This window comes from Peromyscus maniculatus, chromosome 1 (assembly GCF_049852395.1).
Source record: "Peromyscus maniculatus bairdii isolate BWxNUB_F1_BW_parent chromosome 1, HU_Pman_BW_mat_3.1, whole genome shotgun sequence".
NCBI classification, from domain to species: Eukaryota; Metazoa; Chordata; class Mammalia; order Rodentia; family Cricetidae; genus Peromyscus; species Peromyscus maniculatus.
Window position 1 is genome coordinate 51804887 of NC_134852.1, and position 50880 is coordinate 51855766.

The 50880-nt window shown below is 52.7% G+C and overlaps 4 protein-coding genes across 6 annotated transcripts; 2 read left to right on the plus strand and 2 right to left on the minus strand.

Annotated features, from left to right (window-relative positions):
- Window positions 1-9154: 9154 nt before the first annotated feature.
- Window positions 9155-13352, minus strand: Sbsn (suprabasin). The gene is made up of 4 exons (XM_076547588.1): window positions 11804-13352; window positions 10440-10505; window positions 10275-10319; window positions 9155-9320 (listed from the first exon to the last, which is right to left on the minus strand). The coding sequence occupies exons 1-4, from the start codon at window positions 13310-13312 to the stop codon at window positions 9297-9299; spliced, it is 1644 nt and encodes a 547-aa protein (XP_076403703.1). The 5' UTR covers window positions 13313-13352; the 3' UTR covers window positions 9155-9296.
- A 7357-nt stretch (window positions 13353-20709) lies between these two features.
- On the plus strand, window positions 20710-32934 carry Gapdhs (glyceraldehyde-3-phosphate dehydrogenase, spermatogenic). Of its 3 annotated transcripts, none has more exons than XM_042268564.2 (11): window positions 20710-20833; window positions 23174-23354; window positions 25377-25473; window positions 25634-25740; window positions 29489-29579; window positions 29663-29781; window positions 30185-30266; window positions 30553-30704; window positions 30836-30998; window positions 32316-32413; window positions 32763-32934. In XM_042268564.2, exons 1-11 carry the CDS (start codon window positions 20755-20757, stop codon window positions 32833-32835), a joined length of 1242 nt encoding a protein of 413 aa, XP_042124498.1. In that variant the 5' UTR covers window positions 20710-20754; the 3' UTR covers window positions 32836-32934. The 3 variants fall into 3 exon arrangements, with proteins under 3 accessions (XP_042124498.1, XP_006982124.1, XP_076405448.1); XM_006982062.4 differs by lacking the exon at window positions 20710-20833 and adding an exon at window positions 21133-21309; XM_076549333.1 differs by lacking the exon at window positions 20710-20833 and adding an exon at window positions 21914-21996.
- A 236-nt stretch (window positions 32935-33170) lies between these two features.
- Tmem147 (transmembrane protein 147) lies at window positions 33171-35019 on the plus strand. The gene is made up of 7 exons (XM_006982061.4): window positions 33171-33382; window positions 33455-33524; window positions 34026-34085; window positions 34173-34309; window positions 34432-34516; window positions 34613-34734; window positions 34818-35019. Exons 1-7 carry the CDS (start codon window positions 33306-33308, stop codon window positions 34939-34941), a joined length of 675 nt encoding a protein of 224 aa, XP_006982123.1. The 5' UTR covers window positions 33171-33305; the 3' UTR covers window positions 34942-35019.
- Window positions 35020-37388: 2369 nt separating this feature from the next.
- Atp4a (ATPase H+/K+ transporting subunit alpha) lies at window positions 37389-49718 on the minus strand. The gene is made up of 22 exons (XM_006982060.4): window positions 49691-49718; window positions 49442-49579; window positions 49270-49329; window positions 48606-48809; window positions 47551-47664; window positions 47082-47334; window positions 46654-46922; window positions 45959-46157; window positions 45549-45658; window positions 45331-45465; window positions 44815-45007; window positions 43651-43826; window positions 42706-42842; window positions 42472-42622; window positions 42211-42379; window positions 41966-42120; window positions 40401-40524; window positions 39959-40104; window positions 38539-38672; window positions 38100-38201; window positions 37915-38006; window positions 37389-37745 (listed from the first exon to the last, which is right to left on the minus strand). Exons 1-22 carry the CDS (start codon window positions 49700-49702, stop codon window positions 37717-37719), a joined length of 3102 nt encoding a protein of 1033 aa, XP_006982122.1. The 5' UTR covers window positions 49703-49718; the 3' UTR covers window positions 37389-37716.
- Window positions 49719-50880: the final 1162 nt, after the last annotated feature.

The following is a 50880-nucleotide window of genomic DNA, read 5'->3' on the forward strand; positions in this document are numbered from 1 at the left end:
AGGTGAGACCCCAAGGGTGTAAGGAGAGGGAGCCACAATAATAGAGGAGCCATCCTGGGGAAGCCAGCGTGCTCAGGGGCATGAAAACAGGAGAGAGGTGGCCTTTCTTGGTCTCTTCTGAAGTTCAGTGGGCATTCCCTGCTCTCACCTCTCCCCCAGCACGCCTCCACCTGCAGGTGAATGTCCTTACACACTTCCAGGGTTCGGGAGACACCGGGAACTCCGGGACTGCAGTTAAGTTCTGAGGTTCTGGGGACCCTGGTGTTGAAGGAATGGGACACCTCTGTGAGTGACCCTGCAAGGAAAGATTTGGGCATCTGTCATTGAGAGCTCAGGGGCCCTGGGAGTGGAGCAGGGCAGCTGGGCGGGTCAGCCACCCCAGGGGAAGAGTGGGCGGGAAAGACCAGGGGAGGGAGAAGCTGACCCAGACACCCATCCTGTTTACCTGGATGGAGGGCCATGCGTGTCTGTAAGAGCTCTCAGCCACTGTACTGCCTACTCACCACCCGTAACCTCCCCAGGGGCCAGGGAAGCCGTGGAGAGGGAGCAGGGGTCGGCACAGGATCACCCTCTGGCCCTCACCCTCGGTCACGGTTCCAGTGGGGAACCCGAGCATCCTCCCCACATCTCATCCCTGTTTGACAAGTGTGACTGCTTCTCTGTTCCCAGGGGCCCCGGGCCCTCCCACTTGGAACCGTCTTGTATCACTGGGCTTCATCACCTAGTTAGGAGGGGCTGGTTTCCATCTGCCTTTCTCAATGTCTCTCAGTCAGTCTCTCCCCACCCCAACATCCGCACCCCAACTTGTAACATTCAACACTTCTCTGTGTATAAACACCATTCCTGACTGCCCTCCGCTCCTGCCTCCCAGCTGTTCCATCACTGACATTTAGTTACAATAGTACTAACACTATAATAATAATCACAGCTCCGGTTTGTCAAAAGCTTTCTATGTGCCCAGATTTCTATGCCGGCTTCTGTATGGTAAGAATCATCCAACCCTGAAAGATGGCTCTTTTTATTGCCCCATTTAGAGAGGTAGACACTACTGCTCAGAGAACACTGAGGGCCTGTAGCCGAACCAAGAGCCAAGCCCAGACCTGCCTTTGGCGGAGCCTGAGCTCCTAAGCCGTGTCTGTCACTCCAGTGTGTCACACCGACCCTTGCTTGTCTAGATGGAATTGATTTTGATTTTGCTCTGCAGTTATGTGGGGAGAAGGGATGCAGGGGGAAGTCTGGATCCCCAGGAGGAGTGCCAAGCCTCTAGTCCCTGAGCCCACTGATCCCACTCACAGGTTGGGCCGAGGAGGAAGTCAGGACAGAGAGCTCACTGAGTCAAAAGCTCTCTTATGGTCCCCCTGGCCAGGTTTCCGGTGCCTGCTCCTGCACAACTGCCCTGTTCCATCTCCATCAATGCTCGCTTTCTATAGACCAGCTTACTTTCTTACTGAAGACTACCATAGGAGCCTGGCATGGCGGCACACACCCCAACACTTGGAAAGTTGAGTCAGGAGAACCGTGAATTCAAGGCTGGTTCAGGCTGTATAGCAAGACCCTATCTCAAACAAACAACAACAACAACAAAGAATATCATAAGAAAATATTTTATGGGTTGGCCAGATGGCTCAGCAGGTAAAGGCACTTGCCACCAAGGCTAGCCATCCGACTTTGATCACCTGACCTCATATGGAGGATTCAAAGTTGTCTTCTGACTTCCATACATGCACCATGGGGCATGCACACACAGAGAAACATACACACAAAATAATAATAATAATAATAAAGAATACTTTATATCACTCATAAAAATAAGAAACAAGGATCATCTGTCCTAGGTAGAAATTACCAGAAAAACACAGAGTAAAGCAAAGAATAGCATTGTTTTGTAGCTGGCTACAGTTCCTGGGTCTCCTTTGTTGTAAAGGAAAGTTAGCTGGAGAGATGGCCGGTGATTAAGAGAGCTTGCTGCTCTTCCAGAGGACCTGAGTTCAGTTCCCTGTGCCTACATCGATTGGCTCACAACTGGCTGTAACTCCCCTCCAGGGGATCCAGCACCCTCTTCAGGACTCTGTGGCACCTGCACCCTGGTTACAGGACAACAAGAAATGGGTCTCTGATTTCTCTGATCCGGAAACTCTCTCCCTGCTGGCTGGCTCTCACAGTGCTGCAAGGTGCCATGCTCACTGCTGGAAGAGAAAATGGTCTTCTCCAGGGTTGGGCCCTGCACTCTGCAGTACCACACCGCCATGAAAGTTACACCCTCCGGGGCATTAGTGGCACAATGGCTGTGAGGGTAACCAATCGCTTTCTGATCGGATCTGAGACCTGCAACACAGGAGGGATTTTCTGTTTGGTCCTGTAAACCTGGCAAAAGCCCATGGCTCGAGAGACCATAGACCCTGGAGGGAGACGTACTGGTGTTGATTCACTAAGTGGTCATGTGGTCAAACTACTTTCTCAGTCTTTATGTATATACTCATAGATTTTTAATGCTCTCGACCTTGATTGGAGAAGCTCCTTTTTTCAGTGGGCAGTGGTTACCATAGAGACTCCTAACTGGTCAATATGCTGAGAAGAAGCCACTGTGGGTGTTCAGCCACTGTTGGGTCACCTCTATCAACCAAGGGAGTCAACATTCCCGCACCGGTGGCAGAGGACTCCTGAGGACCCACCCCTAGCTGAGGTGCTGTTGGCAGTTGACTGCTTCTGAAGGAGAGCTAGTCACTTTTCTTGGGAATGTGGCCACTGGTAGGCTGCCCATTCCCCAGCAGATGGTTCCATCATAACCACTTGCCCATGGTCAGCACTGCTGGACTCAGGGGCTATGAATAGTAACAATAACAAAAAAGAGGGAGGTGGCTGGTGGGTCCTGGGGGAGTTGAGGGGAGGTAATGGGGTGGAAACAATCAAGATATGTTGTGTATGTCAGGTCCAAAGGAAACTCCGTTTCCCCAAATTCTGGCCATTAGACAAAAGGCAGCATTCCTCATGAACTTGTGAAGGGACACCTCTACCCAAGGAGCTGTTCCTCTTCCAAGGGTGATCTGAGGTGCCTATTAACATACCAAATTGCATGCTGGCCTCCGGGCTCCCTCAGTATCTCAAGTACCTAGTTCTTCCCTCACAGCCCTCCGAAGCTCGCAGGCTTCCCTCCCCCGCACTCATTTCTCCCTGTACCCCTTGCTATTTCGGCTACGGCCTCTCATGTCCTCTCTCTCACCCTCTCTTTCTTGCCCACACTCTTTTTCTCTTGGTCTCCATCTCCCACCCCAACCCCACCCGGCTTCTGCTTCTCTCCCGGCCAGGTCCAGTCTGCTGGCCATGTTCAGTCTACTCTGCTCTCTCTCTGCCCTGGACTCTTCCAGATGCCTCTGGCTGTTGTCTCCCTCACATCAACAATAAAACCCTTCCCCTCGGCCACACCAGGGAGCCGTCATGTTGTCAGTTTATACAGTACATATGTGTATGAAATTTTCAAGGTATTTTTTTGTTAATTTTAATGAGCTGTGTGTGGTGGTGCACATCTCTGACCCCATCACTCCAGCTGCTGAGGCAGAAGAATCCTGAGTTCAAGACCAGCCTGTGCAACTCCCTATCCCCCCAAAAATTGAGGGTGGCTGGAGTGATGGGAGCTCACAGCCGTCTGTAACTCCGGTTCCAGGGGATCTGACGCCCAGAAGCTCTTGAGCCAGCTGGCTTAGAGTGCACATCTGCAAACAAAAAGGTGGACGACAGGGGCCAAGACTTGAGGCTCTGGCATGTTAATGACACCCACACGTACAAGTACACAAGTGAACATACGTGTACACACATACATATCATATACAAACAAATAAATAAACAAAGATGTTAATTACTATTTTGTGTGTATTAGTATTTTGCCTGTGGACCGTGTGCGCGTGCACGCGGTTGCCAGGAAACAACATCAACATCAAATTACCCTAGAACAGGAATTGCAGATGGTTGTGAGCCGCCATGTGGGTGCTGGAAACTGAACCCGGGTCCTCTGCAAGAGCAACAAGTGCTCTTAAACCCTGAGCCATCTCTGGCCTAACAAACCTTTTTTTTTTTTAATCACAGGGGTGGGAGTAGGAGCCTCAGGTCATAGTGTGGCCCAGACCTGACTCCGACTTGGTCCCTCAGCATCAGCATGCAGCCTTGTTCTAGCACCTAATAGCATCCTGTCTGAGCCTGTTTTAGACTCTTTCTCTCTCTCTCTCTTCTCTTTACTACCTCACACACCAAAACTTATCAGGTGGTGGTCAGAGCTGTAAAGAAAGCTGCCATTGGGGGGGTGGGGGACGAGAAAACCTAGCTGGTATTTTCAGCATTCAGGGTAATCAAGGAGAGGTCTTTCAGATCACCCGGTAGACTGACATCTACAGGAGGAAAACAAACCACCAGAGGTAGAGAACCCTCAAGCAGGACAGCATGCAGAGGCCCTGGGGCAAGAGCCTGGTGACTGCTTAAAGACCACTGGGCTGGACCAGGCAGGAAGTGGGAGAAGCCAGGGTCAGAGAGGGAGGAAGACTTGGGATTGTTGTGAGGACTTTGGTGTGGGAACCACTGCTGCTTTGGGGAGCCCTCTGGGGTGGGGAGTCCTCAGGAAACGAAGGGAGGCTGACGGAGGCTGGCTGGAGGATGGCCTTGGGTCCGCACAGGTCCTTACCCCGTGCTATGGGTTCCTGGTCTCAGCCTGAGCTGCCGCATCCTGTTCCTCTCCTGAGCCCACGGTACTACTCACCAGGTCATAACCCTTCTTTAGACGCGGCTTCCTCTTCTGTAACGACAGGGAGAGTCGAGGCTCGGCTGCAGCGGACACCGGAAGGACTTGAAACAGTGCTCCCGGGGCCCCAGAGAAGGTCTCCTGAGGCAGCGGGGCTCGGTGACTCGTCGGGATGCTTTCTTGGTTATTGTTATCGTTCTTGGTGATGTTTGTTTGTTTGTTTGTTTGTTTGTTCGTTTGTTTTCCAAGAACAGGGTTTCTCTGTGTATAGCCCTGGCTGTGTTCTTGATGATTTTTAAATTTTTGTTTTGATTTGTTTTTGCTTTGTCTTGTTTTGTTAAAGCATTTAGTGTGTGTGTGTGTGTGTGTGTGTGTGTGTGTGTGTGTGTGTGTGTGTGTGTGTGTGTGTACATGAGGAGGTCAGAGGGCACTTTGTGGGGGTTGTTTTTTCTCTCCTTCCACCACGTGGGTCCTGGGGATTGAACTTAAACCGTCAGATTTGGCAACAAGCGCCTTTACCTGCTGAGCCACCTCACCAGCCCTGATTTTCTATTTTGAGACATGGTATTATAACATAGCCCAGGCTGGCCTGGAACTCAGTATGTAGTACAGGCTAGCCTCAAATTCATGATCTTTCTTCTTGCCTTAGCTCTATAATCCCTTCTGCTATGATGCCAGACAGGTGCCACCACACCCTGGCTTATAGTCATGTGGCACCCACCACACACACACACACACACACACACACACACACACACACACACACACACACACACATCTGTCCTTAAAAGGGCCAAGTCAGAACTTTGTTTATAAAGAGGGCTTATTCTAAAGCACCGTCTTTCCTTGCTTCGGGTCACAGGAAGGCATGCCACCTCTCAAATGGCCTGACAGCACACACGGAAAGGCCCCCTGGGTGGCCTTAGGAAGGGCCCCGTGGGTGGCCTTAGGCAGATCTCTCCCTCCGAGCCTCTTCTCCATCCTCTGTGAGGGGGATAATGAGGGTATCTGGCTCCAGGTACTTGTGAAGACACAATGAATCATGTCTTAGCACATGCTTAGCACAGACCCAATAAGGACCCATAAAGGAGCCGGTGAGTAGTGAGGTCCCACCCAAATTCTTCACCCCATTCTTAGGCACGTGAAGAAACTGGCCCATCCTCTGTCTCCCGAGACCCACCCTTCCCAGCAGAGTCTCTCCCTTACTCTCGTCCCATGGCCTGGCCCCAGTTAGCTCATGGGGCAGACATTTGGGTCTGGCCTTGACCTCACCACTGGAACTCAAAGGGGAGATTCGTGTTAAACTAGGAACATTTGTGGTATAATTATGAATTGCCACAGGCAGCATGAAGGACAAGATCCAGAGAGGATGGCGACTGGAGACCAGTCATCAGGTAGGACGGGCAAGGCGGCTGTGACCTGAAGGATGAGGAGGAAACATTCCGGCAGAGGGCAGCAAACTCCGCCCCCTCCCAGGAAAGAGGGGGCCTGTGAGTCACCAGGGATCATCTGCCAGTCCCTTCGGTAACCTCAGGGATACTCTGCCATCAAACCACCTGAGAAAATGTGCATAAGAAGTAGCTGGTGCAAGGGCTGGAGAGATGGCTCAGTGGTCAGGAGCACTGGCTGCTCTTGCAGAGGACCCAGGTTCAATTCCCAGCACCCACACGGCAGCTCACACCTGTCTATAACTCCAGTTCCAGAGCACCTGACACCCTCACACAGATATACATACAGATAAAACACTGATGCACATAAAATAAGTAAACTTTTTTTAAAAAGGAAATAGTTGATGCATGGACTGGCAAGATGGCTCAGTGGATAAGGGAAGCCAAACCTGAGTAAAATCCCAGGGAATCATCTCTTACAAAGTCATCCTCTGATTTCTTCTACACACTGGAGGCACGAACGCACGCACGCACGCACGCACAAATACATAAATGCATAAATACATAAATAACTAAGTGCAATTTAAAAAACAGCCAATGCAAGCTTTTACTTGGTAAAAAAGCAGCAGGACACCTCCCAGAAGGGACTGGTCCATCACTGTGAGTCCAACACAGTGTCACCAAGTGTCTGACATGGTTCTAGGTACCAAAGTGCAGCCCACAGATGTCCGCAATATATTTTGAATGCTCTGAAGGAAGAACATGCTGATGACGGACGGCACATGCCTGTGATTCTGGCAGTCAGGACGCAGAAGCAGAGTGACCAAGAGTGTTTGTTGTTTTGCTGTTACCACCATGAGCCTTGTGGATTTGAGACAAGCATGAGCCATAGAGTCCCAACTGGCCTTGGGCTCGCCCGGATCCTCCTGCCCCTGTCCCCTTATCATCACTGGGATGATAAGTGTGCACCACTACTCCTGGCAAGGATTGAGAGTTTGAGGCCAATCTGGTCTAAATGGGAGAGCCTATTAAAATAATAATAGTAATAGTAATGATGATATCAACAACAGTAATCCTTTAATCTCAGCACTTGGGAGGCAGAGGCAGGTGGATCTCTGAGTTTGAGTCCAGCCTGGTCTACAGATCAAGTTCCAGGACAGGCTCCAAAAGCTACACAGAGAAACTCTGTCTTGAAAACAAAACAATAATACTAATACTAATATAATAATAATAATAATAATAATAATAATAATAATAATAATAATAATAATAAGCAAGATGTCTCAGCACCTGAAGGAGACTGCAGCCAAGCCTGAGGAGCTGAGTTCGAGGCTGAGGCCTACATAGTGGAATGAGAAGCAAGTTGTCCTCTGACCTCCACACATGTACTGTGGCATGTGCAGGCCCACACACATACACATGCAAAGTAAATGAATAAATACATGTTTTTTAAAAGGTTGGTCTGAGGCTAGACGGACAGATGAGTGTTCAAGCAAGTTCAAGATGATAATGGAGGATCTGAGCAGAGAAATCACAACTCTCTGTTGTAAAACTTTTTAAATTTTTTCTGTCTAAAACATTTTCAGAGTATTTCAGATGTTATGAAATTATAGTGCTCTTTAAAAAAATTAAGATGGGGTCTCCCTGGCTGCCCTGGAACTCACTCTATAGACCAGGCTGGCCTCAAACTCAGAGATCCACCTGCCTCTGCCTCTAAAGTACTGAGATTAAAGGAGTGTACCACCTCTACAAAATAAGAGGGGTAGAGGGCAGTAAATTAGAAATATCTGGAACGTTGCTTTTATTGTGCAAATAGAGGCTCCTCTGTGCCCTAGGGTGTCATTTTTTGTTGTTTTGTTTTGGGGGGGTTGTTTGATGGTTTGTTTTGTTTTGTGTATGTGTGTGTTTTAAGGGGGTATCCCCTGTTGGCAAGCACTCTGTGACTAAGCTACAGTCTAGCCTAGGCTTTTCATGGTCTCCCCAGCAAAGCCAAATTCCCCAGGGCAAGGGCCCTGTCTTAGTTCAAAGGCTGGAATTGGGGAACTGGAAACAGACTGCAGTCTTTGCCTGTAGACACCCCCGCCTGCTTGGCACTGGAGGAGGAAATCCTACAGGCAGCTTCCCGGACACTGCAGCTCTCCTAGTGCCCACACTGCAGCTCTCCTAGTGCCCTGGCTGGGATTTGGGAAGCCACGGGGAGACCATGAAAATGTGAGGTAGCATCCCATGTGGAGTTCAGTGGTGCCCAGATGCAAGCCTATAGCTTCTGGTGAATGACCCCTAGTGTGCCCTTGCCCTGAGGAATCTCCGTGCACCGACAAGGGTAATACAGACATCTGTGCTAGCTTGTGAGACAAACGGGCAGGAGGAGGCTTTGCACAGCCCCTGTGGTTGGCGCTTGCTGGCTGCTTGTTACCCCTCTGTGCCTGAGCAGCTCCTGAACCCTGGGACTTCTACCCACATCACTTCTACCCACGTCACTGAAGAAGCTAGTCCATCTGTCCGAGAACCGCCCACCTGGGCTTCCATCTTCCACCTGTCCAGGCGTCTCGCAGTCCACCGCCTCCCCCTCTCCAGCCAAACAAGACGGGGTTTGCAGCGCCAAGGCTCTTCCTTCCCTCCACTAACTGCCCATGTGTTTTCCAACAGTGCAAGCCTCCACAAGACTCCTTCCTACCTGGGGAGAACAGAACTTTTCCCTAATTGGGCGGTCGGAGGGTTCGGTGAGATCATGCCTGGAAAGCATCCAGCATGTCTTTATTGCGCAAAGGACACAGGCCACCATTGTCTCTTCCTGCGTACCACACACCCCACCGGTGGCTGATTCCTTCCCAGCTGCCTTTCCCAGTGCTGAGCACAGACACCGCCAAGTGTGCCTCGACTCTGGGAACTGCTCTCTTCAAGGCAGTCAGCCTGAAGTCCCTGGCACTCTCCATCCTGTGTGGTAAATTTCCAGCTCCTTACACCAAGTGACCAGAGACAGTGCAAGCCCCCCACTCCACCCTGCTCCTCTCTCTCCAGGGAGCACAGTCAACCATGATGAGAAAGGACAGTGTGTTCGTGTTTATTCACAAAGCTCAAAGCGGCCCCCTTAAGGACACCCGGCAGCTCTCCCCAGCCCCCAGCTCCTCCACGCTATTTCAGCTGATGTGACAGCAGGAACAACGTGCCTGGGCATCAGTTTAGGGCATGATGGCGGCGATGCTCTGGAAGAGAGGAGAGGCGGGTAAATAAAGTTGTGTGGCCACAAGGGGACTGAGATCTGGCCCCTGTTCCACTCTGGAGACGTGATAGGGAGACCGGCTGTTTATCTTGGAATAATGGGGTACCAGCTCTCCCAGGGGGATGGGTTGAGGGGAAGGCACTCTACAGAAGAAGTCCTGTGTGTTTCACCTCAGAGGATCTCCTGCCACTCCAGGTTAGGACTGTCACCCTGGGCTCTGGGCCCTAAGCTCAGGAAGCAATTAATAGCAGTTTCTGCTCAATCATGAAGACCAGAGTTTGGATCCCAGCACCCACATCAGGCAGCTCACAAAGACCTGTAACTCCAGCTCTGAGGGATCCAACACACAGTGTACACACACACACACACACAGTGTACACACACACACACACACACACACACACACACACACACACAATTTTAAATGGTTTTTTTTTTTTTTAAAGACAAAGCAAGTCTGTGGACTAAGGCCCAGAATCCCACAGGAACCTCTATACTCTCAATCTAGAAGGAAGCTACCTGCCAAGCCAAATTACCACTCCTCAGCTCACCCATGCAAAGCAACAGGGCAGGGTAGCAAAGGCATTCACAGGAGGGCTAGCACGAAGGAGAGGCAGCTAGTCACTGGGGATGGGAGGAGAGATGATGGGGAGCCAGATGGGCACGTGAGGAATGGTTTCAGCATCCCCACCCTCCCTGGCTCCCAGATGCTCCAGTGCCCTGGAGGTGATTTCTGTCAGCTTATGTTTGTTTGTTGGGACTGGAAAGTACCCAAAAGCTGCAAGTGGGTGACGAAAGGCCAGAGCAGAGCTAGGAGAACAGGTTGGATGGTCTCTACAGAGGCTGAGTCTGTCCCAAGGGATGCTGACTGCAAGAAAACGATACAGAGGGAATTCCAGGTTGAAGGGTGGGGAGTGGGGATCGTGTGGGCACTCACCCTCCATAGAGCTGGGAAGTTGATAAATGGCTTGTTGACCGAGGCCTGGAATTCAAGGACAAAGCCAGTCACCGACCTTCAATCAACCACTGTCCTTGGGAGAACCCCAAGTAGCCTCCACTCCCCTCGCGCGGCTCCAAACCCATGTTACACCCAGAGACTCACCCCAGATGCTACTGTAGTGGTTGCGGCCCCTCCGTGTTGGCCTGTGTACCCGCCTTGATGAGTGCCCTAAAGACAAAACCCAGATAGTCACTACCACCCCTTGACCCGTGAGGGTCTCCCTCATTCCTTTTCCCCAGAAACCAGCCCCCTTCTAAGACGTCTGGGTCTGGGGTGGGCGCCCAGGCTGACCTTCTGGGTTCCTCACTCACTGTCCTGAAAGACAACCCAGAGCCCCAGCTGCTAAGCCGATTGGGAGAGGTGGACAGGGCTCCAGGAAGGATGTCTGCCTCTTGTTGACATGCCTCACCCAAGCTCTCCTTAAATTCAGTGTTAGGGAAATGTTTCCATCTTGGAGAAGGGGCACTCAAAGGACCCACACAAACACCACCGTTCACCCTCAGCCTGATTTTTAATCCCTTTCCTACAGTCTAGCCTCCAGCCTAATTCAGTTCATCCCCACTCTTGATTGCAGTGTGCCTGCCACTCAGCATAGCCTCCCCCATTGCACCCCACCCTCAACTGCTCTTGCCCCTCTCCAGCCTCCACTTGGGTGTCCCACTCAGGGTCTTGTTCTTCACCCAGGACTCTCTCCAGTCCCCTCTTCCCCAGCCCAGCCTGATATGGCTCCCTCCAAGCAGCAGATGTGACTCTGGGCTCTGGGACCGGGACCCATCCTCAGGAAGGTGTCCCAGCTTGCTGATCTCAATGACTGCTCCTGGAGTGTGGAGAACTGGGAACCGGGCCGCACAAAGGTCGGCCTGGTGCTGGTCCCCAGTCCTCCTCGGCCTGCTCTGTTGCTGCTTGCACGACCTCCAGCATCTGTGCCCTCTACAAATGGGTAAGAGAGTTCCCCAAATGCTCCCCGCCACCCATTCTGGAAGGCAAAGGAAGACAACCACCTTATCCACTGGGCACTTGTCATGAGACCTTGGCCTCTCTGAGTCTTAGTCTCCTTCTCTGAATGTCGGAGTCAGCACCCTCATCCCAACCAGCTCAGAGGCTCGTTACAGGGAGACAACACCACAGAGCCTGTCGCCAAAGCGCCTCCTCGGGCTCTGGGGTTCCCCAGTCTCTACCTGTTTGTACAGAGTCTCAGCTCAGAACTATTTCCTGGTTCCAGGAGGGGACAGGTTAGGGCCCCTCATCTAGGAGGACAGCTCCCCGAGAATGGGACTGAGTCCCTTCCACCTTGTCTCAGTGAAGCTTTGCAGACAAGATAGTTTAGTCCATCTGACCAGCTGGCCACCAGCTCTGTAGTAATGGAGGTGGAAGGAAGGGAACCCAGTGTTATGGCTTCCCAAGGGGTTAGCCTCTACCCTCCCACAACCCCCTTCTCCCCAGGTTCCCCACCTCTGTTCACCTACATTCGGCAGCTGGTTGGCCTCCTTGCTGGCTTGGTTGACCCCATTATGAACATCTTGCTGCCACCTGTCCATTTCCTTCCAGGCCTGGCCAGCAGCATGGTGGGCACCTTGGCCAAGCTTCTCGGTTTCCTTTCCGGCCTGGCCAGCAGCATAGCTGACCCCTTGGCCAACTTTCTCTGCCTCCTTCTCAGCCTGGTTGACCCCGGTGTGGACCCCTTGAACCACTTTCTCGGCCTCCTTTCCAGCCTGATCAGTGGTATGGTGGGCACCCTGGGCAAACTTCTCTATCTCCTTCCCAGCCTGGTTGACTCCAGGCTGCATCACTTTGTCTCCCTCTTGCCAAGCTTGCCCTGCCGCATAGTAACCGTGGCCATGGCCAAACTGCTGTGCCTCCATTGCAGCATGGCTAAGTCCCTGATTGGCCCCCTGTACCACCCTCCCTCCCTCCTTCCCAGCCTGGCCAAAGGCATGGTGAACACCCTGACCGACTTTCTCTGCCTCCTTCCCAGCCTGGCCAAAGGCATGGTGAACACCCTGACCAAATTTCTCTACTTCCTTCGAAGGTTGACCAAATGCATGGTGACCATCCTGACCAAATTTCTCTGCCTCTTTCCCAGGCTGACCAAAGGCATTGTGGGCCCCCTGACCTAACCTCCCTGTCTCTTTCTCAGCCTGACCAACTGCATGGTGGGCTCCCTGACCTAGTTTATCCTTCCCACCCTGACCAAGAGCATGGTGGGCCCCCTGAGCAAACTTCTCTGCCTCTTTCCCACCCTGACCAACCGCATGGTGGGCCCCCTGAGCAAACTTCTCTGCCTCTTTCCCCCCGTGACCAACCGCATGGTGGGCCCCCTGAGCAAACTTCTCTGCCTCTTTCCCACCCTGACCAACCGCATGGTGGGCCCCCTGAGCAAACTTCTCTGCCTCTTTCCCACCCTGACCAACCGCATGGTGGGCCCCCTGAGCAAACTTCTCTGCCTCTTTCCCCCCGTGACCAACCGCATGGTGGGCCCCCTGAGCAAACTTCTCTGCCTCTTTCCCACCCTGACCAAGAGCATGGTGGGCCCCCTGACCTAACCTCCCTGCTTCATTGCCCGCCTGGTTGACCCCGTGGTGGACCCCATGATGGATGATGTTGTCTGTCTCCTTCCCAACCTGTCCAGCGGCGTGGTTGACCCCATGGGTTAACTTCTCTGCTTCCCTTCCTGCGTGTCCGACGCCATTGTTGATGCCATGGGCTACCTTGTCCAAGCCATGGTCCAACTCCTTGCCGGCCTGGCTCCCCATGTGGCTAAGTCCATCAAAAACTTTCTCCACTTCCCTTCCAGCTTGAGTGATTCCATTATTGATGCCTTCAAGGGCCTTGCCCACCTCTCTCTCTGCATTGCTCAGCCCTCGGCTGAACCCTTCTATGACCTTCTCAATGGGGTCATCATGGGCTGCCCGTGCAGGCAGAGCCCCCAGGAGCAGGAGGAGGCAGCAGGACCTGAGCAAACTGGCGAGATCCATGTTGTTGGGAAGGCGGGGAGGATGCAGAGAGGAGCCGGGGGAGCGAGGCCGCTATTTATCCTTTGCTTCCCTCCCTCTTCCCCACCCACCATGACTCAGTTGCCCCTGTGAGGCTCTGACTTAGTTCCCAGTCAGGGAGGTGTTTCCCAAAGACATTTGGAGTTGAGCAATGAAAAGGAAGAGGAGGAAGACGGGATGAATCATAGAGAAGATCCCAGCATCTTTGGTCTTTGACCCGCTCAGGCCCTCCACCCCAGTGCAGGGTTCTGCCCTGCCCAGGCCTCCTGTTTGCCTTTCTCCCCCACTGGCCATCTTCCTTGCTCTTGAACCCACCTTCAGGCATCCTCCAGACCTAACCACCTTGTCAGCCCTCTTAGAGATCTAAACATACAGCTTGCCCAGCTGGATAATTCTGGAGAAGTGGAAGGCAGTCAGAGAGGAGGACAGAACCCCAGGAGGGGAGGGAGTTACCCGATTTTGTTCTTGGGGTCCCCTCCCCCACCCCATCTCTGCTCCAGTTCCTCCCATGGCCCTCTCATTACAGCCCGATGGCTTTGCCCGTGCCTGGAAGCCAGAGTGTCAGCTTGTTGACTCCACCATTCTACACCTGGCTCAGATGGCCGCATCACAGAAAGCAAGCCCTTCCTGACCACCCCAGGCACAGTGTGGTATTACAGGTATGACAATTATGTTCTGTGACATCATCCTTCTCTTTCTATAGTAATTATTGCAATCTTAAATTGCATTTAGTTTTTAATAGTGTGTCTCACCTTCTAGATTGTACACTTCCAGCAAACAGGCCCTTTGTGCTGGATACTGCTAGAGCCCCAACTTGCGGGACATTAACTGGGGCTTAGTAAGTCCTCCTCATAGATGGAACACATGGATCGATTGGAAGCCAAGGGGATATAGTCCAGGCCTGAGCCCATCTCACAGGGTGCTGGAGGGAAGAGGTACCTGGGTCCCCAAAGCTGCATGGGGAGAGCTGCAAACTTTGAAACAAGGATCACATGTTCATGACAGAATCCAGGCCTCTTGCCTCCCAGCCCGTAGGCAAGGGCAGGGGGACTGATTGCCATGAACTGGGAGAGGACGCAGTGGTACCTGAAAAGCCGGTTAAAGCAGCCCTGGGGAGAAGCTCGGAGACCTGGTGCAGCAGCAGCTGTCTCAAATATCTGGGCTGGGGGCCAGGACCTTTTTCTTCCTGTCTTCCTCCCCTGGAGCCTCCAATGCCCTGACCTGAAGCCCCAAGCATTGCCCTATTAGCTCAGGTTATGAGGGAAGCGCCTTGGAGCCTGGCCTGGGGTTGAAGTCTAGCACTAGAAGGAAGGGCGAGCAGTGGCTGTTAGATCTTCCCCAGTGTGTACAGCTGGGGGATAGTTTAGAGGGGGGCGGACAAGAGCCAGTGGGGGAGGGACAGCCGGCTGGGTGAAGATATTTAGGTTTTAATGCCCACGGTGAGGCTGAGCGAGGGGGCAGCAGTGGGAAGGTCAGGCATGGAGGAATGCACAGGGTGTGCACCAGTGTTGGTGGCAGAGTTATGTGTGTGGGTGCCCAGGTGTGGCTGAGAATCGGCACGTGTTTTCCACTTCAAACCAGGCCACGAGGTGGTCCCCTTAAAGAAACAGTAGCCACACCCAAAACCAAACATCCCAGAACCAGGGACCCTGGAGTCTCTGCCTTCCCTGTCTCTGACAGCAGAGGGTGGCTAACTGGGACACACTGCAGAGTGGATCTTTTACCCAGTTTCCACTCCAATGACAAAGGCAGATCTCTATGCAATCTTGGGTGTGGCACCTGAAGCATCTCTAAATGATGGAGAGTCAAAGGCCAGGCAGAGAAGTGAGCCAGAGTGTGGTGGGGGAACAGACTCCTGGTCCACCCTAAGATAGATATAAAAGGTATCCTGTCTTTTCTATGTTTTGTTGTGACAGGGTCTCACGTAGCCCAGAATGACCTGGAACTCATCCTATGTCAGAGGCTGGCTGGCCTTGAATTCTTGATCCTCCTGATGGCTGAGTGCTGGGGTTGCAGGCACACACCACCACTCAATAGTTTTCTTCTCCAGCCTTCTCTCCCTCCATCAGCCCCTCTTCTCAGCTTTCTGTCCCCATTGCCAACGGATTCAGGACATCTCATCTTTCTCCCTAACTGGTGCCAGCAGCCTCTGGCAATCCAGTTGTGCTGGTTCTTTGATGCCAGTGGGAGAAGTTCAGAATTCGGGGTATCACATTTTATGTCACAGTGCCCCAAAAAAGTATGTGATATATGTTCCCACAAGGTGTTTGCCTGTCCAAGGATGTCACAGTGAGTGCCTGACTCGACCCCCTCTGCAGAGGAACTGCCTAGGGCTCCCCAGCTCAGGCTAGGGTCTGCCACAGTTAGAAAAGTAGCCACCAGCCAAGGGCAGGCATCTATTCCCTGGTATTTGGCAGCTCGGCCCATAGCATTGATCTGAAGCAGATTGTTGGGGGAAGAGCTCCTGGCTCTTTCCTCTCTTGTCATTAATAGGATCTGTCACTCCTAATGTCAGATCCTGAGGAGTTATGTGTCGGTTTTGTTTTGTTTAACCTACGACCTCATACTGCAGTCCAGGCTGACCTCAAACTCATGGCAATCTTCCTGCCTCAGCATCCCAAGTACTAGGATTACAGGCACGAACCACTGCACCCACATGGGGTGGGGGGATATGGTTCTAGCTTTGATTTTATGAGACAGGACCTCTATATGTACTCAGGCTAGCACAGATCTCTTAATCTGTCTGCCTGAGCCTCACAGGGGTTGAGAAGACAGGATATATGCTACCAGACCAAGGAAAACTTCGCCTAGTAGCATCTAGATGGCTCCTGCCACACATACTGCTTCCTCACATGTGCTAGGCAAGTGTTTACAAAGTTATATATACCCTAAACATTTTCATATGTTACTTTATTCAGTTTTATTTTTTGAGACAGGGTCTCACTTTGTAGCTCTGGCTGGCCTGGAACTCACTATGTAGACCAGGCTGGTCTCAAACTGTAGCCCTGGCTGGCCTTGACCCCATGGTCCTCCTTCCTCCACTGCAATTACAGATCATGCCCGTCTCCCTCCTATTTATTTTTAGTTTACTTCTTCAGGGCCATCCAAGCAGGAGATGGCCTTGCTGACTCCTGTCCCACGGCTGGTCCTTGACATGATGTGGTTCTGGCTTTGGTCTTAGACACAGGAGCTGTGTGTGTAGCCCATGGAAAGCTCCCGTAGGGACTTGGGGTTGGAAGAGGTTATGTCATTGCATGAGCTTGGGCCCTTCCCCCCCCCTCTCTAGGACGGTGACTCCTACCTGTAGCAAAGCCCCACACCCCCTTGGTCACAGCTGCGTGTCAACCGGCCCTGCAGGGGAAGGTGCCTGACAGTGAGTCACTAAGATGCAAGCAAGGCCTGGGGCTTGAGGGGACATTTCCCCTTGCTCTTTCCTGGACACTTCCTGAAAGCCCAGCCTTGTAAACTGGGGTGGTGGTGTGCGACTGTGACCCCAGGACCCAGGAGGCCGAGGATCACAGCAACCTTGAGGCCCTCTTCCACGACATGGTGGGATCTGTTCTCAAGAAGAAGATAGGGCCTGGAGTGAAGCATAAATCTAATAAATCTTATCAATAAAAAACAGGAGTCAGATATCAGGGTAAAAACCTGAAGGATCCGAGAAACAGGAGAGCAACCGCCAGTTGCTTCCAACCTCCACTGTTCCTCCATCCAAAAAAGGCCTAGAGCGCCTCTCTCTGTCCCGCCTTCTCACTTCCTGTCTCCTCTCTGTACAGACCTCCAGACCTCTATGGTTAACCAGTGGCTAGCTCTGCCCTCTGACTCCAAGCAAGCTTTTTCAGAACACAAACAAAATATCACACAACACTGGAGAGGTGGCTCAGTGGCTAAGAGTACTGACTGCTCTTGCAGAGGTCCTGAGTTCGGTTCCCAGCACCCACAGGATGGCTCACGACCATCTGTAATTCCAGATCTAGGGGATTCGGCCTGAGAATGCACACAGTACACAGACATATATGCAAGCAAAACCCTCAGATACATAAAGTAAATATTGTTTTAAAAGAAGAGGGAGAAGGCCCAGTCTGTGGCAGGTGCTGCCCCCGATGGCTGAGGGACAGCTGAGGACACAGCACATCCAGAGTACACAGTGAGTGACATGGAACAGGACCTCAGTAGGTGCTAAAAACAGGAAATTTACAAGGCAAAGAATGTGCTGTTGTAAGAAGACATGGCTTGGGGCTTGCTTTAGGACCAGGGAACAGAAAATACGTGAGAGCTGAGGGTTGGCTCAGGGGTAACAGGCGATTGCTAAAAGCCTGAGGATCTGAGTTCAATCCCTGGAGCCCACGGTTGGAAGGAGAGGATCAACTCCCACAGGTTATCCTCTGACCCCCACACAGAGACATGGGGCGAGAAATAAAATAAAATAAAATAAAATAAAATAAAATAAAATAAAATAAAATAAAATAAAATAACTTGAAGGGCTGGGGGTGTGGCTCAGTGGAAGGAAACTTGCCCAGCATGCTCAAGGGCCTGGGTTGACTCCAGGGAGGAAGGGAAAATAAAAGAAACTGAGGAAACGGAAGAGCAGATGCGTCCATCACTTACGTACAAGTACGCCGACCTTACCAGTGCTTCCCAGCTATTGTAGTGATGGGTTTGGTTGCTTTAATGTTTTATTATTTTTTATTTTACATGCATGGATGTTTTGCCTGAATGTCTGTCTGTCTGTGTGTGTCTGGGGCCTGTGGAAGCCAGAAGAGGACCTCAGATCCTGGAGTTACAGAAGTTTGAGAGCTGCCATGTTAGTGCTGGGAATCGAACCCAGGTCCTCTGGAAGAGCAGTAAGCTCTCTTAACCACTGAGCCATCTCTCCAGCCCCTTGTTTGTTTGTTTGTTTGTTTGTTTGTTTGTTTGTTTGTTTGTTTGTTTGTATATAGAGTCTCACTATGTAGTCCAGGCTGGCCTTAAACTTACAGAAATCCTCCTGTGTCAGTCTCCCAAGTGCTGAGATTATTGACACGGCATTTTTGACCAATTGAACATCTGCACCAACCCTGAGTCCACACGTGCTCCAGCTCCGTTTCTTCAACAGCATAGACGGCTGGGAACAGTTGTCAGCAGTCAGAGTTTAAGGTGTGTGTGGGCTGGAGTGTGGGTCCACAGCACAGCACATGCTATTTATTCCTCTACACCCAGCCAGGAATCAAAACCAGGCGTGCACATCAGATAGGACGCACATTTAACAGAAGAGATGACTCATTAGGCATGTTAGGTAAGTGCTCTATCCCTGAATGTCAACCTCAAGCCAAAACTTTAAAAAAGTTATTATTTTAATCTATTGCATTAATATTTCTAATTTATGGATATAATTTATTTGTTTATATTTACAAATACATTTTTAAATCTTACCTCTGTATGAGTGTGAGTGTGTGCCCATGTGAGTGCTGGTGTCAATTATCCTGGAGCTAGAGTTATACAGGGTTGTGAGCCATTCAACAGGAGAATGGGGATCTGAACTTTAAATATATATATTTAAACGGAACTGAAGCCAAATATATTTAAATATAAATATATATATATATATATGTTGCAAATTATAAAGTTAAAAGAATTATGGAAATTTTCTTCCCTTAATAAACAAAGTCTGGAGGGAAATGTGATTTATTTATGGAGTGAGTAACTTCCAGAAGACAGTGCAGCTGGGTAGGACATTTGCTAGCAGGCCTGATGAGTTTGGAATTCAATCCCCAAGACCCACAGAGTAGAAAGAGGGAGCTTACTCCCAAATGTTATCCTCTGGCCACCACATGTGTGCACGCACACGCACACATATCATAAATGAATGCGATTTAAAATTTTTAAAAAGTGTCACACACACTTGTGGTCAGTGGGACATAGTGAATAAGACAAAGTCCCACCCTTTCAGAGTGTGTTGTGAGCTTGTTTTGGAAGGGTTCTTGTTCTGCAGGGCTGTGTAGTTCAAGCTAGCTGGCTCACAAGCTTTTAGAACGACAGATGCATGCTACCACATCTGGCTGTGTGTGTGAGTGTGTGTGTGTGTGTGTGTGTGTGTGTGTGTGTGTGTGTGTGTGTACACTGATTGGGATATTTTTTAGAATTTCTTATATGCATAAAATGTATTTTGATCATGTTTATCTATACCCCACCTCCTAACTTCTCTCATATCCCCTCTACCTCCCACCCTCTACCAATTTCATGGACATTTTTAAAGTTATATTTATTTTATATAAGTGAGTGTTATGGAATGTTCCTTTACATTGTGTCACTGTGACTGGTTTAATAAAGAGCTAAATGGCCAATAGCTAGGCAGGAGGTATAAAAGGGACTTCTGGACAAAGAGAGCTCTGGGAAAAGGAAAGGCAGAGTCAGAGCCAGATGCCAGATAACCAGGATGAGTATAATGGATGAATTAATGAATTAATGTATGAATTAATTAATTAATTAATTAATTAATTAATTAATGTAGATGTAAAGATATGGGTTAATTTAAGTTATAAACGCTGGTTAGAAACAAGCCTAAGCTAAGGCCAAGCTTTCATAATTAATAAGTCTCTGTGTCATTTTTCTGTGATTTGGGGGCCCCAAAAAGTCCATCTATGCCTGGTGGTGGTGGCACACCCCTTTAATCCCAGCACTTGGAAGGCAGAGGCAGGTGGATCTCTGTGAGTTTGAGGCCAGCCTGGTCTACAGAGTGAGTTCCAGGACAGGCATCAAAACTACACAGAGAAACCCTGCCTCAAAAAAAAAAAAAAAAAAAGTCCCTCTACATATGAGTGTTTTGCCTGCATACATGTATGTGCAGCACATGAATGAAGTGTCTGAATAGGCCAGAAGAGAGCACCAGATCCCCCTAGAACTGGAGTTACAGATGGTTGTAAACCACTGTGGGTGCTGGGAACTGAAGCCAAATCAGCTATAAGAGCAGCAAGTGCTCTTAATGGATGGGCCATCTCTGCAGCCTAGTGCCCTTCCTATCATCTATCTATCTATCTATCTATCTATCTATCTATCTATCTATCTATCTATCTATCTACCTATCATCTATGTATCTATCTATCTATCTATCTATCTATCTATCATCTATCTATCATCTATCTATCTATCTATCTATCTATCTATCTATCTACCTATCTATCTATCTATCATCATCTATCTACCTACCTACCTCCCATCTGTGCATCTATCTCTATTTTGAAGCCCACACTGATTCGTCCTGCCAACAGATTCATGGGTATGGGATCACCCAGCAGTGTTTGGTGTACAACCCAAAGGAAAACTGACTCATCCTTTTCCCTGTCTGCAGCTCCTGAGCCCCTCCCCCATCATGAGAATGTTGACTGCCTTGACCTTGGGCAGGCAACCGTGCCTGCTGCTGAGTTCACAAGTGCAGCTGTCCTGTCATGTCAGGGAGAAGCTGCTTCCATGCTGTCCTCCCAGACCTCTGGATCCTCGAGTATCTCCTTCCTCTCCTCCGCCTGGGTGAGAAGAGCTACTCGTAAACCCCTGGGAACCCAGGTAGCCAAGGGGAGACTTGGGACTTTCCAGGCCTTTCCAGACACTAGGAGAGCCAGGGAACCTCCTCAGAGATCCAGGACAGCAAGGAGCAGGTGGACCAGGGGAGGGAGGAAGGGAGACAGCAGCCATGGGCAGCTGTGTGAGCCCAGCAGATTCCACTCTAGATGCCAGTGTGGCCCTGAAATACTCAGTGTGAGATTCCCAGAGGCCTCTGCGGGCTAAGGTCTCCAGCCTGCACACCACTTCCTCTGTGATGTCACTGGACAATGTGACATCATTGAAGGCTCTGGAGACATAACCAGCCTGGGGGAGCCTCACACCTCAGTACCATCTCAGAGGGGCCCAAGGCAGCCGGGTCTTAAGACCTTAGGCCATGTCAAAACGTGACATCGTCCTCACCAACGTCACTGTTGTCCAACTACTGAGGCAGTCATGTCCAGGTGAGGAGAGCCTTTGGGGTGACGCTGGGAAGAGGAGGAAAGTGTAGTCTGGAGTCAGTACACCCTCATACAGGATGCTCAGAGTGCTGAGACCCTCCTGCCACTAGGATGCTGATTGCTGCGTGCTCTGGAGGAGCAGGCCAGGGGGCAGGAGGAGGGGAGCCCTTCAGGCAGCGTCCAGACCTCTTTCCTCCAGGAGTCCTCCCCGTCCCACTCCCACTCATCTCCTTCCTCACCCGGGACTTCTGCACAGGAGAGGGGAGGGGGAAGGGGAAGGGGGAGGGGAGGGGAAGGGGGAAGAGAGAGGGGAGGGGAGGGGAGGGGAGAGGAGAGGGGAGGGGAGGGGAGGAGAGAGGGGAGGGAAGGGGAGAGGAGAGGGGAAGGGGAAAGGGAGGGGGGAGGGGGGAGGGGAGGGGAAGGGGAAAGGGAGGGGGGAGGGGAGAGGGGAGGGGAGAGGAGAGGAGAAGGGAGGGGAGAGGGGAGGGGAGGGGAGAGGAGAGGAGAAGGGAGGGGAGAGGAGAGGGGAGGGGAGGAGAGAGGGGAGGGAAGGGGAGAGGAGAGGGGAGGGGAGAGGAGAGGAGAGGGGAGGGGAGAGTGGGAGGGACATTGTGACATCATCAAAGGCTCTGGAGACATAACCAGCCCCAGGGAGCCTCACCCCTCAGTATCATTTCAGAGGAGCCCAAGGTAGCCGGGTCTTAAGACCTAGAGAGGGGAGGGGAGGGGAGAGGAGAGGAAAGGAGTAAGGGGAGGGGAGAGAGGAGGGGAAAGGGAGAGGGGAGGGGAGAGAGGGAGGGGGGAGGAGAGAGGGGAGGGGGAGGAGGAGGGAGGGGAGAGAGGGAAGAGAAGAAAGAGGAGAGAGAGAGGAGAGAGGAGAGAAAATATTCTTGGGCCTCAGTATTGCCCAACTAAGTCTGATTTTTCTAGAAAGAGGCCTCCCAGGGTGAGTCTTATCTTTAGAATAGGTTGGAGCTCACAGAACTAGATCTATTATCAGATCAAGAAATCATCTTTGAAATACTAACATGTAAGAGTGCTGTGTACCAAAACAGGCGAGCAATGTTTAACAGATGGGGGCCCTGGATTTATCCCCGGCACTGAAATGGGGGAGGGGCCGCAAAGCGGACACAGCTGTGGTCACAGCATTGCGGAGGGTGAGGCACAAGAACCGAGAACTTGAGTCCAGCCTAGGTTAGACCATCTCAAGGAGGAGGAAGGGCAAGAAAGGGACAGCGAGGGCTATAATATGTGTGGGATATCTTATCCTCATTTCACAGAGTAAGAAACTGAATCACAGAAAATACATCCTCATGTAACTGCTAAGCACACACTGAAATTGAAGTTTAGGGAGAAATCTCCGTCCCATGCCTTTTGTTGTTGTTTTGTTTTTGTTTTTTGTTTTGTTTTGTTTTTGAGACAGAGTTTCTCTGTATAGCCCTGGCTGTCCTGGAACTCACTCTGTAGACTATGATGGCTTTGAATTGACAGATTCTCTGGGATTAAATGTGCGCGCCGCCACACCTGGCACACGTCTTAACCTCGGTGCCCTCTCTTGCTTGTTCTCTGGCTTGGGGGATTTGGGAAAGAAACACTGGGCACTAGAAAGCCAAACTTCCTCCTCTTTAAAAAAGAAATTGGCGTGTGTGTGTGTGTGTGTGTGTGTGTGTGTGTGTGTGTGTGTGTGTGTGTGTGTGTACACATGCTCCCATATGGGAGGCACTCTCACATTTGTATGTGTGTGGAGGTGGAAATCAGGCTCCCAGGACTCACACTCAGGTAGGGGCACCACCTCACCCATCCCCATATCCTGAATGGAGTGACCCAGCTCACCACCCCCTTTCCGTACCCTCTCTGCTCCCCACAGTGATTAGATCGCCACCCCCACCATGTCCACCTGAGCCCAAAATTGAGGAGCCGCCACCTAAGGTCGAGAATCCGCCGCCGCCGCCACCACTGCCACCTCGGCCACAGCCTGTCAAAGAAGCACCTCCCATTCCTCCACCGCCCCAAAAGCCAATGAAGGAACTAACAGTGGGCATCAATGGGTGAGTCTACTTCACCCAAGGTGATGCTGGAGCCAGCCCCAGAGGCTGACACTGTGGCCTCCTCCAGTCACCATGGGCTGGGGGCATCTTCCTCCTTCTTGCTGGGCAAGCAAGGGCAAGCCAGTCCTTGGAGAACCCACTCTAGAAGACAGTATTCAGATACAGGCCCGAGGTAGTTCAAGGCTGCAGTGGAGACCTCATCAAGGCCCGGGAGGGAAGCAAAGGCTGGCCACAGGAAGGCTAAGTGACAAAAGGCACTCCGTCTCTCCACTGGGGAAAGTCCTCAAGGTCGTGGGGCAAGCAAGTGTCCTAGCATGGGAGGAGCATGCTCGTATATCCAGAGACAGCAGGGAATCTGCACAGCTGTAAGGACAATTGGGGTGGGGGGTAGAGAGTCCTTTAAGACCTGAGGCACGATGGTAATGAATATAGCCCTCATTTAACACAGAGAGGTGTGGAGTTTCCCTGGATCTACCCAGCTATGGGAGTGAGAACAGGGATGGTATGGTATGGTGGTGTGTCTAGAACACCAGCAACTAGGGGGGCTAAAGCATGGCTCCCAAGTTCAAGGCCAACCTGAGCTATGGATTGTGAGTTCCAGGCTAGTCTGGGCTACACAGTGAGATCCTGTCTCAAAAAATACAGAACAAAACAATATGAAAAGGAGCTGGAGGCTGGGAGGAATATAGCGCACACCTTTGATCCTGGCAGAGGCAGAGGGGCAGAGAGGTAGAGGGGAGAGTGTCTAGAGAGGCAGAGGCAGAGGCAGGCAGATCTCTACGAGTTCCAGGCCAACCAGGGCTACCCAGTGAGACCCTGTCTCAAACGAACAGAAAAACAAAGGAGGTACAGGGGTGAGGGGGAAGGTATATAAATTGGTGGTAGAGTACCTGTCTAGCATGCACAAAGCCCTGGGTTTGGTCTCCGGCACCACACACACACACACACACACACAAGTAATACAAATAAAAATGAAAATAGAGGGGCTGGAGAGATGGCTCAGAGGTTAAGAGCACTGACTGCTCTTCCAGAGGTCCTGAGTTCAGTTCCCAGCAACCACATGGTGGCTCACAACCATCTGTAACGAGATCTGGTGCCCTCTTCTGGCCTGCAGTCATACGTGCTGTATACATAATAAATAAATAAATAAACAAATCTTTAAAAAAAAATGAAAATAGAAAATAAAAAGGAATGGAGAGAGGAAGAGGGGAGGAGGGGAGGAGGGGAGGGGAGCGGAGGGAAGGAAAAGAGAAGGAAATGAACAAACGGGGTGGGTGGGGCTGGGAAATGGAAGTACAGGTTAAGAGCTGAGCAATCTCACCTGGGCAAGAGATGAGACACACAGAGTGGTCGCTTCCCACACCCACACTGAGGACCTAAACCCCTTGAGAGAGCTTCACGATGTCTCAGTCTGTTTTCAGCGGCTATCAACACCTGATACTGGGTCATTTCAAAGAAAAGAGATTTCTTACAGTCTGGAGACTGGGAGAGTACAACATTGGGATGAAGCATCTGGTGGGAGCCTCCTCACCCGTGGGGACTCTGCAGAGTCCTAAGGCAGTGCACTAACATGCATGCCGGATAGAGTCAGGGCCAGCTTCCGGGTCTCTCTCCTCATAAAGCCACTAACACCCCCCTAGGGGCCCCACCCTCTGAACTAAATTTAAACTTAATACCACAAGAGGATTAGAAATGATCTGTGTTTATGTGTGTGTGTGTGTGTGTGTGTGTGTGTGTGTGTGTGTGTGTGTGCATGCATGTATGCATGTGTAGGTCAAAGGACAACTTGCAGGAGTCAGGTCTCTTCTGCCACATGGGTCCCAAGGATAGGACTGAGGACGTCAGGCTCAGTAGCAAGCGCCTTTACCCACTGAGCCACCTCACCAGTCCTAAGTTTCCATCCTTTTGATACCCGCAATGGTTCAAAGTTCAACATGAACTTGGTGGGACACTGACACCATGACATCCCTGTCACCCTGCTCCCACACCCATGCCCTATTTTATATGTTCCTGCTTGGACAGATTTGGACGCATTGGTCGTTTGGTGCTGCGAGTCTGCATGGAGAAGGGCGTTAAGGTGGTGGCAGTGAACGATCCATTCATTGACCCAGAATACATGGTAAGTAGCAGATGGAGAGAGGGGCCAGCCGGAGTGGTACCTGAGCTGGGGAGAGGGTTCCAAGAGCTGTATGGAAAGCCTTGCAGAATCTTCCCCAAGGTGGGGACTTCTCTGGGGTTGCTGGCTCTGCCACCTAAGATGAGGACCCTGTCTACTGCAGGTATACATGTTCAAATATGACTCTGTGCATGGGAGATACAAAGGAAGCGTGGAAGAAAAGGATGGAAGACTAGTTGTGGATAACACTGAGATCCAAGTGTACCAGTGGTAAGGCCTGAGTGTCTCACATACCGTGAAGTGGGGAGGCTGTCATCCCATGCTACAGCTAAACTATATGTGCATGCCTCTAGGTACTGTTTAGAGAGAGGGTCTCAGGGAGCTCTCTGATTCCTACAACAGTTAAGAACAGCCCATGGTTCTTTAGTGTTTTGTATCTAACACACATCTGCATGTGTTCTCTTGGGTACATAGGTTCACTGTACCTTGTCTCCTGCTTCCCCTGAGCCATCAACCACCCACCTCTCTATGGCAATTGAGCCAGCTCCTACCCAGCATCCCCTGAAGCCTTTTGAATCCTCCACCTAACCCCCCATGCTCCTTAGCACCCCAAATAAGGCTCCAGCTCCCGGGGTACACCATGCACTATGCATCCCACCCTGCAGTCTTCTCTGTGCCTCATCTGCCACCCTGGTCATCACCTCTGGGGACCCTGGGCCTGTACCCCTTACACATAAGCAAAGCCAACTTCATAGTGCCTACCTCATACAGCTTCTGCTGATGGGTGTCCCACAATTTGCAGGTAGAGTCAAAGTCTACATATCAGACAGTAGCATGCCAGGTGTGGGGTATACACTCACAACCCAGGCACTTGGAAGGCTGAGACAGGAGGATTACTCAAGTTCTAGGTCAGCCTGGAGCTACATGATAAAATTGTCTCCAGGAAAAATAAACAATGACGTGCTACTTGCAAACCCTAAGAAACCAGCCCTCTGTAGCCCCAGGCAAGGTCGTCTGGCTCCTGCTCAGGCAGAACACTCACAGCTTCCCTTTTAACTTGCTGAGGTATAAGTTTGGAGGGGACTGACTGGAGGTAGGTACGAGGGTGTCCTGGAAAACAGAAGCTGCTTGCCCTGAGTTTGAAATCATGACCCCAAGAGCAATTCCAGTGGGTCAGCTTATCAATCACCCTAAGTCCCTCTGCATCTGTCTGGGCATTGCCAGCGCTGCCCCCCCCGCCCCCTTCCCCCCACAACACCCCCACTCCCATACTGTTGGAGAATGAATGAGCTGATAGCAACACTTTTCATTCTGAAAAAGTTTATAAATTATATATGGCAAGCCAAAGTCAAAAAATAAACAGCAAGGGATGGATGGATGGATAGATAGCAAAATGTCAAATCAAGAGCTCAAAACATCTGGTGGAAATCAACTGGGGATAACCCAAGAAAATTCAGTTTCCAGGCAGGGCTGGTGGAGCTTCTAAGTAACAGAACAGATAGTAACAGAGAGCGATGAGCCATGGTCTAGTCAAGGGCTCCCAACACCCAGCAGAGAATGACTAGGGAAGTGGAGGTTGGAGCTCCTGACTGAGCTTTCTCTCATGGCGGAGCTTGTGTAACCTCCATTCTCAGGGACTGTGCTCTTACCCTGGGGCTCTTTTACTGTTCTCTTCTTTTTCTATCACAGAGGGGAGGGGCCAGTCCATCCCTGGACAAGGGGTCTTGAAGAACGTTTGACATAAACATGCTTGGGTCTTGAGCCAGCCTCTCAGTGAGCCCAAACAGCACGTGACAACCTGCCAATAGAATATGAATACAGTCGCTTCCCACTCATGCAACTGACGGACGACTCTTCAGAACAGACCCGTGGGCATGAGGGGCTGGGCCAACTCAACTTGTTTCAGGAATTGCTGAAGTACTCCTAGCTTGAAAGCCAGAAAACGAGTGCATCAGATAAAGGCTACCTGGCCCAGACGGTGAATGGTGTGGGCTGATGGAGCAGAGGGAGAAAGGAGCCATGTTGTCCAGAGAAGAATGAATGTGCTTGTGCATTCATTCATTCCCACACTGTAGCTAATGGGGGAGGGGGGCGGAGGGGGGGGGGCGGCGCAGAACCTAGGGCTGGCTAGCCTGTGCTCCCAGCCTGCTATCACCGCTGTCCTGACACAGGCTTTTCTGAAAAATGAACACAGTGGTGGTTAACAGATAAATACCTAAGACTGAAGGCTCATGACAGCTTAGTGTACATGTGTAGAGTGACTAAAAAGAAGAAAATAGGGATAGGGATGTAGCTCAGTAGTAGAATATTCTCCTCTATGTATAAAGGCCTGGCATCAATCCTCAGCACCACAAAAATTAAGTGAATATGCATCAGTTGGTGCTGGAGATAGATCACAATTGCCCTTTCAGAGGACCCAAGTTCAATTCCCAGAACTCCCAAAACTGGCTCATAGCCTCCTGTAACTACAGCTCCAGAGGATCCAACAACACTCTCTCTTTCCTCTCCTCTCCTCTCCTTTCCCTTCCCTCTCCCCCTCTCTCTCTCACACACACAGAGGACTTAAAATAAGTTATTTTAAAATGTTTAAATATAGCCAGGTAGTGGTGGTGTACATCTTTAATCCCAGCACTTGGGAAGCAGAGTCAGGTAGATATCTATGAGTTCAAGTCCAGCCTGGTCTACAAAGTGAGTTCCAGGGCAGCCAAGGCTACACAGAGAAACCCTGTCTCAAAAAACAAAAAGTTTAACTAGATACTGATTGATTAAATTCTTATGGCAGAAACGGATCCAGTCATGTAGTATGAATGATCCAGAAGTAGAGCCAGAAGCAATTGTAAGAACAAATCTCCCCGTCACATGATAACTCCATGAGGGACAAGCCCACAGATGGAGTCCCTGAGCTTGCCTGCTAGACCCAAGTGGAAAACAAGGAAGGGTGCTTGACGAGTTTCAGATAAAAACATTGGGGGGGGGGGGTATCAAGGCAAAAGCAGTCATGATGATGCTTGTGCACTCGGAGGCTGAGGCAGGAGGATCGCCGAAGCTGCAGACCAGACTGGGTTACGTGAGACACGACCACCAACCAACCAAAATCCAGTGAAAACGCAGACTGGAAAGGAGGGGAACAGAAGCCTTTGGGGGGGGGGTGTTCTACTGTCAGTGACGGGTCACTGCCTGGCCACAGGTCCTTCAACTGTAGTCTTCCCACGAGCTGTTGTCTGGCGTGGGTGTCTGTCCTTGGGGTCTTCCCAACAAGAGCTCAGTGGTGATGGCAAAGGCTACAAGGGTTCACGGGAAGTGGTCAGAGCTGGGACCAGAAAGGAGCGTTGCCAGTTCTGGTCTCTCTTCAGCGTTGTCGGAATAGTTCCTGAGGGTGGAAGAGCCGGAGCTGAGGATGTCAAAGTCTGTCTAGACACAGCAGGTTTAGCAGACAAGAAAGGAAGAGCTGCCGGGCAGTGGTGGCACATGCCTTTAATTCTAGCACTCAGGAGGCAGAAGCCTGGTCTACAGAGTGAGTTCCAGGGCAGCCAAGGCTACACAGAGAAACCCTGTCTCGAATGCCCCCCCTAAAAAAAAAGAAAGGAAAGGGAAGGAAGGAAGGAAGGAAGGAAGGAAGGAAGGAAGGAAGGAAGGAAGGAAGGAAGGAAGGAAGGAAAGGAAAGGAAGGAAGGAAGAAAGGGAGAGTGGGTGGTGTGGGCCGCAAGAGGGCACTGACCTGGAGCAGGCAGGTAAAAATGGAGTTATGGGCCGGGCGTTGGTGGCGCACGCCTTTAATCCCAGCACTCGGGAGGCAGAGCCAGGCGGATCTCTGTGAGTTCGAGGCCAGCCTGGGCTACCAAGTGAGCTCCAGGAAAGGCGCAAAGCTACACAGAGAAACCCTGTCTCGAAAAACCAAAAAAAAAAAAAAAAAAAATGGAGTTATGGAATGGGTGTTAGCAGGTCATGGCACCAAAGCCTCTTGGCTTGCCTGATACCCAAGCAAGGAAGACTGACCCAGCCTTCCCACCACCCACAGCAAAGACCCCAAAGACATCCCTTGGAGTTCCGTAGGGTGTCCCTATGTGGTGGAGTCTACAGGCGTATACCTGTCCACGGAGGCAGCTTCGGTGAGTGGGGGAGAGTGCCCACACCTGTCTGGGAGAGGGGGCAGTGGTGCTTGGAGACCCTAACCCTTGTACTCTATCACTAGGCACACATCACAGCCGGTGCCCAGCGTGTGGTAGTCACTGCGCCCTCCCCTGATGCACCCATGTTGGTCATGGGTGTGAATGAGAAGGACTATAACCCTGGCACTATGAACATTGTCAGGTACCTGGGCTGACAGCCATCCTTGAACACATGGGTGGTACCAGCAGACATGCCAGGCTATAGCACAGGGAACACTTTCTCCCCACCCCAATTCCACTAGATCTCTGGAGTCTTTCAGATCAACTTGCTCCCACTTATCAGTCCCTAAATCTCAAGCTCTTGTGTTAATTTCCCCCATGAAACCACTAGGAATATTCGGTATCTAGAGGACATGCCCAGGCAGCATTCCCCAGTGGTACTTCCAAGGGCTCCTTTATCTCATGCACTCCCATTCCCATCCCATGGCACCCCCAGGAAGCCTCCCCCCTCCCCCCTCCCATCTCACAAAGCCAGACCTGGTTAAGTAAGAGTAATGGTGGGAAGTGGGCTCTGGCACTCATCTGGCACACCACGGTCATTCCAGCAACGCGTCCTGCACCACCAACTGCCTGGCCCCCCTCGCAAAGGTTATTCATGAACGCTTTGGGATCGTGGAAGGGCTAATGGTGAGTTGGGGCAGAAAGGGCGGCAGGGAGACCACGCCCTTCTTCCCGGGCCTTGCTAAAGGTATGGAGCTGGCAGCGAGAGTGGCTTGGGAAGGAAGCCCACCGGCAGGGGCGCCCTTTGAAATGCTCTGACAAGGACAGGCCCTGGCCTCCAGGCACCCCTCCTATGATCTGCGGTGGTGGCCCTGTTAGCCTCCATACCTAGACCACCTCCCAAGTCCTAGAAGAAAGAGGAATGAGAGCTTAGGAGCAAGAAGGCTTCATCTTGATCCTCTTGTTCCCCAAGACCACAGTCCATTCCTACACGGCCACTCAGAAGACAGTGGACGGGCCATCAAAGAAGGATTGGCGAGGTGGCCGCGGTGCTCACCAGAACATCATCCCATCCTCCACTGGGGCTGCCAGTGCTGTAGGCAAAGTCATCCCAGAGCTCAAAGGGTATGAGGATATAATACTGTAACCAGGGTGGGGACATTCCCTAGGAGGGCCTCACAGGTCCCAAGGCAAGGGGAGAATGGAAACAGAAGTCCCTGAGCTCTGACTCCCACCCTTGCTGTGAAATTCTCCAGGAAGTTAACGGGAATGGCATTCCGGGTGCCAACCCCAAACGTATCTGTTGTGGACCTGACCTGCCGCCTGGCTCAGCCTGCCTCCTACTCAGCTATCAAGGAGGCTGTAAAAGCAGCAGCCAAAGGGCCTTTGGCTGGCATCCTTGCTTACACAGAGGACCAGGTAAGGACTGAAGGAAACCTTAGAGGACCCCTGGGAGAATGAGGAGTCCCACTCACCATTGAACTATTATGCATGGGCCAAAATAGGAATTACAGGCCAGCTGGGTGTGGTAGAGCACACTCAAGGAGGTGAGTCTGAGTTCCAGGCCAGCCAAGGATACATAATGAGACCCTGTCTCAAAAAAGACACACAAAACCCGCAGGCCAGGGAAAGTAGGTCTTTCTGCCTGTGTGCCTTGACACTGTGCTGCCTTGATCTAACAATGTTGTTTTTCCTCACCACAATGACAAGAAGTCACTCATGTAACCCACAGCACATGCTGTCCAAGAAAACAGTAACTTAAGAACTAACTCCCTATGGAGCTTTTACTATCTACCCAGGGCCTGGCGTACAGAGGTGCTTAATACACGCTTAGCGGAAAAAAAGACACCAGTTCTTATTTTTAAATGTTTTTTCCTCAGGGTTTAGGCCAGGTCAGACGCCTTTCCTGGGAGCAGACTTCACAAGTGCCATCTGCTAGGCTCGGGGGTGGTGGAGGAATGCACACCTTTAATCCCAGCAGTCAGGAGGCAGAGGCAGGCAGATTTCTGAGTGTGAGGCTAGCCTGGTTTACAGAGCGAGTTCCAGAGCAACAAAGAGACCCAGTATAAAAAAAAAAAAAAAAAAACCACTCAGTGCTTCGGCCTTGAAGAAGTGCCCTTGCATTGCCTCAAAAATTCAGTAGCTGCTCCTACTTCAGATCCTACTCACAAGACCCAGGCTCATGCCATCCACTGCTTGCATGTAATGTTTCTTGGAACAGCATTAGGGCATTGTGGTCTGAGTCATGTGCCTCCCACCCACCCACCCCGTCCTGTGTACCTGTGTACCTGTGTGGATGCATGGGGAAGTGTGTATAGGTACATGAGCAGTGGTGATACATGTGTGGAGGCATGAAACTGACATGTCTTATTTCACTCCACTTATTTACTGAGGCAAGCTGTAACTGTAGCTTGCCAAGTTCAGCTAGTCTAGCTAGCCATCATGCCTCGGGGATCTTGGGTCTGGATCTGGAATGCTGGGATTACAGGTGTCCACCACATGCCCAGCCTTGGGGATCCAAACTCAGATGCTCGCACTGATGTGACAAGCACTTTTACCCACTGAACCATCCCCCAACCTGTGTCTTTTCTGATAATCCCTGAGACATCTTGTCACCAACACAAAAGAACTCTGGCCAATATGCCAGATGACTGAATGACAATGTGGTCTGGGAGTCAAGTCTGGGCTTCTGGAGGTCCTTACTCTGCTACATTTATCTTTGAAATTGTCACCTAGGTGGTCTCCACGGACTTTATCGGCGATCCTCATTCGTCCATCTTCGATGCTAGGGCAGGCATTGCCCTCAATGACAACTTCGTTAAGCTTGTTTCCTGGTAAAGGGGAAAGATGCCGGAAGATAGTGGGAGAGGCTAGCAGGAGGGCGGGCGTGCGCGCACGCACACACACACACACACACACATGCCTCCGGGCACACACACACACAGATGCCACACACACACACAGATGCCTCCGGGCACACACACACACACACACACACACACACACACAGATGCCTCCGGGCACACACACACACACACACACACACTACACACACACACACACACACACACACACACACACACACCACACACACACACACACCACACACACACACACACACACACACACACACACACACACACACACACACACACACTGATGCCTCCTTCCTCCCCTCCCCAGGTACGACAACGAATATGGCTACAGTAACCGGGTAGTGGACCTCATCCGCTACATGTTTAGCCAGGAGAAGTAACCCGGAAGGCCCCTCCTTGCTTTTCCCCTCGGGTCCCCTTAGAAAGAGGTCGCGTGGCTCTCCAGAGTCAACAATGAAATAAAAACCAATGTGCGCACAGCTTCGTCCTCTTGTCTCTGCGCCGATCACCGTGCGTTTGGGGCCGGGTTCTCGGATAGGCGAGAAAGAGGTGGCGCTTGGTTCCGAGCCGGGTACCACTTAGGGAGAGCAAACGCATCTCTGCCATGGAGGGCAGGTGCTGTCGAAACACCAGCATCAGGCTCTGGAAGCCCGGCAGCGGGGCAGGCGATCGGCGCTCTGACGTCATGGCGCGCGACGTGCCAGGCGGGACTACAATTCCCATAAGACCGCGCGTGGGCCACGGCAATCAGGTGGGCGCCAGGCCCGGGTGCCGGCGAGGCCGAGACCCCTTGCCCAGAGGAGGCGCCGCCGGGCGAGTTCCGCGCTGGCGGGACCGGGCGGCCGGCGTCATGACCCTGTTCCACTTCGGGAACTGCTTTGCCCTCGCCTACTTTCCCTATTTCATCACGTACAAGTGCAGCGGCCTGTGAGTGCAGGGCGGGCGCGGGGCGGAGAGGGTGCGGGTCCTGGGCCGACCCCTCACCGCCCCCTTCTTCAGGTCCGAGTACAACGCCTTCTGGAAATGTGTCCAGGCCGGGGTCACCTACCTCTTTGTGCAGCTATGCAAGGTGAGGGACTCCGGGACTCCACGTGTTTGGCCTCCAGGCATTCCAGACCTCAGGGACCCGGATCTGCTGCTGTTGCGCTCCCTGGGACAACCCTCGAGACAAAGCTTAGGGACTGTGCCCGAATACCTTAGAAGGGGTGGAAGCCCAGCAGAGTCCTTGGTGCAACTTTTTCTTAGCACTTTTGGTAAAACTGAGGAAACCCCTTAAGTGTTGGCTAAGTGAGATTTCACCCACAGGGTGTCGCATGGTGCTGCTTACGCTAGGCATGCTTTCACTCCGGCATTTCTAGACTTCAGATTCCCGTGTGAACTTCTAGACTTCTCGGGAACTGGGCATCTGCCCCCTGTGCCCCCTGCTCTTGTGATCTTGCCACTTCCACCCGGCATAACCCCAGAACCCAGCGTTCAGCCCTCCTCCTCTTGCAACTCAGTCACTGTCCACAATGTCCGCGTAGTTTTATTGCCCTCACCTTCAGGTGACCTTCCCACTTTCTTTTCTCAGATGCTGTTCTTGGCCACTTTCTTCCCCACCTGGGAAGGTGGCATCTATGACTTCATCGGGGTGAGTTGGACACGGCAGGGGCAGGGAGTGCAGGAGTGTGTTCACCTGGCCCCTGTGTGTGCTCACTCGTCTCTGCCTGACCCACAGGAATTCATGAAAGCCAGTGTGGATGTGGCAGACCTGATAGGCCTAAACCTTGTCATGTCGCGGAATGCAGGCAAGGGGGAATACAAGATCATGGTTGCTGCCCTGGGCTGGGCCACTGCTGAGCTCATTATGTCCCGGTGTGTGGAGCAGCCTGGAGCCTAGGCTTCTGGGTCTCACAGGAGTGCTGGAGGGTGGGGACCAGAGTCTGGGTGTTCAGGGGGTCTGGGTACTAGAGAGTCCCTCCCTTTGCCTTCCTCAGCTGCATTCCCCTCTGGGTGGGAGCCCGAGGCATTGAATTTGACTGGAAATACATCCAGATGAGCATTGACTCCAACATCAGTCTGGTATGCAGTCTTGTCCGTGCCCACCTTTATGCTGTTAACCATACTTCTCCCCCAAACTTGGCCCCAGCTTCCCACTTCTTTCCCTCCTCCCTGCAGGTCCACTACATCGTGGCAGCAGCTCAGGTCTGGATGATAACACGCTATGACTTGTACCACACCTTCCGGCCTGCAGTTCTCTTCTTGATGTTTCTTAGTGTCTACAAGGCCTTTGTCATGGAGTGAGCCGGCTGGGGTTTGAGGTTGGGTTCAATTGGGGGTGTGTTTTCTCTTTCCATTCCTCATTGTGTTTTTTTCCCCACAGGACCTTTGTCCATCTTTGTTCCTTGGGCAGCTGGACAGCGCTGCTGGCCCGGGCAGTAGTGACAGGCCTGCTGGCCCTCAGCACCCTGGCCCTGTATGTTGCTGTTGTCAATGTACACTCCTAGCTTGGTGGCCCAGGTGTTGATGTACCTTCTCGCTGCCTCTCTCCAGATTTTAGTGAAGTAAACGGTGTTTGGAAAGTTTTTTGTGCGTCCGTTTCTCTCTCAGAAATGAATCCTAGGACTGTGCCACTTAGGGCCCACAGAGCCTGTCTGGCTTTGGAACCAGGGAGACAAGCTGGCCAGACCTGGTTTCCCCATGGGTGCTTGAGGGCTTGATAATTGTGTGATAAGCTAAGGAATGGGCACACTAGAGTTGAAGAGGAGGATTTGAGTGGAGGAGAATTCCTCCTGTCCTTACAGCTCGATCTGAGCCCTCTTCCATGTGGAGCCTTCCCTGGGTTGGCTGCCTCCAACACTCAGCCCCCCCCCCTTCCCCACTCTGATCCATCCACCGTGTGACAGCTGGGGGTGCTGATTTGAAACCTGTCTAACTGGGTCACCATCCTCGGCTTGTAACTCTCTGGTGCTTGCTTCATTGCACAGTTGATAGTAGCCTATGCCCTTGCCCTTGATATATCTAGAGCTGCTCCTTGGAATGATTTCCCTAGTCAAATTCCTATAATCATAAGGCACAGGCCACTATGAAGAGTTCCTTGACTCTGAGCTTCTCCATGCTTTGACTCAGTTCTGCAGCCTTCAACTTAAATCCTGGCCTAAGTCTCTTAAGGTGGAGTTGTGGGTCAGCTAAATAGCCACATAGCACCCAAGCCCACCAACTTGGATACTGCCCTAGATACTGATTCCACCACAATGATCATTCCCGTTGTGGGCCATTGGGCTAGGCCTTTGCTCCATCCACTCCATCTTCCTGAGAAGGATGTTAGAACCAAGGCCTTGAATGTCCATTTAAGCTCCACCTACAGTCCCGGGAAGGTGCTTCTCGGCCTTGGTCTTCCCACTGTCACTGGGCTCTTAAGATTCTGCATGTTGTTTAACCTTAGACATAGGAAAGGACACTTTCTGTAGGCTTGGCATGACCGTCTGATTACAGAAGGCACATTTTTCCATCACGTGGGCCTACCTCCTTCCCTGACCCTTCCTCAGTGCCCTGAGGATCCCCAGTAGCTTTGGTACCGAGAGTAAAGAATGTCCTTGACTTTGCATGGACTGAAAGTGGATGGGGTGCACACTGGATATACTCTGGGGTCAGTTTCTGGTACACCCCTGTCTTGAGGCCTGCCTGGCCCTCCATGGAGATGACGGAACTAACCAGGGTCCTAATGGAGAAGCCGGGGCTGTGGTTAGAGGTCTGGATGGAAAACAGGGTTTACTGGAACTACCTTACAGAAACTACCTTACCCAACCTGTAGGCAGGAGGGTGCTAGGGGAGGACACATCAGCTAAGTTCTAAAGGACCGGTTGGTGGCCAAGCAGAAAAGGAAGTGTGGGAGTGGACGGAAAGGCCTGGGTAGGACTGATGGCCTGGCTTCTGGGATGCATCAGACTTTGGTTCCAGATCAGCAGGGCTTGAGACATAGTCTAGTAGCAGGGCCTAGAGCTGCTGGCTATGACGTTGACCAGGGCAGTGGGAGTTTTACCGGGGTTGGTTGGGGGTTTTGGAAGCTGTGCATGGTGGTGATACGGAAAGAGACAAGCCAGAAGGCCTGGGTGGAAGAGTCCCTGAGCAGAGTAGGGAAGCCGCTTGAAGCCGAGAAGTGAGGTAGTGACAGTGAGCTGCTGATTGCTTTTGTTGATTGGTAGTAGGCTAAGTGGGGAGGTGACAGGTAAGGAGCAAGAGTCCAGGACACCATTCACTGGGGCTTGACAGCTCCCAAGAGCCTCCCACACTTCCCAGGGAGACCCACCCTGTGTCAGGGAGACTGGACAGCAAGTGGGAGCAGCTTTGAGAGTGTTGGAAAGGCCAGTGTGAGTTACCTCCGTCCCAGCAGGAGAGCTGGAGACAGGTGTGGGCATGACAGGTGAGGGCTTGAGGGCTGGGGTGGGGTGGGGGCGGCCAACAGGAAGCAGAAACAAGCTCCTGACACAGAGGTTCCCAGGGAAGGGGATGGGGCATTCCCAGCAACTGGAGGAGCTGGCTCTTCGGGAGGCAGGAGTTTGTGGGAGAACCCCCATGATTTGGTAAGGACACAAGGGCACAGGTGGAATCAGAGATGACCCCGTGGCCCCTGGCAACAGGCTGCTTGCTGTGGATGTTTGCATCCCTGTGCCAAGAAGCTGGAGGGGGGGGGGGGTGCTATTGAGAATACCCCATACAGGGCTCCAGGGGCAGTGGGATGATTCAAGGCCATGTTCTGGATGGTGTCTGAGCTCATATCCCAGCTGGTCTTTAAGTTTTGGTGCCTTAGGCAAAGAAAGGGGAAGGAATTTCCCCAGGGGAATCTGTTTGAATCCCCACTCCGCTCCAAGTTCTGCCCTAGTCCCTGCGGACACTCAGCCCTGTGGTAGGATTGTGGGAAGGTGAGGGTACTGGTAAACGTGACTGCACAGTTGGTGTGGTCAGGCTTTATTACTGTCCAGCAGAACGTGATGGGCACGTAACAGCCCCAGGCAGCCTTCTGTCCCGATGGAGGGCGTGGGATGGGCATGCATCCAGAGCAACTGCCCACTGCTTAGTCTAACCCTTCCCACCTCAGAGGTCTGCCTGGGGTGTGGCTGCTCCAAGAGGGTGTGGGACTCCAGGGTGAGGGGCGTATGGGCTGCAGAAGTGGGCACAGCCAGGGCTGGGAATCAGTTGCGTAGATGTTTTGGTGGCCGCCCCTTAGTCTCATCTCCATCGTGCTGCTGGTAGGTGGAGGATAACTGAAGGCTGCAGTCCCTCTAATAGTAGAGTTCCTGGTCCCACCAGCCTGGAGGAGAGAGGAGGAAGGAAGCTCAGGGCTGGGTTACACAAGCAAGAACAGGTTATACGCACTAGAGATTTGATTTCGAGGGCCCCAGGCTTGAAGTCCTATGTTAAGGGTCAGGGGTCTAAGGCTTCTCAGTCCCCACTGCCAGGCCCCCAGCCTCCACACTCACTCCCTGGGCAACAGCGAACTCCAAGTTTCCGGATCTCATCATAGACGAAGATGAGGAGGCCAAAGGGCATGGGGACCAGCCACCACTGGAACCTGAAGAACGGGCAAGGGATGGCAGGATCAAGGCTGTGCCAGGTCTGTGTCCCACATCTCCCATCCCTTTGCCAGCACCTCACAGCTCCTCACCGGATGGGCATGAAGTTGAAGATATTGGGCATCCCTGGGCAGTAGCACAGGAAGCAGCCAATGCAGACCTGGAACACGATAGCTATCACCAGGATCCTGTTCCTGTTGGGGAGGAAGGACTCAGGCCCGGGACAGAGACAGACCAACTATCTGAAGTTGGAAAACAGGAGGAACTGAGGGAGGTCGTCACAGCAGTAGGAAGATGTCCTAAACCTGTGACTGTAATGGCCATCCTCGGGAGCAGGAGCTGGCCCTCTTGGCCTCAGCCCTTAGCTGAGATAAGGGAGGACCCTGATGGCAGCCACTGGCCAGCTGGTAAGGTCGTATTTCCATGGTTTGCACTCAGCTCACTACATCTGGTGCTGGCATTTGCTGGTTGGAAACTGGTAGGCTCTGGGACTGGGGACAGGAGGGCAGGGCTGGGGACAGCTGGGGACACCTGAAGAAGCCCTGCTGGAAAGCAGAGAGGCGGCGTGTCTTGCGGATGAGGACGTCAGCAATCTGGCACATCTCGATGCTGATGAAGAACACGGTGTAACAGGTGTATTGCTGGTATAGACGCTGACCAAATGTCTGTAGACCAGGAAGGGACAGAGGCAGCCTGAGCCTGGGCCAAGAGCCTCTGCCACCTCTTGGGCACTGAGATCCCTAAACTCCCTTCTCTCACATCACAGGCTGGGGCTGCAGGCCCGCAGCATCTGGAGGGACTTGGGGAGCTCTGCCTGGACTGACTGATGGACCATGGGGTTTCCCCTGAATGCCAAGGAAGGAGCCTGGGCAGGAGATTTGGAGGATCCTCAGAGAAACGTGACAGTGGCCAAGGAGGTGGCAGAGAGGGACGTGAGCAAGAGAGAATGCATGCCCACATGGGGGGAGCTGCTGTATATGCTGTTCCTTCAACGCCAGTGCGTGTGCACGTGCGTGCATGCATGCATGCATGCATGCATGCATGCGTGCGATGCTATATAGCCCTGACTGGCCTGGACCTCACAGAGATCCACCACTCATCTTAATAGTTGCCAATAGTGTAGGAATCACCTGGGCTCCAGGCAGCCAGTGCAATATCTCTTTTATCCATCCGGTAAAACAGCAGAATGACAGGCACCAGACTCCCAGAGTTTCTGATCAGAGGCCCCAGGTGGGGCCTGAGAACTTACATTTCAAGTGAGTTCTCTGGAACAGACTGGGAAGGGAGGCATGGACAGGCCACGCAGCTTGTAGGATCCATATAGTATAGTGGATCCAGGCTAGCTCCAGACTGCATTCTGTCTGTTTGTTTTAGTTTTTCGAGAGTTTCTCTGTATAGTTTTTGGTGCCTGTCCTGGATCTCGCTCTGTAGCCCAGGCTGGCCTTGAACTCACAGAGATCCACCTGGCTCTGCCTCCTGAATGCTGGGATTAAAGGCGTGCACCACGGCCGCCTGGCCTAGACTGCATTCCTAACTGTGACAGTGGCTATGGGGAACATGTTACTCTTCAAGACAAACTAAACACAGCTGGCCACAGCTGGCCTCAGCTGGCCTCAGCTGGCCACAGCTGGCCTTACTGCCCTTGAAGCCTTCAGTGAAATAGGTGCCACACACCAGAACTCTGTGTGAATGACATTACGGGGGAAATGACAGAAGAAGACCGGGTGAGCCTGAGATTAAGTGGTCTGTCTGTAGCAAGAGGGCCACCTCTGTTGGGAGCCTGGGAAGCAGAAGGTGGAGCCAAGGATGGTGAGGGAAAGTCTCCTCCCCACAGCAACTACAGAGGTGGGGTGGGGGTGGGGGTCCAAGACACTGGCTGAACTATCCCAACAAAGGTACATGGCACTGGGCAAGAGGAAGTGGGAAGGGGATGATGGCGGGCAGAGCTCACCCATTCCTGGCCGTAGCTGTCTTGGAGATCTTGTAGGTGGTGGTCCTCCCACTGTGGCCGCAGCCCCACACACAGCAGAGGGAACCAACCCTCCTGGGCCATGGCCGTGAAGTAGTCAGCAAAGCCTGCAAACGACTGAATGGCACCTGGAGAAGGCGAGACACAGGAGTGTGGGAACAGAGATGGAGACAGACACAAAAACCAAGCACATACACAGAGCAGGGACATGGGACTCACAAGAAACACGCACAGAGAAACAGAGAGAACCCCCAAAGACCAAGCACTGACCCTGAGACAGCAGGGTTAGCATTATACACTGGGACCAGAAAGGCCACCTTGAATAGATAGGGACATATAGCAACCGAGCCCCAGAGCCCCGGCCAGGAAGCCCACAGCAGGTGGGCAGTGCCTGGGGATGCCAGTCTTGGGCGACAGGGCTTACCAATCTGGAAATAGGAATAAGCAGCCAGGGGTTCGTTGACCAGCCGGTCCCGCCGGGGGTTCCGTGGACGCAGGTGCATGATGTCACTCTCGGCCTTCTCATATGCCAGGGACACAGATGGGAACTAGCCAGGAGCAGAGGGATGCAAGGTTGGGGGTAGCCTGGGCCACTGACTCCTCTCACTCGAAAGCCAACCACCTCACAGACACACCTCTAGGTAAGAACAGGAGGGAGTCCTGCAGCCGCACACAGCCACACCTGCCCGACAACCTGGGCCACTTGGCATGTCTGGGTCACATGAGTCCTAGTGTCCATCTCCATACAAATGTCTGCCTTTTGTTTTTTGTTTAAGACAGGGTCTTAAACATGTAGCTGAGGCTGGCCTCAAACTCACTATGTAGCTGAGGCTGGCCTTGAGCTCCTGTTCTTCCTACCTTCTCCCAAGTGTCCCAAGGCTGGGATTAGAGGTGTGCATCAGCACACTTGGCAGATGTCTGCCTCAGTCCCAGTAGCCTTTGACCTTGGCTGGCCCCTCTTCTCCCTCTCCCTCCCCACCACTCTTCCTCCTCCTTCTCTGGATTTCCGGTCTCTGTGCTGTGGTACTCAGTCTGTTTCCTGGTGCTGTGCCTTTCTTCTCCCTTCTTTCTCTCGCCCCCCACCCACCCTTCTCTCTAAGGGTTTGTTTGCAACCCAGGCTGACTGTGAACTCACTATGTAGCTAAAGAGAGCCTCGAACTCACGGTCCTCCTGCCTCTGCTTCCCAAATGTTAGGGTCACAGGCATGTGTTGTAACACCGACCTCTGTCTCTCTGTCTCTGTCTCTGTCTCTCTCTGTGTGTGTGTGTGTGTGTGTGTAGGGACAGTCACTGCTGGGGTGGCAGCAGAATGGACTGATCAGGTCCTAGGGAACATGGTTGCCTGAGCTCAGATCCCAGCTGGGGCCACGCCTTAGCTGAGGGACCTGGGGCAAGCAAGCCACTCAGCTTGTCTGTGATCAGCTTAGTCAGATGATCAGCAAGATGGCGAGAATCACAAGAAAGCCCGTCCTGAGGGCATTGAGGAGAACATTAAGTAAGTTAGTGTGCATTTAGCTGAATCAGCACGGGTAAGGTGTTGAGCACACCCTCCAAAAGGGGCCCATGTCTGCTGCCTTCAGGGCTGCATCACAAGGAGGTCTGTCCTCTGTGTGCTGTGGAATATCTGTCTGTTAACCACTCGTGACTAGATACCTATGCCTGTAAACAACTCCAGTTATTCTTGCTTTCTGTTTTGTTTTGTTAGCAGGGTCTCACTGTGTAGTCCAGGCTGGCCTCAAACTTGATATTCTCCTGTCCCTGCCTCTCGTGTGCTAGGATTTTAGTCAAACTGGTATGTGTTTGTCTAAGTGTCTGTAAGTCTTCTGTATCTGTGGCTCTCTCCTACCTATCTGCCAACCTCTGTGTCTATTTCTGGATGTCTGTTGATCTAAACTATTCATAATGATCTTGGTCCATCATGTCCATCCATGAGTGTATGTCCGGGGGCACAGTGGGGTGGGGGACCCAAGCATCAGACTGGAGACTCACAATGTCTGTGCAGAGCTCTATGAAGAGAATGGTGATGCACCCAAGGGGTAGGGGCACACTGACAGTGATATAGATGAGGTAGGGCGTCAGTTCTGGAATGTTCTTGGTCAGTGTATAGGCGATGGATTTCTTCAGGTTGTCAAAGATCAGTCGGCCTGTGGGGGCAAAGCAGGTACCTCAACCTCCTCCCAGCCAGCTTCCTCCTGAGCCCTCATGGCCTGCCCCATCCCTAGCAGGGCACAGACCCTGCTCCACGCCCGTCACAATGGAAGCAAAGTTGTCATCCAGCAAGATCATGTCAGCAGCATTTTTAGCAGCATCCGAGCCAGCAATACCCATGGCTACACCAATGTCGGCTTTCTTCAGGGCCGGGGAGTCATTCACACCATCCCCTGTTACAGCCACGATGGCACCCTGAGAGCAGCAGGTCAGGTGAGTAGGAGGTCAGAAAGATACCAGCCCATGGCCAGCCTAGCCCCTCACCACTCTCCTCAGCAGGGTCTCACCAGTCGCTGACAGCTCTCCACAATGACCAGCTTCTGCTGGGGACTAGTGCGAGCGAACACCATCTCAGGGTGGGTACGCAGGGCCTCCACCAGCTCAGATGGGTCCATGTCCTTCAGCTGCATGCCATTGATCACACAGGCCCGGGCGTCCCTGCAGGAGGAGAGGGTCTCACTGGGGTCTCACTATTGGGGGGCGGTGAGGAGGAACCACAGGGAGGGCTGATGAGGACGTACTTCCGATTAACCTGGTCCACGGGCATGCGGAGGCGGGCAGCAATGTCTTCCACTGTCTCACTGCCTTCTGAGATGATGCCCACACTGGCTGCGATGGCCTTGGCTGTGATGGGATGGTCACCGGTCACCATGATCACCTGTGGGAAGACCAGCACGCCCTTACCTCTTCAGACCAGTGCAGCGTCCCCCTCCTCCCTGGTAGATATCTGCTGACACAATCATCATTCGGCAAGCATGACCACCTGCTGTGCCTAGGCCAGAAGAGACAACTGTCCCTGTCCTTACACAGCTGACTTTCTAATGCCGGGAGATAGAAAGTAGGCAAGAGAAGCGAGTGAACTGTACAGCACAGTAAGAGGGGGAAATAAACTCACTGAGGGAAGCAGTGGCCTAAATGTGCACCAAGAAGACTTCACTGGGGAGGTGACATATGAGCAGAGACCTAGACGTGAAGAGTTGGCCACACAGAGATTTGTAGGAAGAACACCTTGGCAGAAGAATAGCCAGGTGCAGAGGTCCTGAGGCAAGAGCATGCCTGAGTTGTGGAGATACAGCACCGAGCGAGCCAGGAGTGAACTCCAGGTAGGCGGCTGAGTGCCTCTTCCCAGGCTATGGACTAAAGGGAGTTCCACGGCCGAGACTGAGCCAGTGAGCCCAGACACAGCTGGCCAGCAAAGGCACTCTATCCCCCAGCCACCCAGCTGGCGTGAGGGGAGCCCGAGGTCTTCTCTGCACTGAAGTGTTGCTTGAGATTAAAGCCGGAAGAGACATGAAGGAAACTAGAGGCCGGGAAAGGCAGCTTCCTAACCGCCCCGAGCTCCTGGATACACCTACACATGGAGCCTCCTTCCCCAGGACTTCTTATCATGAACCAGTACAGTTTAATTCAGGACAGTTACAGGTGGGTTTCTGTCATCTTCTGTCCTCATCCCCCAGCGGGCATACCCGGATGCCTGCCGTGCGGCATTTGAGCACAGCATCAGGGACGGTGGCCCGGGGAGGGTCAATCATGGATACGAGTCCCGCAAAGCAGAGGCCACTACTTGGAAAGTTCATGGCCTCCACATCGAAGGTATAGCCAGGTGGGTAGTCCTTCTCATTCAGGTAGAGCTGGCAGAAACCTGACCAGAAAAATGGGAATGAGGAGTCTGGGCAGATGCTGTGCTATCAGGACCAGCAGAGCCAGGCTTGTGGAATAACGGGCCCCTTGCACCAGCTGTGGGTGCTAGATCCTGAGCCCATCCTCACCACCCTATGAGGTGCACCCCCACCCTGCATTTGAGGAGACTGAGGTCCAGAGCCAGGCACGGCCTGCAATCCCAGCACTTGGGAGGTAAAGGTAGGAGGATCCAGAGTTCCAGGACAATCTGAGCTACATTAGGTTGTTGAAAGGAAGGAAAGAAGGGAGGGAGGGAGGGAGGGAGGGAGGGAGGGAGGGAGGGAGGGAGGGAAGGAATAAAGGCAGGCTGAGAGAGGAAACATTTCTTTCAATGTTAAGTGAAAGGCAGAACTGGACCACGGGTCTGTGCCTTCCAGGACCCCCAGGGGTTAGGGAGGTTGAAAGGGGAAGACAAAAGTTGGGAGGATCACAGGTAAAGTCAAAGGAGGGACATGGAGGCAGAGGCAGGCCAGCCTGGGCTACAGAGGGAGTTCTGGACAGCCAGGATGAATAGTAAGGCTGGTGCAGAGAACAGGACAAGGGTCCTGGGAAGGTCCAGCATGGAGATAAGGACAAGGAAAGATCAGAAAGTCAAGAGGACACAGGACCATATAGATGGAGCAAGGGCTGGAAAAAGGCGGTGCAGGCAAAGTAAGTACAGGGGTAGTCAGGGTGAAGACCTAAGAGTGTCAGTTATGGGGTCAGGAACTACACAGTGAAAGGAAATCAAGGGTGACGCGGGGGCAGACCAGCCCCTGGGCCAGCGGTGGGAGAAGTTAGGGCCAGCAGCCATAGAGCCTTCTTGCCTAGCATGCACAAAGCTACAAGGCCGTTGGCTCCATCCGCAGGGCCACACGAAAAAAACCAAAAGGTCAGGTCTGGGCCAGGCAGTTTGGAGGGGTCTGTGCCCATCCCTCTTCACACACTGTTCCTCCCAGGGCGTCTCTCACCAAGGACGCGTTCGCCCAGGCCTCCCAGGCTGAGGTAGGCAGTCTGGAAGGCCTCACGCCATTGCTCATCCAGGGGAAGCTCCTGGCCTTTGATGAGGATGGAGCTGCAGCGTTCCAGTACGCGCTCGGGGGCGCCCTTCATCACCAGCAAGTGCCGGGAGTCCCGCGGATCCTCGAGCGTGTGGATGGATAGCTGTGGGCGGAGGGAGGGACGGAGCTGCAGGACTAAGACTTGGAGGGGTGGGGTCGACGGGTGTGGCCATGGTTACGGGGCGTGGTCACACGAGGAGGGGTCCTAAGAGTGCAGGGTCCTGCCTGAAGCAGAGAAGCCCCTCTGCCGGCGGTGCTGTGGGCGAGGTTTGGTTGAGCAGGGTCTAGTGTGTGGGCGTGGTCTATCTGAATGTGGGCGGGATCGTGAGCTGGATTGACATGAAATTGAACCTCGTCTGGAAGAGTAAGAGGCCCGCCCCCACTGTGGCTTGGCCTGTTGTGGATCAAGCCCAATGTGCAGCGCACCTGGAACTTGTTGGTGGAGTTGAAGGGGATCTCGCAAACTTTGGGGAAGCGGTCCCGGTAGCCCATGGCGTTGCCCAGCGTCAGCTCCGAGAATTTGAGCAGTGCAGTCTCAGACGCGTCTCCGATCACGATGCGCTGAGAACAGGGTCCAGTGTGAGGGTCGGAGCCCGCGTCACCAGGCTCCAGACATGACTCTCTGGAATCCCCCGGTCTCTCACCTTGGGCACCGGCACTGCGTCCTGGCCAGACTTGAAGGCGGCGCGGTTGCACAGGGTGAGCACGCGGCACAGCGCCCGCCACGTCTCCGAGGACTGGTCGAATGTCTGCCCTGGAGACCAGACGTCAGGGCTGGGACCTCAAGAGAGTCGACCTCCCAAACCAGAGCAGAGCCCCTCCCACTGCACTACCAGGCATGGATAGTACCCCACTTCCTCTTGTATCCCAAGGCAGAGCTCTCTCCAAACACCGTATGGAGCCTCCAGGAGTCCAGATTCCCTTCACAGACCTGCTAAACTCCCACACAGGACCCTGGACCTGCCACTTCTCATAAATGCAAAGACTGTCCTAGGCACCCCATCAGACCACCAACTACATCCGGTTCTGGCGCCTTCCCCTCCCACCCCCACACCTGACTGGTCTTCCGTGGTGTCCGCTGTGTGGATGTGGTTGTCAAACCATAGATGGGACACGGTCATGCGGTTCTGAGTGAGAGTTCCAGTTTTGTCTGAGCAGATGACTGATGTGGAGCCCAGGGTTTCCACTGCTTCGAGGTTTTTGACCACACAGTTTTTACTGGCCAGACGCTTTGCTGTCAATGACAGGCAGACCTGCAGACAGATGGGGTCACAGGCATGGCCCGGCCCTGCCACCAGCCCTATGTCCCCTCCCTGTACTCCAGCTGCTATACTTGGAGTGCAGGATTCCTGGAGCCAAAAAGCAAACCGGATTTGTTCTTGCCTCCAGGCTGTTTGCAGCCCATGCCATGCCCAGTGTCTCCAGATACTCCCACTGAGCTCTCTCCCAGCTCATATCAACACAATGGAAGTGAGAAAATGACTTCTGAGCCTCCCTTCTCTAGGTGGGTCTTGGGCTGGGGCTGACTTCCTACGGGACCTCATCTTCCTTAGTCCAGAACCCGCTTGTTCATCTCTGAACCCTGGTGTGTGCTGTGGGCCCAGCCCAGAGCAACCTGGTAAATATTTACTAAATGGATGGATGATGTTGGGTGGGGAGGGGAATAAATAGATGGACAGGTGGAAGTCTGGTGGGATGATCAGACAAGCAGCTCTGTTCCCTGCACCTCCTTCTGTCTCCCCTACTCACTGTGACAGTAGCCAGCAGCCCCTCAGGCACATAGGCTACCACAATGGCCATAAAGAAGACCATGGCCCGAAGGAAGGTGTAGCCGATACACATGGCCACCACAAAGAATGTGGCACCGAAGAGGATGGCCAGGCCCGCAATGATGTCCACAAAATGTTCAATCTCGATTGCAATAGGAGTCTTCTCATTTTCCACACCCGAGGCCAGCGATGCTATGCGCCCAATGATGGTCCGGTCACCGGTGCTCACCACCAGGCCCTGCGCTGTGCCTGTCATGGAGAGGAGAGCTCAGGGTGGGGTGGGCAGCATCAGGGGAGTGCTCTGTGGTGGGAAGGCATGTGGCATGCATCAGAGAAAACAGAAAGGGGCTGCTATGGGAAGTGTGGAGGCTGTGTGGCTTCAGGGCAGGGTAGCAATGCTTCACAGACCCTCCAGACACATGGTGGAGAAGAAGGCGATGTTGCGGGTCTCCAGGGGACTCTCATGTGTGCAGTCAGGTGAGCGGGTCTGTGGCTCAGACTCTCCGGTGAGTGAGGAATTGTCCACCTTGCAGCCCTGGGCTGACAGAATTCGGATGTCTGCTGGGACACGGTCCCCGCCTTTCATCTCCACCAGATCGCCCACCACAAGCTGATCTGCATTGATCTGGAACTTGTCCCCATCTCGGATTACAGTGGCTTGCTGTGGGACAGGGATGACAATAGAAGTTGCTTACTGTCATGGAGTCATGGGAGGTGATAACTGGGAAGAGCTGAAGGCTAGCACAAGAGATGGAAGCCATAAATAAGGACAGATTAGGGCTGGCGGGTGGGTCCCCTGGAGATGGCAGGACATGGCCTGGGGTGGTTTGGAGACTCTGGGAGTCTGAAGAGAGAGGTAGCAGGCTGGAGGAGCTACCTGGGGTACGAGATTCTTGAAGCTGGCGATGATATTTGTGCTCTTGAACTCTTGGTAGTAGCCAAAACAGCCAGTAACTACAACCACAGCAATGAGTGCCAGCGCCAGGTACAGCTGCAGAGTGAGACGCACAAAGGTTTTATACATAGGAGTTAGAAGCCACCTCTTCGAGGCCACTGTCCCTCTCCAGAGTCCCCTGGTGTTCCTGGGAATTTCTTCACTCTACCAAGAAGCCTCATGTGCTTTTCCTGCAATCCAAGCCGGGTCCCTGTGGTCTATAAATGCCAATCCACTTGCCTTATATCTCCAGTGTCTGTCCACGCTCCTAATCCCACAGCCCCTGGCTCCTGATCTCCCATGTCGCCATATGGTTCCATGTTTCTTGGTCTACTCCTGCCTCCCCTAAGGCCTGCATCCGACATGTCTCCTCGTGTTTCTGTCCCATATTGTTTTTCCTAATCCATATGCCACCCTGGGCCCCTGTGCCCACCGGTCCCTATGTCATCTGGTCTCCATCCCTGTGTCAGTGCCGCAGACCTACGCCATGATTGGTCTGCGTGTCCCAAATGCCAAGTCTGTGTACCTCTGAGTACCAATCCCACGTCACTTGACCTATGATTTTTCAAGCCCGTGTCCAGTGTCACAAATGTCACCTCATGTCCTCTGTCTGACCCTGACACGTATCCAATGTCCTCTCTACATCTCCATTTCCTCTACCCTCTGTGTCTCTGTGTGCTGTGTCTGGTGCTAAGTGTCCCTTATGTCTCAGTCCAAGTCCTTGTGTCCCCTGCCCCATGTCCTTGACCTGTCCTGTGTTCTCATTTCCTCTTATCTTAGATTTTGCAGTTCCATTTCCCACCTGTGTTCCCCCATCCAAGAGTCCCTCGTGACCTATGTCCTCAGGTCTGTCCCATAGCCCAGTGTCCTCCGTTCTCCGTCCCTGTCTCAGACCTGCATCTTAATGTTTCCGTATTCTCGTTCTACATCCATCTGTTGGGAGTCCTGGGCTCAGTGTAACTGTTCCCCAGGCCTGCCCCAAAGCATCCTGCACTCACGTTGTCATCTGTGGTCAGGTCACCCTCGCTGGCCTGGATGGCAAAGGCAATGAGGCAGATTGCAGCAGCCACCCACATGAGGCACTGCAGACCGCCTGCCAGCTGCCGGGCGAACTTCACGTACTCAGGAGTACCGCGAGGAGGCCGCAGCGCGTTGGGCCCATCCCTCAGCAGCAGCTCAGCTGCCAGACTCGAAGTCAGGCCCTGGGGACAGGCAGGTGCGGTCATGGCAGAGGCCGCAGGGTCTTACCTCCCCCCCTTTTCTCTCTCCTCCTCTCTTGTCCCCTCCTCTTTTCTTTCTCCTCTTTCCCCATTTCCTTTCTCCCTCCATCGTTCTCTTCTCTCCCCTCTCTCTTTAGTCTCTAACTCCTCTCTTCCTCTCCATCTCTCCCTCCCTCTCCCCCTTTCCTCTGTTTCTCTAGGTCTTTCTTCACCTCTTCTCCATGTCTCTCTTCCTCTCTCTCTGTATCTCTCCCTTTCTCTTCATCTATCCACCTCCCAGTACACACATGTGCGTACGCACGCACGCACGCACGCACACACACACACACACACACACACACACACACGCACACGCACACGCGCACACTCACACACACACTGCTCTCTGGTGCTTCTCTCTCCCTGTCTTCCCCTCACTATGCTCCTTCCACTCCTAGCTCACCTTGGTAGCACTGGTCCGATACTTCTGCTCCAGCTCAGACACTGACAGCTGGTGGTCGTTCTGGGGGATGGAAGAGGACCCTCACTGTCTGGCTCTCGCAGCCCCGCCCTTCCCACTGACGGGCTCCCAGCCCCCACCTCAATTCTGCCCAGGCTCCAGATCCCATGCTCACAATCTCCATCTCCTTCTTCATGTTCTCCAGCTTCTCCTTCTTCTTGCCTCCCCCACCGCCCTTCTTCTTGCTCATCTTGGCGGCCATGTCCCCACCGGGGCCAGACCCCAGTTCCACTGAGTACAGTTCGTAATTCTCCTGAGGATGGGATGGAGCAAAGGAGACATCAGGTGCCACGGGACTTCTAATGCATGCCTGCCCCCCCCCCACCCACACACACAGCCCCAAACATCCCCAGGTGCCACTCACTGCCTTCCCCATGGTGCTGGTGTTCTGCCCTCTTTGGTCTGTAGAGCTCAGTTAGGGTCTGGACCAGGCTTGATATACCCAGGGAGGGGTGGGGGTGGAGCAGAACCAGCTGATTACAGCTGATTATGAGGCTCCTTGGGGTAACCTTCAGGCTTGGACAACTCAGACATTTTCTATTGGGCTGACCCAACCTGCCCAAACCCTGTTGCCACCTGTCACTCAGATCAGGAACCCCTGGGCTGTAACAGCCATAAATCAACCAGGAGAGGAGCATACACGGGTTACTCATTTCATGCCAGCAATGTGTTGGGGGCTTTCACATATTCATTCATTTAATCTTCCAGAAACCCTTGGAGGTGAGGAATACCCACTACAGGTAGGGAAACTGAGGCATAGCGAAGTCAAGTCACTTGTTCAACCCTAGTCTAGGACATGGTCCAGTCGGGACCAGGCAGATCACCTGCACAGTATCCTCTTGTGAGCCCTAAAGCGTGTGCACAGTCACCTGTGAGATCAAATCTATCGTTCCCACTGTGCAGAGGCAGGAAACAGAGGCTTGGGGGAGTTAAACGGGGTCCCAGCTGCACGCTAAACCTCTAGCTGCCGCCCACAGCTCCCAGCCATTCCCCTGTCCCCACGCCAGTCTGCTCAGAGAAACAAAGGTGCACGTTGGGAAAGGCTGTATCTAATGGCCCTTGTCCGAGCTGGGTGCCAGGTGTCAGGAAGTCAGAGAGACCCCTGCACGTTCCCCAGGCAGGGATCCCTGGAGCAGCAGGGAGAGGCTAGGCTGGGGAAACGGTAGGACCTTTGGTGTGATTTTTGCACAGGCCTCCCACAGTGAGCATGTCTCCAAGGACATGTGTAGGTGTAGCTGATAAGATAATTGCCTTGGCAATGTCCTCCTTGGAAGCAGGTCACCTGGGGAAGTAAGAGGTGGGCAACCTGAGCTCCCCAACGCCCAGCTGGCTGAAGATGCCCACCCTACTCCAGGAGCCCCGAGAGGAGACAGGCACACTGACAGCACAGCAGTGAACTCCCCGGAACACCGATGAACCTCATCTGAGCCAAGCATGCCGAAGTCTGTGCCGTTCCTCGACTCACAAGCTTTTCCCTCCTCACCCCTAATATTTCCTGTGAGATCTACCCCGATGAGCCTCCCTGTCTCAGTTCCTGCGCTGGATCCCTCAATA

Excerpts from the sequence above, each read along its gene's own strand:
- Gapdhs (XM_042268564.2), top strand. The coding sequence starts at position 20,755 with ATGTCAGGGAGAAGCTGCTTCCATGCTGTCCTCCCAGACCTCTGGATC. Across the intron at positions 30,267-30,552 it reads GGATCGTGGAAGGGCTAATG|ACCACAGTCCATTCCTACAC; the intron begins GTGAGTTGGGGC and ends TTGTTCCCCAAG. Across the intron at positions 30,705-30,835 it reads GTCATCCCAGAGCTCAAAGG|GAAGTTAACGGGAATGGCAT; the intron begins GTATGAGGATAT and ends GAAATTCTCCAG.
- Tmem147 (XM_006982061.4), top strand. The coding sequence starts at position 33,306 with ATGACCCTGTTCCACTTCGGGAACTGCTTTGCCCTCGCCTACTTTCCC. Across the intron at positions 34,086-34,172 it reads GCATCTATGACTTCATCGGG|GAATTCATGAAAGCCAGTGT; the intron begins GTGAGTTGGACA and ends CCTGACCCACAG. Across the intron at positions 34,517-34,612 it reads TTGACTCCAACATCAGTCTG|GTCCACTACATCGTGGCAGC; the intron begins GTATGCAGTCTT and ends TCCTCCCTGCAG.
- Atp4a (XM_006982060.4), bottom strand. Across the intron at positions 45,008-45,330 it reads ACTCCACCAACAAGTTCCAG|CTATCCATCCACACGCTCGA; the intron begins GTGCGCTGCACA and ends CTCCGCCCACAG. Across the intron at positions 40,525-41,965 it reads TAGAGCTCTGCACAGACATT|TTCCCATCTGTGTCCCTGGC; the intron begins GTGAGTCTCCAG and ends GCTCCTGGCTAG.
- Sbsn (XM_076547588.1), bottom strand. The coding sequence starts at position 13,312 with ATGGATCTCGCCAGTTTGCTCAGGTCCTGCTGCCTCCTCCTGCTCCTG. Across the intron at positions 10,506-11,803 it reads AGGCCAACCAGCTGCCGAAT|GGCACTCATCAAGGCGGGTA; the intron begins GTAGGTGAACAG and ends TTTTGTCTTTAG. Across the intron at positions 10,320-10,439 it reads CCACTACAGTAGCATCTGGG|GCCTCGGTCAACAAGCCATT; the intron begins GTGAGTCTCTGG and ends CTTGAATTCCAG.